General features: G+C 38.5%; 1 protein-coding gene across 1 annotated transcript; it reads right to left on the reverse strand.

The window, feature by feature from the left end:
- Window positions 1-1,358: 1,358 nt before the first annotated feature.
- LOC113106203 (V-set and transmembrane domain-containing protein 2B-like) lies at window positions 1,359-18,501 on the reverse strand. The gene is made up of 5 exons (XM_026267881.1): window positions 17,703-18,501; window positions 17,080-17,267; window positions 16,332-16,361; window positions 14,891-15,293; window positions 1,359-2,446 (listed from the first exon to the last, which is right to left on the reverse strand). The coding sequence occupies exons 1-5, from the start codon at window positions 17,773-17,775 to the stop codon at window positions 2,358-2,360; spliced, it is 783 nt and encodes a 260-aa protein (XP_026123666.1). The 5' UTR covers window positions 17,776-18,501; the 3' UTR covers window positions 1,359-2,357.
- Between the last annotated feature and the right edge of the window lie 53,588 nt (window positions 18,502-72,089).

Consider the following 72,089-nt stretch of genomic DNA (forward strand, 5'->3'; position numbering starts at 1 on the left):
TAATTCACACTGTGTGATTGTCACCCTCGTGAATGAGCACCGATTTGCCTCTGATTTTGCAAAACCTGGTGCACTGACACCTGGTAAAATCATGCAGAATGAATTCGGCATAAGACACCATACATGTTCAGAGGTCTTGTGGTGTCCATGCCTCAATATATCAAGGCTATTTTGGCAACACAATGGGCCCTACACGATATTAGCCAGGTGATTTTAATGTTGTGAATGTTTAGTGTGTAGCTCTACACTTTTATCATGTCAATAATTGTTTAAGTTTTTGTCTATTTAACTTTTTCCTGATTAATCATTAGACTAAATATCTGAGAAACCATTCTCCTGAGCTATACAAGAGCAAGTAAATATACATGCACCCCTTTGCTTTATCATTTTGATTGTTTGATTGATAGACACAGATAAACTGCAAATCAATCAATCAGTGACAAAGCAATTATAATCACTATGTCCTTTGTTATTGTCAGTTGTTGTGACTGACATGAAAGTGCACTTGCATGGAATCTAGCATCCACAGCGGGATGAGAAGTGGATTTTGGAAGGAATGAAGACAGGAAATAAGAGAGAGCTGTGTTAGTTTACTTGAATGAGGGATGATTTACAGCAGTGGGGAAAGCACTCAGGGCCTTGTCGGGTGTTGTATAACACATACAAATGGCCATGTCAAACACTCATTAATTTGATTGGAGCAGAGACCTTCACCATGAAGAATAAAAGCCACCTGGCTCATTTTGTTTTAAAAAAGAAAAATGCTAATATTGTGGCAACTCACTCGCTGGATGCTCGTTTTTACACGTCGGATCCATTTATGTTTGTATAAATGGTTATTTATTCCATTGAAAGGAAGATGACTTTTCATTGTGCATGTTAAACTCGAAGTGAGTGAAAGTCAGTTACTTGCAGGCGATAAACACAATGAATGTCTAAGTCAGTGAGAGGCTGGTTTGTTATGTGATGCCTCGCAGGCTTCCATTAAGACAATAGAATGCAGTGTTTTAGAAAGGAACAATGCCTCTGCCATTCATCAGGAGATGTGTTTAGGTAGAGCGGAAGAGAGTGGAGCAGGGTTCAGTGAAGACCGCAGCAGAGAGTTAAGAGTTATTTGACAGGGTGACGTGCATTTGACTAATGAAATGAACCATGAGTTGTACGCCAGCTGTGCTCAGTTGGAGATGCTAGCGAGAGTAATGTGTTTTTCAGCTGGAATTGGGCCTGTCCTATTGTGAACAATACATTACAGTTCATGACACCCGTGGGACGCTGGAGTGTTTAGCCGAGACACTGCCGTCATGCAGCTGCCTGGTGTTAGTGCACTTGAATAAAACACAAAATAATGTGCCTTTGAGATGTAAAAACCTAAAGAACTAGTGTTTTTTTTTTTTTTTTATAAAGAAACAACTTTTATTTCAACTGTGCTGGCAACATACCAATGTCTTTTTTTTTTCTTTTTTAATTTTATAAATGAATGTCTTATCTTGACCACCATACCTTTAATAAAAATAAACATTATTAGAGGTGACTAACAACAACTATGGTAACATGTGCCTTATTTGATCAAAATATATAAGGTTGCAGTTTTATACATTATGAGACAATAATGCTGGAGAACTCAGAATCAGATGTGAGGGAACTGAATACACAGTATTACACACTTGTAGTCTTGTAGAAAGAACTGACATGAGAGAACGCCTTCTTTCACATTAATGAAATGAAAAATGAGACAGCTGAACAGCTCATGCAAAAAAAAAAAAAAATAATAATAATAAAAAACAAAAATTAAAGTTTGATTACATTATAAATAAACCATCAACAACGCAAAGTCAAAAGAACAATTTGTTTATGATTCAGTATCAGCTACTCCAAAAAGAACAATGCAATGCTAAAATTAAAACCGTAGTGAGAAAAAAAAAAAAAAACAGTACAGAAATAATAATTATAATAAAAATAATAAATTAAGAGAGCCATGCATTTAGCAAGGCAAACACTAGTATTTGGAAACTGAATGCAGTGTTTATGGATGTCAGTTGTGTGTGTGACACAGTTGTGAAGATCTAATTCACATAGACTCCTTTTACATTTTTTTTTTTTTTTTCATCATGCTTCTTATAGAATCCATTTTACATCCAAATCTGGACAGGTCTTCTACACAAGTCCCAGAAAACAAAATGACCTTCTCTTTATTATTCTGATATTTTTATTTTCTTCAAAGTCAAATCCCTTCCCTCACCGTGATGTGCCATAATGGTAGATATATTTATATATATTTATATATACGTAGCTATATTTTCCCTTCGTTCGTTTGGTACATAAAGTTAAATCATTGCGTGTTGTTTGGCTGTGGTCTCTTAGTAGGCAAACAGGAAGGGGAGGAGCTTATACAGGATCAGCAGTGTGATGTAAAGGAGTGGCTCAGTGATTGCCATGGTTCCGGAACCTGCAAATGTCAGGGACAGCAGAGAGAGATAGAGAGAGAGAGAGAGAGAGAGAGAGAGAGAGAGATGCATGTTAGATCACAGTGCATGTTAAAATAAAACTAATATCATCAGTTTTTGTTATTTCAAACATTCATTTACCAAGAACATTAAAATTCATTAAAAAAAAAAATCTGAATATTTTCATTGCTTTTAGTCTGAGGACTTTTATTGCATCCAAATCTGATGCAGCATGTGGGCCATATTTCACATTATTAAAGCACTTCAAATGGCTCTTTCATAACGACTGCTCAGCAATTTTGCTCTTATCACCTCATTCCTCCATCTTACTTTACAAGAGCAAAACACAGTCAGCTCTGCTGGAGATGTTGAAAAAAAACGGCACACATGCAGAGAAGAGCCCTATAAGGGCTACGATGTAAGCTACATGCCCTTGTGTGGAAACTACATGACATTTCCTCTCTGTGACTGACAGCAAAACAGCAGCCCACAGGCCTTTTGAGTGCTAGCCAACAGCAGCACAGCAGAAAACAGAAACAGAATGTGACAAGAACGCACTTACACAAACACATAACAAACACAAGAAACTGCCAGAAGGATATATTTAGATCACACATCCCTCCAATATAGACATGTATGCAAGACATAAACACACTGGTAATGATTCATTGCTTAACGGGGCTGCAGCGCCGCTGACTTTCAGAGTGTGAAACGGCCGTCTGTTTTCTGCAGCTCTGATTTTCCCATGGCCATTTCTCACAACGCTCCTTTACTCTTACTTTCCCTTCATGCCCGAGCAGATTAGCATGGCGTGCCAGGCCGCCTCGTGACAGGAACAGCTAGCTAACACAACGTAACTCCATCTCTAGGAGCATGTCTTACAGTGGGCTCCTGGAGCGTGTCCACATGTCTTAAGAAGCCACATTTATTTTGCATCCTCTCTTCTATCATCGTTATTGCAGAGGGAAGAGGATGCATGGTTGATTGAGTTGGTGCAGGGCGGTCGGAAAACGACGTGGTTCAATTTCATGCTCTTTCTGTAAAGTCAAACATTACAGCAGGGCTTAGTCTTGATTTGACATAAAGAAACATTCATCTTCTCCTCTTTATTATTTGAGTATTTCTACCTGAACCACTGGGACATAACTTTAGCTCTTTTCCTGCCAGAATGTTATTTTTAAGTTTCCAGCATTTTCATTCGCAAATATTTCATGACCTCCAGAAAATGTAGTTGTATGCATATGAAAAAAAAGTTAATATATCAAAAGTAAGAACAGAGCCCTAATTGTCATAAAAATAAGTTAATTTTGAAAACAACTGTCAGAACAATGATCAAATCATGAATTATCAGAGTCCATGTCCATCAGCTGGTGGATGGGCTGTTTTGAAAAAAAAAATAAAAAATGCTTCATGAAGCTTCAAAACCTTTCAATTTGTTTAGAACCAGTGACTTGGAGCATGAATCAAACTGCAAAAGTCACATTATTGGTTTGTTACATTGTAACTGTTTGAAAACATTTAGAAATTTCATTTTGAAGTTTTTTAAACCTACTGTATGAATCTTGGATTTGCAATAATTAATCTCTAATTTTAGTCAACTTTGTAGATGATGTCATTACAGATTTTAGTTTTTTGTTGCATTTATACTATTTTGTCCAGCAGACTTCACCAGTGTGATGCTTTAAAGAACTTCGAAATCATTTTGCAAAGCAATTAGTTCATTTGATTCAATGTTTTGAAAAACTTAGTTTCTCCCATCACTCCCATCAACACCTCCAGACCTTACACAGCAGGGGTGGTAAAAGTACTCAAAAGTTATACTCAATAAAAGTAGATGTATCTAAATAAAAAATGACTCCAGTAAAAGTAGAAAGTCCTCCATTCAAACATCACTTGAGTAAAAGTACAAAAGTATCCGATTTAAAACATACTTAAGTACCGGAAGTAAAAAGTAAATATTCAAATTAACTGTAAATATCAATAATTAAGCAGATCAGTTGTTTTGGGAGTGATGTGCAGTGTTTTAATTGAACAAATGATGAGATTAGATACTTAAGAATTTGTTAGATTTACAATCAAAAGAGACAATGAAGAACCTTATCGCAGTATAGGGATTGAACTTTCAATAGACATGTTCCATAACATCATAGCTGCATCAAACAGAAGATGTGCAAGATACAAGGTAAGACTGTTTCAGAATATCAATGAGGAAGAACCACCTCTTTAAAGAGTTAATTCTCCCAAAAATGAAACTCTGTCATTCACATTTTAGGGGCTAAATATCACGTTGTTGGTATTGTCGCTTTGACCTGCGGACATGAAAAACAACCACAGACACAGAGCCGTAATTCACTGACAATCTACACAAAATCGATTTTTTTCTCGATTTTGAAAGCGATTTTGTGTTAGTTGTCGGTGGACTACGGCTCTGTGTAGTAACTGCCGCTCCACCTGAACCAGTGTTGCCAAGTCCGTGGTTGTTTTTCATGTCCGCCGCTCGAAGAAACCCCAATACCAATAACTTGATATTTAGCGCCTAAAATGTGATTGTACCAGGGCAACCCTTCCAATATACGTATATTTTAACCCCGGGAAGCAATTTTTATCTGGGAATCTCCTGGAAACGAGTTTTTGGCTAGTTTTGGACTAGTTTTGAGAAGCAACTGGTCAGGATTTGTTGTGAAAACCTGGCAACCCTGATCTGAACGCATGTGCTGGAAATATATACTACTAATTACAGGAGCGTTACTGATGAGATGAGCATGAAAATCGCATTCGATTTTTTGCACAGCCCTACTGAAATTTCATTCACCCGTGGCAGGCAAAGAAGACATCTCACGATCTCAGCCAATAAGAATCTCCCTTGACTTCAGTAAATTCAAACATATCCTTGAGATATGGCCATGGGTGATCCCTGTCGGGAATACACATTTACATTTGCAAGAGCTGCACTATCACCTATTTTAGCGGTCATCTTGCACCTCGAACTAACTGCTAAATATTTAAGTAAAGTAGCAAAGTATTTTTACTTCGTTACTTACCACCACTGTTACACAGTCATATCATGAGAGCTTACTTGAGTGTAAACAACTTATGTCCACTCAATTTACAAAGATCTAACAGTAAAAAAAAAAAAAAAAAAAAAAAAAAAAAACATGCACTGCTTGAATAACTCGTTAATGGCGGAGAAGCTTTGCATAATGAATTACATCTATGGTGGGGAAAGAGTTAAAAACCAAAGCTATAGTGGGCATAAAACCATAGGATCTTCCATAAATCATCCTTCAAAATGTCACTCCACACGCAAAGAAAATCTCTTACCAAGGGACATGATAGATACACACGAGATTAGACTAAACAAGGCTAAGTGAATACACGAACAGACGTGCAAATCAGCTAAAATGGCAAAGTCATGACCCTGACTGCTGTGGAAATAATTACAGTCAACATCGACGCAGAGGGCTTCTGTGTCCAGCTCATTACTCACATGCCATCAGTAATCTCCTCCTCTTCCTCATTTAACCCTCTAGAAAAGGACGTTAATCCGTCTGTTCGCTTAATAACATATTTAATGAACCCACCCCAGTGATCAGGGTCAGTGCCACATTTAATAATATTTTATAACCTTTCAGGGATTATGGTTCTCATACAGCGGGTAGAAGGACATATTATAACGGGAAAGGTAAATCGCATCCCCGCAAAACCCAAGTTGTTTGTTTAATAATCCATGCTGGTCCAATAAGGGCAAGTTATCTGAATCGTTTAGTTCTGCCAAATTTAATTTTAAGGATATTTAAATAATGTGCAAATGTAGGCACGTCCTCAGTAGACTGACTGCATGCAGAACATTTAGTCTCTAACATTCATTTTTGGATGATTTGTTCCCATTGCCCATTTTCTCAGTCTTTTAACTATATGCTACATGAAGCATCCTGCCTCAGGTCTTGCCGCAACCTTGAGATTGCATTTCCATGTGGACTAGACGCTGTAAGAAGCAGAATTTTCTTAACTGGCCCTGTTCTTAAATAAGTTGGCTCACAGTGATATTGACTTGAATCCAGCCCTTAGGCCAAGCACAAATGACCTGACATTCTCCATTAGCTTCTCCTGATGCAATGCAGGGTATACATGGCTATCTTAATGATGGCAAACCATCCTGATCCATGTGCAGCCCACTTCTGAATCATTTTATATTGGTAATGATAACAGTGTTATAGCTGCAGTGTTCTTGCTGCATTACAGAATTTTTGAAAATAAGTCACACGTTATATTTTGCTTTTATCAATTGTTTTCACTCTCTTCTGATCTCAGCAGGTCTTTTTACGTGGAGCTATTATGGCCCTTGAGGGCCCACTGTGAGATCAGAAGCAATGGACTCTAAAGATGAAGGATTAGAGGGTTACTGTGTGATCCTATCTGTTGAGCTGAGGCCGTGTTCCTCTCCCTCTGAGGGATAATAGAGTTTCAGCAGCACACTCGACACACACCTCGAAATCCGATTGACTATGGATTGTAGAAACCGTGCTTTATAAGCTACAGGCATATGTTTGTGAATGCAGAGGCTGATTTAGTAAATCAATGACAACTGCAAATAATTTTTTGTTTCAAGAGCTTAAGATGTTAATGATTTAGGAGTTATAATATCAAACCGGTAGTGCGATGATATCTTCACATACAGTAAGCATATATATATATATATATATAAAGATAGCTGAAAAGGAAAGGAGGGTGAAACTCATTCCCTCCAGACAAGAGCAAACAAGAATATTTAAGCCTGAATGTCTGAAAAAGAGATTATTGACCGCACTAAACCAACTCACTCAGTATACATACTAATAATTAACCTGTTTTTGCCAGTACACATTTATTAAAAATAAAAATTATTTTTGCTTAAATGTTACACCATTTGATTTATGTCTTGGCAGCAACTATTTAAATTATTTCCATTTAACCAGATGCAGTATGATAAGGCAACAAACAATAAAAGATATGCACTTAAACAGAGTTTTTATTTTTAAGTACATTTTCAGACAGATTCTTGGGGCCCTATTTTAACGATATAAACGCAAAGTGTAAAGCGCTCGGCGCAGGTGCACTCAGGGCATGTCCAAATCCACTTTTGCTATTTTAACGGAGGAAAAACGGTCCGTGCGCCACCAAATCTGTGAATCCACCAAAACTTCCTGAGGTGAAGGCGGCGTGGGATGAAGTTTCATTGATCATTATAAGTAGTAATAGGCTGAATTGCAAACAGGTAGCCTAATTCTAATACACGCAATGACTATCCATCATTAATTTTTATTTATTTATGTAGCATACACAATAATATTATTTTACACTCTAATCCTTTTGTTTTTAATATTTGGGATGTTTGTGTGATGCACATCCCTGTGTTTAATAAGCAAAGTCAACGCGCACTGTGGACCCGCCCAGAGGCCAACGCGTTCTTTAAATAACAAAAGCATATTGCGCCATTGACTTTAGACTTAAGACTAGGTTTGAGTTGATCTATGGCACAGTTTATTTTCAGCTCATTAAAATAGCAATGTGCCAGTAATGCGCCTGAACACACCTCTTTTTTAGACCAGCACGCCCATGGGCGCAAATGCATTTGCTAATTAAATGACGTGGCGCTGGACGGGAAAATGCGAATGACGCCAGACTAAAACTAGCAAATACACTTGCGCTGCGCCTTGCGTCGCATTGCACCGGGTGTATGATAGGGCCCTTGGTCTCTATTTCTGTGATGTAGTTCAAGCATTTTCCGTGACAAGAGGTCGGCACTAAAATAGAGGTTGGAAATGGGATCTAAAATAGTCTTTTTTGATCAGATCATTGAAAACACACGTAGAGGTAGTCAAAAATGCATTTGTAGTGGAAATGCTCATCCATCCTGATGTGTCCCAGATCATAGTGAAGCACTGCTTATTGTCTAAAAGTGCAGTCACATTTACTGCTGTACTGCAATTTTATTTTTTTATTTTTTTTTGTGGACAAAATCCAATCATTCAGTAGGAATCCACACAATTGCACATTTTGTGTGAGAGCAAAATATTTCACTATGCAAATGATACAACAAACAGCATGGTTTGAAAAAGGCTTCTGTGTGAGCTGTGCTTTACAGCTCGCTACACTACTGGCAACAGACAGTGGACCTTTTTTTTGCCATCGAATTTCATTAGTTTCACCCCAGCTTAACACACGAGTGTTCTGGGACGTTTTGTGACAAAGCCAACCTAAACAAGTGAGCCAAAACAAGTCATATAACATGGGTTCGTTCATTCAATACTATTCACCGCACTCAATGCTCCCATGAAAGCAATATAGAGTGTGATGGAATAAGAGGGGGGTGTCTTGATGAAATCCAAACTGGTCATAGGAGACCAGATGAAAACAGTAATGCATTTTGGCTGATCACTTGTGTTTGGCTCACATAAAACAAATCTTAGTACTAGGTGGAAACAGGGAAAGAAGGCACAACCAGAAATAACAAATTGTGGTTACACTTTATTTTAAGTTGTCCTTGTTACAGTGTAATTATACATTGAAGTAATGAGTAATATTAATTCATTACATGTAGTTGCTAAATAGTTAGGGTTAGGATAAGGGATTGGTTAAGGGTTACTTTTATATCTATTATAATAATAAGTACATGTAACATATAACAAGGACACCTTAAAAAAAGTGTTACCCAAATTGCTTCCATTGAAATCTAGTCACTTTACACTTAGTACATAGTGTAACTGTAAAACAAGGTAAGATGTTAGTATTTACAGTGTTAAATAGTGGCAGATAGGTATGACCACCCGTCCCGCATAGTGCGTGCGCGCACAGCGTTTGAAGCCCAATTCATGCATCCCACAAATTGAGACTGTGTCACACGAAATCTGAGAACAAAAGGTGCAAGCCTCCGGTGCGAGTTGGGAGGTGCGAGCCTCCGCTGACTGCACACGCACCTCCCGAAACAGACGAGATATTTATACTTGACGCAACTGTTTTAGACTGAAAACCAGACCATACAACTGATTTAGACGCGGGTGCCGGTGTGATGAGATGTAGCCTACTAATATCCGTCTGCTCTGGCATGATTGTTTTAGGCCTGTAATTGATTGATTATTGAGGTAATAGGGATGGCACGGTTCGCTGAAAAAAAAAAAAAAAAACAAACCGTTTCTGTTGATGCATGCGCATACTGGCCTCCCAGACATTACAAAAACATGAGAGAAAAAAAAAAACCCTGGACAAATTATTCACTCTTGTTCAACGCGAATGATGTGTATGAGCAGTACTTTATTCTTAAAGTGAATGAATTGTAATGAAAAATAAATAAAATTAAATAGCTAAAGTAAATCGTAAGTGGAAGTGCATTTGTTGATTCTGTCATAAGCATACAGTACATCAGCAATTGCACATGTTTAGGGGAATAGGGCATTATTAGTATATCATGTAAGGTGGTATGTGCTATAAATGGGTAAACCACTATCAGTGAGTCTGCCCATGGGGTGGGGGCACCACCGCGCAAGGCAGTGTCCCACATTGTCCCTCAGAAACATACCCCTTGTCCCTCCTTGGACTTATTAGCAGGCAGTCACCCTAGTGGCAGATACTGCAGCAAATAGCATCTTGTTTACTGTATGTGCAAATACACTCTCAATAAACCTGTAAACATGCTGTTATGAGTTGTTATTGGCAGAGTTAGTGAAAACTCTCTTTGCCAACAAGGTTGGCTATAATATTTGGAATACTGCCATTTTTGGTTTTAATTGTTCCCTTAATTTGACATCCTTAATGTAAATGAAATGAACAAATGAACAAACTGTCTCTGTCAATTTTAAGTTCAAACTGTGGACACACTGCATTGACTGAAATAGCTGACAATGAGTCATGAAGCTGTCTTATTTTTCACTAGATTGTCCATTTATTCTGTCATCTCCCATTTTTAAACCTATTTCTACACCGATTTTAGCCAGCTATCACGTATCTATTATTCATGCTCTAATGCTTTATGTTCAGGCTTACCTTCATCTCTCTCTCTTTTTCTCTCTCTCGCTATCTGTGTGAGTCATGAAGCCAAACAAAAGCTAGATTGAGACAATGTTCCCTTTGATTTCCCTAGTGGAGTCAGCAGGTACACAACTAAGCACAGTGTCCCAACATGACAGAAGCAGAGATGAAACAATTAACACTCGCCAAAGAGTGCTGAAGTGCTTCCCACACAGTGACAATGCACAAACACATCCAGTTAAAAGATATCTGTGGCAGGGGGTCTGCAGCTGGATGAGGCTCATAAGTTAAGTGTGAAAGCTGTCCAGCAACAATAAACACTAGGTTTCTCCCTTCAAGCACACAGTCAGCCCACCACCATCACCCCTGTGCTCACTCTCAAGGGGGAACGCAATTTGATAACAGGTGTTTGCAAGTTTGCAAAATCTGTGGGAGGCAAAAATGTGCTTGAAAGGTAAATAAAACTGAACCAGGAATGTCACACGTGTGTTCTGTATAATTATAATGCATGCAAAATAACCAGATTGAGATCTGAGAAAACACTAGGACGCACAAACAGAGACTAGATTAAAACAGCTGTGTGGCTGGAGTGCTATAAACACATCAAGGGCGCCAAGGTCACCAGAGGTGGCATGATGCATTGTGGGTAGAGACTCCATAAGCCAGTTTGAGTTTCTATTGTCATTGTATTTCTTTCTCTGTTTTTCAAACTATTAGTCTTGCTCCAAAACAAAAACAAGAAGAAAAAGCATCCCCCCCACCTTTAGGGTAAATCTAAAAATGAAGTTGTGTAATTAGATTATTCTAACCTGCTGAATCTTTGTAAAAGTATTTTAACGTCAATTTAACCTAAGGGCAACCACAAAGCTTAATAATACAATCAGGAAGCAGTGGTATTAATATAAAATGAGTTTCTGAATTAATTAAACAAACAGTGTGCTGAGACAGTGTCTTATTCCAGTAAGCATTGCGACAAATCGCTTTTAATTATAGAGCACGTCTGCAAAAACACACATTTTAATGCTTGACACTCTCATGAGAAGGCGATCAGACACAAACTGTTCCTCAGAGACTTTGTATTTTGTTCTTGTGCTTGGTGGGCCATTTTCAACAGTGAAGTGAGTTAATCTGCTCTTTCCAGTAAGGACAGACATGCCACCCGGCCCTGCTGGGTGGGAACAATAACAAAAAGAAGTGAAAGAGGCAATTTGATGCACCTGACAGCGGGTAGAAGGCCAAGCTTATCAGCTCCCGCCCGTGGCATTGCTTTAATATTAATTGTTTCTGCCACTCAATGAGATGACATTGTGGAAAAGTGACAGATGCATGTTTCCAAAAGAAGAGGTATGCCTGTATGACAGAGAAAGAGAGTGAGCGTGAGCAGCGAGGGGTGAATTTTCTTTCTTTCTCTCCTCAAAAGCTGATAGTGTGGTCAGAACTGAAAGGTGCAATCCTTCAAATGTGGCAGATGACTCTTTAACCTTCTCACTTCAATGACAAAAACAGAGCTCTTAACAAAAAGAGGAAAAAGACAAATTTGAGATCTTCCTGTCAATGGAAAATGTGCTCAAGCATGTACTGACACACGACAGAGTGTCTAGCTATGGTTCGCTGGTTCATTTAAATCAATCTGCCTGACCCTGTATAAATCCCTCGCATTCAGAAGTGTAATACTGTATATATAATATAAAATCTTAAACACATATTAGTTGTTAATATCAAATAAGGGAGAAACTAGCACTAGAAGATTTTAAACCATTACTCTAGTCTCTGTATTTCCTAATGAAGGTAAATGATCAGATTATACAACATTCTCCTCTTTTTTTAATAAATATGCTTAATTAATGATAAAGTATGACATGCCAAAAGTTAATCTATTCTAAAGAGAGAACAATAAAGCATGGGGTGGCAGAATAACCATAGAAAGAGAAATAAAGCCTGGAATGCAATGCCGTGGTGGATCAGAGCACTGGCCCTCTTAATGTCCGACATGCTCGCCAAATGGCTGCCTTCGTGTCTGGCTGCACTAAAGATAGGGCTGGCTGAGCATGTTGGCACACATACAGTCGCTCCCACATGCACACACAAACATGGATGTATACATACACACACACACAAATGTCATGGTCCAAAAACAGCTTGTGCCGCAGTTTCATGTAGGATCAAATACTTCATGCTGCTTAAGCTTCTTTATCAAGAATTGTTGCATTAAAAAAGTAAAATTTACTTACTAAAATAAACATTTGACATTTTTATGCTGTTTGCACATTAAATTTGTTGTAGCATGTTTAAATATATATATATATATATATATATATATATATATATATATATAAAGAAAACTCATGGCTTTTAACAATTAAATTCAAATGTGATTAAAATTATGACAGATTATGTTTTTTTTTTTAGTTTTTCTTTTAACTTTAAAGGCATCATAGAGGATTGTGAAAAATGTCAGTGTTCAGTGTTCAAAAGTTCATTTTCTGCTTCCAATATGTTGTAATTTTTAATATATTTATTCATGTTCCTTGTCAGTTGTCGTTAAAATATTCTGCTAATAAAATCTTGTTAGAGCATATGTCAAAAAAGTACCCAATTGTAATACCCAAGTGGTGTAAATACACCACTAATGATGACAATAATCCATTATTAAAATTGTTACTTATAACACCATTAAAAATTTTGTACAGTACTTTCAAGGCATGGTTCTTTATGGAACCTTATAAAAATGGTTCTATTTAGCACTAGAGTTACTAATGCTTTAGAAACTAAAAAACAAACACTAAAACGTAAATAGATGTTAGACATTATAGGATTACTTTCCAGATCAGTCTTGTCAAACATAAATATTTTGTTATGAGAATCTAAAATCTTAATATTCTCAAACTGTGCAAACTGTCAACTTAATATACTCATGAAAAGTGAACTTTTACATTTCTGTAACAGAATGAACAGGATGCTATCTGTTCTTGCTCACCTAGAACACAACTGTTGACAGGGGTCTCTCATGAGACTTCACTGCACAATTATAGTCCACTATAACTTTAAACATCACTGTACCAGTCTATAGTCCACAGTGTTTGGACATCATTGCAGGGAAGTGCATCCCTGCCACAAACAAACTCCTCTGGCTCAGCTAGAGACTTCATGTAATCACCCTCCGTTGTCTGCAGGAATCAGTCAGGAATCAGCGACAGAAGCGAGAGTAAGAACACACCCAACCCTTTAAATCCCCAATGAAGCCCCCAATAAATAGAGGCCCTGACCTCAAGGCAAGAGTTAAAGAGACAAGGTGATATCTTGATAACCTCTCTGTCACACTGCACCGTGGTCATAAAGAGACAAAAAAGGGTCGAGACTGATGCGCTGAGGCTGGACAGATCGCAATGGCACTTCCTGCTTAAGAAAGACAGGGTGTCGTCAGCTGCTTTTATCTCTTGCATTTTTGCTCACAGAGAATAGAGTACACGATAGATAAATCATCACACACAGTAAACACACCCAATTTTCAACTGCCTACCGAGCAGACAGAGATTTGATATGGCACAGTGACAAATTAAAGCTTGCAGCAAATGTGATTATTCTGAGATGTGCTTCACAGAATAGTGTGTATGGGTCACAACAACAGCCTTCATTGTGGTGACCACATGTCCTCACTGAAAAAACCTGAAATCCCCAATCCTCAGGAGTGCAGCCAACTGTCCCCATGAGGAAAACAGCTTAATAGACATACTAAATAATGTCTTAATAAAAAAATCTATAAATGCAGTGTCCTGGGAGGGTTAAGGCTTAGGGATAAAGAAATAAAACATGTCGACAGTCGATGGAAAGTTTCACTGTGATAGAAAAGCAATACAGGTTTAGCCTGCTCCAAATATCCTCAGAGGAATAATAACATCTGAATATAATAACATCTGAATTTGCCTACATTAGTGAAGCCAGCTTATGGTCCATATGTAACAAACAATCAAACAAAAATAAAATATATATATATATATAAACAGCCTAATAAACATACCAGTAAATGGATTAGTGAAATTAAACTTGAGTGAGGTTAAGTGGCAGAGCAAAAAAAGAAAAAAAGAAAAAGAAAAAATTATTAGCCTACTTCCATCACACACACATAATTTTGGATGCACAGCTCTCTCAGAAGGTATGTCAAAAAAGCTAAATCTGTTCACTTGTATCATGGGGATAATATTAGAATTAAACGCCTAGACTGTACATATCAGTAATTTAATAAACAGCAATTTTGTGCATTGTGAGACACTTTCTATAGTGCACACCACTTTCTATAGTGCACACCACATTCTAGGGTGCTAGGTCCTGGCTTGAAACATCAATTCCATAAAATATAAATAAGAAGAACAAAATCAGACACTGATCGCCTGATTATTTTTGCTCTCTATACCGCTCGGTGTCGCTGTTGCACTTTCACTCACCGGATCCGTGCTGTTGTCTCAGGATAGATGAATTGCCCGGCCGAGGCGAAGCTGACGACTTGTCTGCAGAAACCGTCGTAGTCGTAGAAGGGGGAGCGGGTCCTATTCCAACCGGCGGAGGCATGCGGGGTTTTCCTTGACTCTGGCCCGGCTCAGAAGTGGCCCGTCCACCCGTCGCTGTGTTGCTGTTCCTCAGTGGCCATCGGTTCTGGATGTGAGACACTGCCTCCTCGGCCAGCATTCCCTCGCGCGGTGTCACGCGAAGAGTGGCCTGCACCTTGTATTCCTGAGTCTCATCAGAGTACAAGTCCAAAACCCGACACTCGTACACTCCCTCGTCCTCCTTCCGCACACCCGATAGGCTGAGCTTGTGGGAAATAGCGTTGCCCTGGACCCTCACCGTCTGTTCACCAAGAGATAAAAAAGAACACGTCACAACAGGTTTTGTTGACATCATAGTTTTGGCAGCCCAGTCTCGTTAGCCATTTTGTTTCGTATTATTTCCCTCTAAACAAAGCATGTCCGAATTATCGTGGGTGGGACTGGTCAGCTTTCAAATTGTTGGGAAGTCTTAGAAAAGTAAATCTACAGGCTGCATTCCAGATTTTAGATTATAATGAGCAAGTTGCTACTTTTAGTAATCAAATTAGTCCTATATTTTCATCTGTAGCCGAATAGGCTAGATCTTATCGAACTTGCGTTCGCTTGGGGAGGTAACCATAGCAACAACACGCCCTAGAACTTTGCGTTAGGAACAGATTCGAACGCTTCATTTGCGAAACATAAGTAGCTGACTGTCATTATTTATCACTTTATTAATTACAGATTCACATCTTACACGCAGACTATCTATCAAAAGTTATAGTCGTGCGCAGTGGGATTTGATTTATGATTTAAAAATGTTATTAATAGTTGACACTTTTGAAAACCGTTCTAACTGAAATATAATGTATCAGTTATTGGAAGTTTTAAAAATCTGTTAGCCTATTACTAGCTGAAACTCCTAAGAACAAATACATTTAGACCGCGGACAACTTCAAATAGGCTACGTCAGTCTACTTATTACTTATTAAGCTATTATTTTGTTATTATGATATTATATTATGTTTGTTTATTTATTTATTTAATACCTTTATATTTTACCTTTATAAACACGAAAGCACCTTCCCTTCTCGTGTTTCCTAAACAAATACAGTGAACGACGTCTATTATTCTTAATTCTTACAAAAATGGCAGCTGAAATATGCAACATATCTATGTGCACCCAATGAACAGTATAGAGGACGAAATTTCCTCTATACGTTCTTTCATTAATAATTAATAATTTGTATTCATTCATATTTGCGTTTTTTTTTCTTCAAGCTACATTATGATTGTACTAAACATTACAAGAAGTTATGATCAAGAATATGGTTCGTGTTATACGTATTGTGACACTCACGCTTATTTTCGTGGCGTCCCGGTGGGCAACCTGTAAAAGATCACATCAAAACAACATGAGTAGCCAGCATGAGTAGTTTAATTGGATCTACTCTTGTCACAATATCACTGTGCAACTTTCATTGACACTTGAAAGGCCATACAAAAAAAAATAAGCGAGAGAGCCATTCGGTTGGAGTAGCACCATGGACAGCGACAGTTTCCTCTGATGCTGTTGTGCGGTATCTTTCATGTGGCTATGGCAGGATTCTTATCACTGGTTCAACAGACATCTAGTCTTTCATATATCACGTTCAGTATAGGAGACCTTCAGGTCCACTGACAAAAGCTGAGATGCAAAGGCAGACTTCATTTTGGTTTGGTTTGTCAGTCAATCAGAAATTGATAGTTATCATATTGTCTCTATAAGGAATCATCTCAGAGCTTGGTAAACACCTTGTGAAATGTGTTTACTTATTATTTATTTATTTTGTATAATTAAGTATGACATCACACTCATATTCTTCTGAATGCCAACTCACAAACACACAACCCAACTTGATTCAACGACATAAATTATTGATTAATCGCTTCAGTGCGTTTAATTGAGATCACTCATCACATGGGATCCAACTGGACGCATCTGGACACGTGAAGCCTGCACATCCCACTGCGGCCGTCAAACAGCACTCCTGGTGCGACTCCAATGAGAACTTGAACGGAAATAGTCTGTGTTAAAGCTGCTTTGAGAACAACAAAAGCCCTTTTACCTTGGCTCTGTTGGCCGGAGCGCTAATTTGCAGTTCGTGAACGAGCTCTTTAGGTGCCGCTTCCTTGAGGTACCACCACTGAATCTCCAGAGAGAACGGCGAGACTCCGACGGCTCGAAAAGCGCACGGCATCTCTATGTCCTCGCCCTCACCGACACTCACATCTTTGGGCACTTCAGTAAATGTGGCTTATGAAGAAAACACATCAACAGCAGATAGTGCGATTAAAAGAAACCCCTCAAATAGATACACTAAGGCCTATATTTAAGATGACACGCATCTACATTTTGTGTTTGGAAAGCTTTGTAATAAACTGTATTTGGCTTTAGTAGCCTTTAATATTACTGTTAAAATGGAAGTATGTTCAAGTCTCCACACGTAGCCTAATCATAATAATGTATTACTTGTATCCATATTCATTTAATAACAAATATTAAAATATTAAAATGCTAATATTATGCATCCATATATCATGAAAAACCAAACAATGAAACTTAAACAAGAACAATGCAGTAATTTCATAAGGGTAAAAAAAGAGAAAAACTGACAGAATCGCTACAGAACGCTCGTACTCAATTAATGCGCAACATGGGAGAGACGAAAATCTGTTCAAGTTTACTCACCATTTACACAGAATAGCAGGGGCGCATTCAGAATGAAATAATAAAGGACGCTGTGGAGTCCCCGTTTTTCCATTTCATAAATAAGGTGGTCAGATTGGAGAACGGGTGGAAGCGGTCATTTGACCTGGAGAAACAGGTTTTATTTCATTGGCATCTCCATAACTTCTTCTCGTCCGGGTTTATTCTTTTTAAGATAGTTTCTTCCACAAAATGTAGAATAAAATGACTGGAATCTCCAAATAAGATACTCCAAAACGATGCTGCGTCAGTCAAACAAAATGTAAAATCCAATGTCGCGGACCAGAAAACCCTCTTTCTCTCGGGAAAACGTAGTGTGAAAAGTGTTATTCTCTTGAGTAAGTATCCTTTGCCCCTAAAGAATCCTCTGTACCACCATTTGCTTCTTATCAGGATAAAACTTGCTTTCAACAGTAGGAAATCTGCTCACTTTGGTCTCCATAAAAAGAGAAAAAATCCACGATTCGTTTCCACCACCCATCACAAAACAATCCTGTGTCTAAACCCGCAAACCAAAAAACTAAGAAAAAACCCAGCGTCGGAGGACAAGAGATTCCCTCGACGTTTCTAAGGAGCAGTTAAGCACCTAAATGAAGAAGCGGCATCAGTGGATTGTTCCAGCTCACGCCACCGGAACCCTCTGCTCTGTGTGCGTGAGCGCGTGAGCAGCGAGGAGGCGCGTTGGTATTACCAGACCACTGACAGACTGACGGGGTTTGGGAGCAAACTAACCGTCTATGTCTCTCAAATCAGAATACGGCTCGACCAATAAGAGGAAAACCATACCGGCGGGCGCACAAAGTAAATCACTGAAAATAAAAAGCGCTTTGGCGAATGATGCGGTTTACTCTGCGAGAGCAACAAGCGACCGTTTGGGTAGCAGGCGTCGCCTCATGACCAGAAGTATTTTATTTTAAAATGAAAAATCTGATACCTCAGATTAGGCGGTCACTCTTAATCTCTTTCTGTCCCATCATTTGCCTCTGGTAATAATGCCATCGAGGTAATCTGTCTTTCTTTTCCTCCCAACTGGAAAATCCAGATTAGGCTGGTAACTATGGGACATGGTGGTTTCTTGCTGGTTTAAGATAATCATTAGTTAGAGCATTGTGGTAGAGCATCTTGGATCAGGAACAGACAAGCTATTATTTGGTCAGACATGGTCAACCATCCAACGACCTGCTAGCACCAGCTAATGGCCATATTAAAGCAGAAGCCACTACTACAGTATGTTCCAAAACACAGTTACAATAAAAAGATGGGTTTTCCATTGGGCTGGCAGGCAGTCAAAATAAATTTCTGCACAGCTCCTTTAGCCTGTACTTCACAGGATTCAGGAAGAAGGGGTTCAGTCTTCAGCCTTTTCAGCTCTTCTTCTATAAATATGAACCAAATTATAGTGGTTATTATTAGTGTTCAGTGCTTAGCGAGATTCTGCATAAGCAGGGATATTGCAGGTGTCTTCTGGTCTCGGTTTGGATCTAGAGAGCAAAGCAGCCAGCTGCCGATATAACGTATAAATAAATACAGTTTAATCATGGAAAATCAGACAAACACAAACTAGCTGGGAGGCTATAAAAGATAAATACATTAAAAATTGCCAAAAATCAGGTAATATACTGATATACTTAATAATAATAACAATATTAGTAATAATAATTATAACTATTATTATTTGTGGGATGATTTGTACTATATATAAAGGCTATTAAGACATTAGCAAGATCTTTGTAGATCCATATTCTAATGATGGAAGACATGTGTGCTACAAGTTAAATACAAACATATTCATTCAGATGGAATTGAAGGATGTGTCACCATATCTGACCACTAATCCAGCATTGTCCCTGGAGTCCCAGGCTTGTGCAGCAGAGTGCTTCTCTGGCTGAATCCTAAAACAGCCCTCCCTCCCAGCTGCCTCCCTGCCAATAATGTAGCACTTGTTCACCCCTACACTCCCATTAGCACTTCACCAACACAGAAAAGGAAGAGAGAAACGGAGAGAGAGATACACACACACACACAGACACACAGAGAGAGAGATAGTTAAAGGGAGAAATGGGGGGAGGGCACTATTGAAATTAGGCTTTTGCCCATTATTGATGTGTTGGTGCTCAAGAGATGGTGAGAAAAAAAGAATGTTAGCGCGCTCAGTGTGGTTAAAATACAAAATAAAAAAGTATACGAGACTGAGAGGGAGAAATCGAAACAATAATGTAAGAGGATGAGTATCAGACAGAGAGAGATTGAACAGCAACCTGTCCTTCTGTTGTAGGAAGATACAAATCAGTCAAGTTCTTCGACAACACTTCCCAATATATTTGATAAGAGATTCAGATATCCATTGTTAACCCAGGCAGCACGACTGATGTTGTTTGTTTTCCCTTTGCCGCACATCCATAATTTCGCTCTCCTCACTTTTGTGTTAAGATGGTCAGCTGCCTTTCGATTCACAATCCAAACCTTTAAACAGCGTAAGGCTTTCGCTGAATACACCCCTTCTTGGTCTGTATGTCCACAAACAAACACTCATAATGAGTGCATATATTTGAACATTTATCTTATGGACGCAAAGATAATTATGGATGCATTGATAAAATGATATGTGCATTGATAAAATGTGCCAGTAAAGAATTATAGATGATACATGACAGTAAGGTTTATACTTTCATGATTTCTGTTTCAAGTAAATGCCATTCTTTTGAACTTTATATTAATCAATATATTATGAAAAAAAGTCTAACAGTTTTAAGAAAAATACAAAGCAGCGCTGTTTTCAAAACTGATCATGTTTCTTGGTCATCAACATATCATTCCTTATAACCTAGATCACAATGACTCAGTAAATGGCACAAATTAGCACTAACTGTAGATGAATCTCTTCAGAGTCTGTCACTAATGATGAGAGCCTTTTATGGTCCTTTGGGTCTGAACCATCTGCACCCATCGCTACTTAAAACCGTACAGAAGCCCTTCTTGATAGTGTGGCAGCAGGGTACATCTAATGCCTACTTTAATAATAGATAATAACCATTATACACCACTGTCGAATTAAAATATAAGTAAATGACTGAACTTTATAATGGCATGCATTATCTGCAGGCATTAATTTCTAGGTAATTCCATAATCCCAAAGATAAGCTGTCACATTCAGAAAGCAGTTAAAAAGAAGTCATGACCCTGTGGTTTGAATTTGTAAAATAGTTAGTTCACAGATATGTTGCATGAAAGTAAACTTGAATTTGACTGAGAGATGATATTCAGAGTTGGACAACTGTATCACCTTTAGTAAGAGAAACAGGAAAGTACATTAAGAGTCAGAAGCCTATTTCCTTGTCTTTTATTCATGGAGTCGTGACGTTCTAATAGTGCATGGACCAAGGTCTCCTCAGGTACCCTTGTCAGCTGGCTGATGCCATCTAAAATCTCACTTCTCTTGTGCCGTTGCACAGCATTTAGCAGAAAGCACAATGAGATATTTATGATCTCTGGGAGGCTGTGTCTGCTGCTGGCCAGTCTCGAGAGTAAGAATGCTAGTTATGCCAGGGTGACAGCTATTCTGTCTAATTCATGAGCAAGCAATGTGATATTAATGCATGTGGCATGGTAGATGTAACCTGCAATGTAATTTAAAGCAACACAGCTGATGGCACTTTACCACTGAAGGCTACAATATTCAGGTTTTTCCTTTTCCTCAGTCTGTATGCTTTCACCGAGTGAAATTTAGTTCAGAAATGTTAAAGTCTTCAAATTTCAAATAGTTTAGAGTTATAATTTGTATGACAATAAAGATAAATTGACATTGGTAACATACAATTGCAGATGGACGCTTTAAGAAAACCAAATTTCTACAGTTAAGATACATTCTGTGTCTAGTTTAATTCAAAAAATTATACTCTTGCTTCCAACACTTGTGCCTTGATAAATGTGCCACTACACTTAATTAAGAAAGACTAACTTAATGTGTTCAACTCCGATGGTTTCAGAACGCCCAGTCCTTGGCCCTAACTCTTATAATCAGAAAATGTAGAATAGGCTCTGAAAGCCTTATTGACCTTTCCACAAATCTGCTCACAATAAAAACATTTATGTTAATAGATCAAAATGTAATTCCATTTGCAATGGAGGAACACCTAAGGCTCCAGCTTTCAGTGCAGAAGTTTAACTCTGTTATTCTTCCCTGACATAAATGTAAACATCTTTGCCTTTTTTACTGGACAAACATTTGGGGTTGGAAAGATTTGTTTTTACTGTATTTGAAAGAGTTCTTGGGGAAGTCGTAGCATAATGGTTAGAGAGTTTGGTACCTAACCCTGAGGTTGTGGGTTTGAGTCTTGGGCCGGCAATACCACGACTGAGGTGCCCTTGAGCAAGGCACCGAACCACCAACTGCTCCCCGGGCACCGCGGCATAAATGGCTGCCCACTTATCTGGCTGTGTGTGTGTGCGCACTTTGGATGGGTTAAATACAGAGCAAAAATTCTGAGTATGGGTCACCATACTTGGCTGTTAGTCACGTCTCTTTCACTTTTCACTTCTGTATGCTTACCAGTGCTGCATTTGTTTGATAAAAAAAAATTCTATATATGTGTATATATAAACATATAATATTTATAATATATTAATAACTGTTTTCTGTTTTAATATAGCTCAAAATGTAATATATTCCTGTGATGGTATAGCTGAATTTTCAGCAGCCATTACTCCAGTCTTCAGTGTCACATGATTTGGCGATTCTAATATGCTGATTGGGTGCTGAAGAAACATTTCTGTATTATTAAAACAGCTGTTTAAATTTTTTTTGTGAAAACAGCAATATATTATTATTATTATTATTATTATTATTATTATTATTATTATTATTATTTTACAAAAGTTTCACAGAACAGCATTTACTCCCAAAATGCAATTTGTTTACACCGGAGTACAGCAAAATTCAAAGCCTGAGTCTTGCTTTTGCAAATTTTACTGTAGTAGATTTACAGGCAGAAACAGGAAGGGGGAAAAAGACTCAGTTTATCTGCTTGTGTATATGTCTTCATATTATGTGCTGGTTCCCTGGATGAGATAAAAAAAAAAAAAGAAAGAAAAAGAGAGAGCTAATAATTTTGATGTGTCACACGTTGCAGCCAGATGGTTTCATGTTCTGTCTTGAGAATGGCTCTTCACTTCTTTTGTTATGCTAAATTGAACAAGGTTGAGCACGACACCATTCCTTTCCTACTTCTGCACAGGCAAATTTATTTTGCTTGGATCATTCTCCAAACAACTGTTTGATATCATAGGAAGCAGAACACGGAAATGTCCTAACCAATGCTCCAGCATGTTTAGGTTTTTTGTAATTCTCATATTGCCAGATTCACAATTGTATGTCAGTTTTTGATTTAGTTCAGAATTGTACAGAACATTTTGTATAACTGCAGTGATCTCATGTGTTCCTGCAATTAGGACTCATCCACACTCATGTTTCATCCTTTAGGAATATCTGAATGTGCAATAAACATTCAGGAAACAGAGGTCACTGTGGTAATGTAACCCTCTCACTCTCCTGCACAAAATTCGCTGAGACAGAAAGACAGAAAGCAAGAGAGAATAACAGCGAGAAAGCAACAGGGAAAAGGCATCTTAAAGGGATAGTTTACCCAAAAATTAAAATGATGTCATAATTTGCTCACCCTCACGTAATTTTAAACCTACATGACCACCTTTTTTCTGTGAAACAGAACGTTAAGTGGTGGACCCCTATTGACTTTTATTGTAAGTCATATAGATTTGTAATGACAAGGTAAGAACATTTTGCAGCAATACCATAAGACAACTATTGCAGGATTTTTTTTTTATAAAAAGAACCATTTTTTTATTAGTGTAAAGAAGATTTTTTAAATCAAAATAACCCTTTTCCACTATGTTGGAAGAATGTTTTGTGCAATGCCTAGGTTTCATGGAACCATAGATGCCAATTAACAAACTTTATTTTTAAAAGTGTATCCCCTATTTTATTCAAATGAGACAGTCTCTCTGAATCCATATAATTAGATGAACAGAAGCTGAGCTTAAGACAGAATGTATGGATCTCTACCCGAGCAGACTATACAGAACCTCAGAGTTAGAGAGCCTTAGCACCCTGCTGCAAGCTTCCTAATCATCCAAAATAACAGGCGCCAGGGAGGAAAATTCACTCTGACATTAAGATGAAGAGAGGTGAGAAAGAGATTTCATTAATTAATAAATACATAGATAAGACTGCTCACTCAGTCAGGAGACCGGGTGTGCAGAGCTTTGAAGCAGCGTGTGCATGCCAAGGTGGATTCTAGGACACATTGTGAACACTATGCCCACCCTCTCTCTGTCTTAATGTCAAAATACACTAGATTAATTTTCACCTATGCCATTATAAATCCACGCAAGCAGTGGAGTTTGAATATAGCTTGTTGCTATGTGCAGAATCATGGGAGCATCTTTAAGTGCTTTATGGACACTTAAAAGGGGGCTGCATGTTGTGAGATGACATGATGACTCTCTCAGACGCAGAATGTGAAAGCTGCTTATTAATGAAGGGATGCCTCAGAAGTGCTTCAGTAGGACATATGTGCCAAGCACAAGGTGTCCTGTTGGCAGAGACTCTTTTAAATGATTAGGGAAACCATCCTTTGCCATTTGTTTAGTCGTTCCGTGCTGTCTTTCTTTTTCCTCTCTCTCTTTCTCTCTTTAGGGAAAGGACACATCATGGTATTTATTTGCACTTGAGAGGCTCGGATTACTACCATTTGTTCTCAGCATGGTGAAACTAAAACAGCGGGTCCCCCTTCAAAGCCTTGTATCAGCGTCATTCAATCTCTCTCTCTCTCTCTCTCTCTCTCTCTCTCTCTCTCTCTCTCTCTCTCTCTCTCACCCTCTCTCTCTCTTCCCTTTCTCTCATCGTCCCTTTCCCTGTCATTCTTTCTTTTTGATCATTACAATATAGCTCACATTGCTCTCTGTGTATCTTACGAAACATTCTCTCCTATTTGCCAGAATGCATCAAAGAGCAACAATTCAAGAATGAATGAATGAATGAATGCTGGTAACATATTATTACTATGGATGTCCCAGACATGTTTTCTGTGCCTTGAACTGATCCGAGTCATTAAAAATTAAGTATCTGCCAATACTGAGTTCCGCAATATTTCTATAGTGTTTGATGCACAATTCAAATAGGAATTAAACTAACTACATTGAAGTTATTAAAATTAATCCAATGTGTACAGAGTTGTGCGGAGTGTAAAAGTAATAATATAATATAATATAATAGTATATAATATAAATACTGTCTCTCTATACACACTATATGAAATACTTTGGTAGATGTCAACATGTTACAATGGTAGACTTGTATGAAGACTGTATGGTCACAATTATGAACACAACCCATAGCAGCGCGTTATGACAACAACGTTTCAGTTTGTCTGATGGTAGAAGCAAACAATACCAGGTGTGCTACCGAGCAAGTTTACTATATCTGAAAGCTATACATATAGAGCTGGCTATGTATCTACAGAGTCACTGTCCTCCAAAATCCTCACCTGCTTATACCCTCACCTGCTTATAATCTTAAAGACATCGATTAGCTTGTTCAGGTGCATTTGTTTAGGGTTGAAATTTTGCGCGCCAGTACCATTTGAAGGGTTCCATTCACACTGACAGTGTGTATTAGGAATTTAGGCAAGCCGGTCAACAGCGACGTCAATTGTGTGTTAACAACCGGAGGATTGAGGACGCTGTAATTGGAGCTGTGTTTTTGATGTGTCTTGTGGGTTTCACAATAATGAACATGGAATGTCTACGTAAACGTAAAGTGATAAAAAAAATGGAAAGGAAGACTAAGAATCTCCAACGAAAACTGGCAGTGCTACATTTGCTACAACTGCCTGCACTTCAGTGTCCGTTCATCTATCGCTGTTCTCCATACTTGCGAAATAAGTTGACACAATGTTTACAGTATGTATACACTGTGTTTTAAATCTTGGTAGTTGAGGGCGTTTTTGTTTGTGTTTGGCCAATCAATGTCTACTTACATCACAGTTAGTACCAGTTGTGCTGGTTAGACCCTGATCCAGAGTAGGAGCTAATTCGGTTCTCAAAAAAGGCAGTCCGGTACTAAAATCGCACCCAGTTCCAGTGGTAGTTCCATAATTAGCTTTGGTATTATGAAAAGGTTTATATGGTGCTAAAGGCCCTTACGTTAAGATTCCCATCCTTAGTAGCCCCATTTAACCAAATTCGTGCAATCTGACCTCTATTTTGTTTATTATCTTGTTCATATTATCATGTGACAAACAAAAGGAACATCTGGGGTAAGCGCAGAGGAATACATCACTAATTAGTGGTTACCTGTTGCTGAAATTGGAAGAGTCCCACTGCAGTCTCTACCCAGAGGCATACTGTCACCACTATCCTCTCCCTGTCCTCCCTGCTGTGTCCATCTGGAGAAAGGCTGGGGAGAACAGAGCAATCTGAGGAGCTTCTGTTTACAGAGGCATATGAAGATGACTTTCTTTTTCATTTCAGTCATCAGCAGACCAACCAGTGATTTGATGATAGTTTTAGATATGGTGGGGGTTGGGTTGGAGAAGTGGGCCAGCCCTTGAGAGCAGAGCCGTGAGAGGCTCCTGGTTGTTTATGTGTTATTCAGGCTGCAGTGCCCAGAGAAGTGTACAGTACTTGCAATAGCTACAAGTTCTAAATATAATCCTTTTATAGGATGGTGCTTGTGTTGCCATAGGCTTGCCGAGTTACTCAGTCGCAGCAGTCAGAGGTCATACGGCGCTGGAATGAATTTACTGGAATGGGATGCTGTCATCATAAATGATCAGTTTGTTGTTAAGGATTAGTGCTATTCAGTTGCTGAAAACAACATGGGGAACAGTGGGGGAAGCAAGGGTTTAGTATCTGATTAACTGAATTACCTCTCTTACATCCGCTTCTGCTCACTCAGACCTTACTCGCTCAGTTTGCTTCTTTGTATGTACATCAGAGTCTGCTTTCAATTTATTTTCATCAACTGTCAACCCCTACCCTGCACCTAACCCTGCCTTCGTTCTCTTTAAAGCACATAGACAGCCCAGACAGTAAGGAAGATTAAAGTGAACAGACATTAAAAAGACAAGAATGGGGTCATTTCACTTTTTGTTTCAATAACTGTCTCTACTCTTTCTGACAAGCAACCTACTGAGTCAGAAAATGCAGAATAAGGAACTGTGGTCAAAATGCTGCATTTTCTCTGGAAAAAATACTGTAGCTCTCCAGGAGAATGGTTAGAGACCTTTGCTTGAAATGGTGTGAACTCTCTACTGTGTTTTCCCAAAGTGAGAAAATTGAAACATAGAAATTCACATCTAAGTTTTGGGTTTAGAGAACAGCTGATGACTATATACTGTATGCTTCCTTTGCTTTAGAACAGGGTTTCTCAATCTGGTTCTCAAGGTCCACTGTCCTGCAGAATTTAGCTCCAACCTTAATCAAATTCACTTGAAAAAAATCAAGGTCTACAGGAATTCAAACGTTACAGCAAAGTGAGGCAAATTGATAAGTTTTGGAGTTAAATTCTGTAGGACAGTGGACCTTGAGGGCCAGAGCTGAGAAAACCTGTTCTAGAGCTTTTCTCTATTGAGCCGTTGCAGCTCTGCCCGCATGGCAACAGGGACCCAGGGGATTTGGGTCTCCAAAGCTAAAGTGTCCAAAAATCACCCTGGTAATGGGGTGGCCTTCAGCAAGGTTTTTTATCTAACTGCCTGGATTGGCACAACAGTACAGCTCCCCGGGACATCAATTTATCACAGTAATTGAAAGCAGTGGTCAATTGCATGTACCTGACAGTGTTTGAATGGCAAAGCTCACTACAGTTTTAATCCTAGAATGATAATTGTTAAACTTTTATTTCAAAAGTCTGATGAACACAGTGTTTGAATCTGTGGTAAGAGGGTGATGGAACCTGGCAAATATTATAAATATCAAATTATGGATATGCAAAAAAAGTACATCCCATTAACTTTCTCTTGCATTCCTTGCAAACTTCAAAAGCTTCTTCTCTGCTGCTTTGTAAATACAGACACTGACACACATCACTGACACACATGCCCATTTATTCAGACTGAATACATAAACCCCGCCTTGGGCTGTTTTCTTTTTGCCCGTATTTGCTCGAGGTGATCCTAGTGCACACCTCTATTCTCAAAAGTGCCAAATAAAAGGAAGGGGCTCTACATCTTTCTGACCAGAAGACATGCCCACACCCTTTTTATATGGCCCCACTTTAGAAATTGTGCCTTAGATCTTCAAAGCCCAAGGCATCATACACAGCTCAATACCTGATCCAGCACCTCTCTCCACTGCAAGCCAGATATTATCATGACAAAACCATTCTGCAGCCTCTCGGAACCCTGATCTTAATTTGCATTTATATTGATGAAGGCGACAGACAGCTCTGCTAAAGCTCACCTCGCCATGAAACATCATTCCTAAAGGTGACGGGGAAACTTGGATGGTAGGTGACAGAAAAACCTATGTAAAAGGAAATGGCATTTGAAAAGAGCTTCCAGAGCATTGCACGTGGGAATATCACAACCCAGGCTCGTTGGAAAAATGTGCTAGTGGCGACATTTCTGCAAAATGATTTTATGTTGCTTCTTGCATGTTTGGCATCCCTTTTCCAAAGTGAAATGTGTGCAGTTTTATCCAAAACAGATGAAAATCTGGCAGTATTTTATTACTTTGTTTGTTGTATGTGATGCAACAGTTTGGAAATTAAGTGTCCGGTGTGTGGTTCTAAAAGGTTAATACTCTAACGTGTTTAAAAATTCTAGTGCCACCTACACTAAACCATACCCTAAACCTAAATGATAGTTTTGACAAAAGCAAATGTGATAAAGCATGAATCATGTTTAACAGGACTCAAATCTGAGTGTTTAGCATTGCACTATGTGTGTACTATGTCAGAAAGCCATACATATAGAGCTGGCTGTGTGACGTAAACATCAAATGTATTACCATGTGAAAATAAGCATTTTATTAATCAGTGAGCTGTCCTGCAATCATAATCTTTGTAAAAGAAAATAATTAAAAAATAATAATAAAATAGCTGGAGTTTGTATATGGTATGTTTTTTGAAGGTAGAGACACATTGGTTGGAATATTGCCAACCTGGAAAAAGCACATCAAGTGACTCTGAAAAAAAAAATAAAAAAAAATAAATAAATTGCTTTGGTCAGCTGTTTCAAACTGCAGAAACAAACTCAAAACAAACTTTGTTTCCACCTGATTTTGTTCGAACTGATGTCATATCAGTTCATTCTATTTCTATTTTCTATTTCGTTTGAAGTGTATCAGGGCCTTTAGTCGCTGTTTTCTAGCGTTTAACTCTCAAACATACTGCACGCTCATCATCAGAGAAGTGTTGCCATGGTACTCAATTTCCTACTAATTTGCACTGAAATTGAGTGACGCAAAGATATTGCACAGAATTATCATCTTAAGCCTGGTCTTACCTACTATTGATTGCTTTTATATATGGAACGAAAGAAAAAAGGAAAGGAACAGGGATATTCATTTCCAATTGAGATTCAAAGACATTTTTTTCCGACAAAGTGTGACTGAAATCTTTTTATTTCTCCTTTCTTTTCCTCTCTGAGTCTTTTTGTTATTCAGAACTAGTTCTTATCCTGTTCTTAAAAAAAAAAAAAAAAAAAAAAAAAATCATTCAAGTTTCACATAAGGATCTTCTATTTCGACTAAAATAACAGACACCCCACCACACACACACTAAAGAGTTTAAGCTTGTCTGTTTATACAAAAGAAAACAAACAAACTATTTAGTCAAATTATTTCCCTTGCTCCCACTAAAGCCTACTCATCCATAGCCTCCAATTGCAAACTTGTACAAGTGCCCAGATGACTCAAATCCAGTGAAGTCCAAGGTCTGCTCAGCCTGGTTTTCCACCTTCTGTTTCAACAAATTTCAGCCTCTTACAATCATCCAATGGGATAAAACAACTTTAGCTGCTGTAAAAAGGCATGCTCCTCCATCTGAGCTAAAGCACTTCACATCTGTTGTGAATCTTTCTATTTTACTTCAGAGTCATGAAAAAAAAAAAAGAGAAAGAAAATCATTTTCAATCACATATCAATTTTCCAAAATTCTATTAGGCCATCATACAGGTGGGGAGCTTTGGGTGGAGTGTTGGTTTGAGCCTTAATATACTCTTGTTTACCGTTTTCCCACCATTCATGTGATCTCACTTTCTTCGTGAAGCTCATCTCCCTCTGCACTACTCTTCCCCTCTTAATTTAACATCACTCATTAAACATCCTCTCAAGTATCAATTAGCCTCTTTCTTCTCCCCTGACACTGTAAAAAACATTTTTTAGTGCTCTTTCGTGATCTTCAGTGTGGTGGCTCAACATGAATTCAGTTTTAGGCCAATTTTAGTAACATAAATATCTAAAACACCAGATACACTAATGCCGCTAGAGACAACTCACAGTATTAAGAGCCAAGGGTATATAAACTTGTGAAGAGGATAATTTGTGTAATTTCAGTTATATTTTGGCTTGCGGGAATATAAACAAAAGTCTTATGCAGAGGAGTATGTATTGGCCAAGGCCAGCAATAAAGTGTTGTACAATGTGAAGAAATAAAAATAATAAGCGTTACTCGGAGTGGAACTGTGTCATATGCAAAGCTGGAGGAATAAACATACAATAAGGGATTTACCCTTATGGAAAAGCACATGTATGATCCAAGGAAAGGTATGTGGAATAAAGAATGTGTCTGACCACATTATGACATATAGTATTCTGTGATCACCTTGCCTTTTACTGAATTACTGTCCTACTGCATATACATATAATGTTAGATTCAGAGAGAGAGAGAGAAAAAAAAAAAAAAACTTTTAGTTCTGGGCTGTTTTTTTTATTTATTTTCTTTTTTATTCTTTTAAAGTTAAACACGTATTCAGAGCTTATATAGTGTGGAGGCAGACCAATCTGTATCTCACAATGAGTGGAATTGCATGTTGTTGCGATACAAAGGGATGTCAACACCCTGTCAGTCTGACAAAACTCCCTGCCCACAACTGTGAGAGCTAAAAGCTTCCTCTCTCCTCGCTACATAATGTTTTACCTTTCAACCATCCTTTTCCCTATCCACCTGTTTACTTCCAACTCTTCTTTTCTTTGCTCTAAGAGCTCATACTCCTTATTACCCGTCATTGGAAAAAAAGACCTGTCATTACCTCCTCAGAGCTGGCAGGCAGGAACACAGCAAAACCATTTTTTTCCCCATCTGTGTGGGAGAGAAAACAAGGCAGTCATTACTGACCTGGCATTCAAGTACTACCATCTTGCTTGTGGAGCTTCTGATATACCTGTAAAAACAGGCAAAGGAAACACTAGTGGAGACTGTATCACAGAATCCTACCCGGCAGTGAACAGCAGTCCACTCTCAATAGCACTTCGAGGTGATGCCTCTGCCTCAAACCAGCAATAACTGAAGATTCTGGGAAGAATTTACTTGCTTTTCATTTTTAAATTAAAATAGCAGAACAACATGGCAGAGAAGAAGAATGCCATGCAGAGAAGAAGATTTCAGACTCAGATAAACATACTCTCACCATGACCTCTGCAGAAGTTGTGGTGTTGAAATCATCTTGGAGTGCTTCTCTCTAAGCTGAGTACAGCTTCAGTTTAGCCTTGCGATCCCTGGCACACTTGAGGAAAATAACCTACTTTCTCTGTCTCCCTCCTGAACTAGAATAAATAAAGGTCAAAGAGTACAAGGATATCCAGATGCTCCTCCTGAGCTTTAGTCCAAGGTCTCAACTCCATGTGAACCCTCTTCATGTAAGCCCTTTCCACGGGTGTACAGCCTAAATCCTCTGACCCATTACCATCATCCTCTCTTTTTATTATAAACACTGCAACAGGATTCTGCTTTCACCTAAAGTACGCTTTTATGGGATGTGTTTCAAGACCCATTGCCATTTTTGCGTGTGAAAATATGGACGGGGACAGGGTTCATCTAAAGGCAAAATATTGTTGAGAGAAAGCTCCTGATAAAGAGTAGAATTAGGTTGCAACTTCATAAAATGCAGACACACCATTAACCTAGTCTGACTAAACTTTTATTTTCAGACAGGTCTGGAAAAATGGAACACAAAGGCTGATCTGCTGTAACAAATACAGACAGTATTTCATAGCAAAGTAAGAAAAGCAGGAAGAGTGTCTCAGTCTCAGTAATCTGGAGGAGAAGCCCCCAGGTAAATATAACGCTGCTGATTTAGAGGTCATTTTCTTAGTGTGATATACTGCCCTTGGATCTGCCTGTCTTCTGTAGATTATCGCCCTGTGCTGTTTGCCCAGTGGTAATCTTAGAAAGATATGTCTAAGTATTACTGGACAAATCCATTACTGTGCACTGCACTATGTACATATGTGGGTGTTTCTTCAACTATACATCTTTTTTCCTTGTGGAAAAGGAAAAATTATGTGCAACAATTGTATTGTTTTCTTTCAACTAGCCTGAAGCAACACAATATGAAAAGCCAAATAGCCCAGTATCTCAAAATTATCCATTGCATTAAAATAAACAATATTTTGAAGTCATGATTTCCAGCACAAAACATTTTTGGAATAAAATGGCTCTTTATCTAAAATAAGCTAGATTTAGTTTTAAGGTAACCTTCACAATACAACAACAAAAACTACAAAACAGTATCTCTTCTACTGTACAAACAATATTATCAATAGACTAGATGAATTAATATAAGACAAGACACCGACTGAGAAAAATGCAATTGATAGAAGAAGTGGAGTATTCATACAGTGCAATATTATTTTTCATATCTGAATATCTGGATATCTGGAGTTTTAAATAATCAGGTGAAGAACCACTTAAGCCAAATATATATCATAATTGACAATCCTTACTGTAGCAGTTCTTTTATTGTTGGCATGGTATGGTTCTGCTTTGGGAAAAAACTCTCCATACATTCATGCAGCCATGTCTAGCCAGAATGGGGAGAACAGTGACACTCCCCCAGGGGGGTACAGAACAGATCTAGCAGAATAAGAATTACTTGCAGAAAGTACATTGAAATAATTAACATGAGATAATATAACACAAAGACTCAGTCAGGAACCTCTTGTTACACAATTTAACAAGACAGTTGTTCGCAAGGGCTAGAGGTCAGGAGCGTGTCTGATAAAAGGTGGAGCTGGTTGCATGATTTCAGATAAGTCCACTTTATATCATACTTGACTATCTGGCTAGTTTTGACAAGTAACCATATATGCAGCCATCACTGGAAAAAGTATCAATTAAACTCACAAAATATAACCATATTAAACTGCAAACATAATTCAACCATCCTTCAACTGATCAACACATCACTAATAGCCTGTTGGAGAAATGTATTAGGAAGTCCTTGATCAGGGACACTTGAAGGGAATGAATCCAACTGGGGGAAGCATACACCCTATGGAGCAACAAACAGATGAATAATTAAGGAACAAGCATGAATCACCGAAATATTATAAACTGCACCCCAGAGACCAACCAAATGACCAGCTTTAGGTATTCACTTTTCTTAAAAAGAATAAACATTGTTCTAGCATCCCCTTAAGTCTTTATAGCAGCAAATTCAAATAATCAGGTTTCACAATGTGCAAAATCCCAGAGGACAATACACCATTTTCAATGCTTAAACAAACAGTGAAAAAGCCCATCATCTGGAATCAGCAAAGATTTATTTTTTTAATAAATAATTAAACAGTTGACTACATAGCCTGCATAACAAAAACAGCATAACTCATCACACATAATATAAACAAATACAAATGAGTTAATATAATAGTTAATAAGTATTTTTCATTTTTAGTTAATATTTATTAAATATATAAACTATTCTTTTGATATATATATATACACACACACACACACACACACACACACACACATATATATATATATATGTCATTGATTACTCATATAGTAATAGTCACTGACTATTCTTAAATAAGTTACATTAGTTTTTATTATGAACACATAAAATAGATAATCAGAAGCTAAAATGACATACCTAAAAAATCCGTAGCCTACATAAACCAAACGTCACCAGCCAAAGGCAATTACCATAATTCTGCTAATAATTTACACTCAAATTGTCCACCTTTTTTCATGGGAATTTAGGCCACAAAACCAACAAGCAGTGGCTTTTCTGTATTGAGCAACAAAATGCTTTAATCTGGGGAAGGCTGTAGAAATAACATTATGAGTTGTGTCTGACAAACCATTTGATAAGCATTTAAACCATACAGGAGAATACAAATTCAAAATTGTAGTAAAGGACCGACTTTTCTGAACGTGGATGGGGAGTCGTTTGAATCAGTGATTTTCCTCAGTGTGATTTTCCTCCGAAGTAGGAGCTGACCTTCATCTGGCTTTACGGCAGATATAGTAAGTGCTGATATAAAAAAACGATTTGGTAGCAAAAGTATCGGGAGTCTCATGAATAGCTGAGGTGAGAGAACGTACCTTATAAAAGCTAACAGTATAGGCAGCTTGAGACAGTGCTTCTCAATCTTTTTGTCTAATACTCAAAGGCCTACAATCATAAAGGCCTTAATTATATACGTACCCTTGGTACTTCCTCTATTGTAATAAAAATAAACTCAATATGTAATTTTAATATTGTACATATTTGTTTTTGATTAAATTGTGATTAAGTTAATTAATATAACTAAAGCTCCAGAATCATTGCTCTATTAATTCTACAGGGACTATTAGTCACTGCCTTTTTATAATACGCAGACCGAGTAAACACTTTTAGGCTTAATTAAGAAAGAGCAGAGGGCCAGTAGTAGTGGAAAGGCATTTAGTGTGAAACATTATAGAATTGGTCGTTATTGGAGAATTGCCACAGGCGCCTATCTTGGAGCAGTTTACCAAGAAATAAGTGCTGGGTGACTGATAAAAAAGCTTCAGTATTCAAGAAAATCTTTAGCGCGTGGGATTGACAAATGTCTCCAACATTTACTTAGCTTCCATGTGTTGATCTTTCATTTGATATACTCACTCTATGCATCACCTTACCCTTTGGTTTTCAAAATCTTGGCATTTTGAAATGAGTGTCCAAGTGGTTGACTATCTCAAACAATTAGCCAACATGGCACGTTGAAAGCAAGAACAGACCTCAGGGAGCCTTTCTAATTAGAATTATAGCCACGGTGTAAGACAGTTGGTGTGTTTCATGTTAGATAAGATTCAACCAACGATTTCAGCAGGGGACTCATCCTGAGTCTAAATTAATCGTGTATTGCAAGGCTTCTCGTGGCAGCTCCACAAGCCCAAAGAACCAATGTCTGGATGAACTTCCCTTCTGTCAGATACCAAAAATGACTTTGTATCTTTTTTTTTTTTTTTTTTTTTTCAGTGTCTCCGTATAGAACCTGGAGTTTACTGTGGATAGTGTTTCTTAAAGCACATCTCACAGCATATGGTCAGGGTCTTACTCTGCATGAATATCAGTGGAAAAGAAGTAAGGTAGTGCAGGTGAAAAGCAAAGACTGCATTTTTTTATTTATTTTTATTTATTCTATGCCCTTTTTTTACTCCTTCCTGCAATTTTACTGAGGCTTAAACTGAGCACTTTTTTGAGCACCCTCCCCTATTGAGATGTTTGACATTGATCATCTGTACAGCCAGTTAACTGGGCATTTAAGGGGCACTGGAAGGTCTATTGCAGCTAATAAGGTCAGGCAGTAAAGTTAGAGCAGAATTAATTGCTTGCATAATTCTGTCTTTTTTTCTGTCCATCCTCTTTTTAAATGCAACACGCTTCAGAGGAAGTTCAGCCATAGGGACAGACTTCCTTCTTGACCACTGATGCACAAAAACCTAAAGCTCCTCAATATCTCAGAGATATAAGCCAAACGCTTGAAAACACATTTGCTGAATAATTGATCGCCCTGCAGCTGATGTAAAATGATACTTTGAATAGACTTCACAGATGATTTAGAGAGAGGTGGTTCATTTTATGTTTGTAAGATCTTATATAAAATACCCAACTTTGCAAATGTAGGGATGAGATTGTGAATATTTTAATAATTTAGATTTACATTCCTCAGTTCCATTAATGGTTCCATTAACAGTTCTTTTAGTGCAGCATGTGGGGAATAAATAGAAAATATATAAATATTAATTAAATCGAAATAAATGTAAAACAGTTCTACAAAAATGTATGAAGATTTTTTTTAATGACTTTTCAAAGTCTTTTTAAAGGTGACATAAATGTAATCCAACAATTTGGTTCTATAATAAGAACTGTTCAAGAATTGACCTTTTTGTTATATACTGAAAATAAACATCTCAGATAAACCTTTGATTCATTCACCAGACTAGACAGATCATATTGTGATTTTGTTTTAAGTAAAAATAACCGGCTCATAAGAGTCATGCTGTTGTTTCACGCTTTAAGCCCTGCAGAAAATATGTATTTATGATATTCCACTCAGTGTAAGAATTACTTTTTGGTATGTATAATTTAAACCAGTTTCCGGGTCTCAACCCTATTGCAAAGCTACTTCCCCAAACAATTATTTCATTATAATGGACCGGAATTATGGATTACAAAGGCCATTGTGCTGTTAAATACACTTGATCTCTCTGAAAGTTGTGGACTTAAATACAACATGAAAGACTTCCTTTGAAGTGACCTTGACTAGATAGCTCTTGTATTAATTGAAAATGTCTATATTACATTCCATTAGTTATGCTGTAAAACAGACGGACCTGTATATAGAGCAAATGTGATTGCTTAATTTCTCTTGTAGGCTTAATTAAAAATGGCACACACCTTATCTTCCACTCTGTGGGCTAGTGGCCAAATAGAGCTTGTCTTGTTTTAAACTGCTATAGACACAATGAGCTCTCTGTCTGGTTAATAAAAATAAGTGTGGCAGAGAGTGGTTTGGTAATGGCTTGACTTCACAGGTTATATGTTTATTTCAGACAGCATGAGTGCCATATGGAACATGGGTTGTGCTTCTGGTGCAGTCAAGCAGGAGGTAGACATTCCCGTTACAGCCATTTTTGACAGCAGGGGTATGATGTGTGTTGGTATGCATGAGATAGGGGCAGGTGAGTGTGGCCACAGTCCTGGTGTAATCAATGTAAGGATGAGGGTGACAGCCCACAGGTCAACCTCCATTATTTTAGGTTATTGCAGTGTAAGTTTTGGCCGAGTGGCTCATTTGTCAGTACGTCTGGCTCACACCCCCACTCCCAAATGTCCTATTACACATCATATGGGGGATGCATTTGTGCACGTTCTCATTCTTCTAGTAAAGTCTGTTTCATATTCCTCTGTTTGTTATGTATACATTAATGTGGTTTATATTTGGTTTAATAAACATGCTATCAAACTGCACATGTGGAGCTGCTTAATTTTATTAAATGTGTTATTTAGTCTGGACAATTGTAATATTTGTAACCACATTTTTTGTTGGTTGGGGGCAGGGGGGGTTGGGGGGACTTTAGCAAAATTTAAGGGAATTTGCTCCATTCTCAGTAACAAAAGTTATCCATGACAGAATATCCATTTTTTATTGCTGTAAGTCTGTGGCTGTGCATGCTCTCTTATGTATGTCACAACAACTCTGAAAGGAAATTATGAACCGTGCCATCTATATTTTTCAACCAATTTCTACAGTCTTCTTTTTCAGATGTCAAACACAACTGCTCATCCTAATTTTCTATGGCATATTTCTCCAAAGCACAACAATAAAGTTGATAAAAAAGGAAACGGGCTTGTTAGTTGCAGATGAGAGAGGGTAGTGATGACGTCTCTGCCACAGCCTCTTTTCTGCTGGAGTCATAGTCACTTCAGTCTAGACTTGATTGCCAAAGTGGATAATACTGCGCTCTCCAACAGACATTCAGGCGCAGAACAGTGGGGCCACGGGTCATTCTCTGGCTTTATGAAGAGTGCCTCATAGTGTTTTATACAGTTATAACCCTCTTCTGAGGGCATAAATCAAAGAGAAAAAGAGAAGGAGAGAAAACCTGAAAGGTAAAACTGAAGCTTTTAAAGGCATATGAGCATATTTTAAATTTGTTATAATTTGTATGACTGCAAAAGTTGTATGAAAGTAAAAGTAGTTGTCTGTATGACAAGTGTTTTGAACTTGAAATTGCGAATGCATTAATGGTGTTGATGTGATGTAGTTGTTTATTATGCAGTTGGGGGAATTGTGAAGGCCTACAAAGCAGCAGTTTATTCCACCTTTTACCGTATTTTCCGGACTATAAGTCGCACTTTTTTCATAGTTTAGCTGGTCCTGCGACTTATAGTCAGGTGCGACTTATTTATCAAAATTAATTTGACATGAACCAATAGAAAACATAACCGTCTCCAGCCGTGAGAGGGTGCTCTAAGCTGCTCACTGCTCCTGTAGTCTACACTGAAGACATAGAGCGCCCTCTCGCGGCTGTAGACTGTAATGTTTTCCCTTGGTTCTTGGTTCTAAATAAATGCGACTTATAGTCCAGTGCGACTTATATATGTTTTTTTCCTCATCATGACGTATTTTTGGACTGATGCAACTTAAACTCAGGTGCGACTTATAGTCCGAAAAATACGGTACCTTTCTTATCGATATTGTCCATTGAGTCTGTTCCAGTCTTCGCAGATGAGTGCTATTGATTGTTTGGGAAATGACAAAGCTTAGATACAGATGAGATAAAAGCTTCCTCATCCTGTCTCGTTTTCCATTCATAATGGGTCTTTATTTTTTCTCATCCAAATATATCCCTGATGTCTAACTAACTATCTGAAAAAAAGAAAAATTTTTTTTTTAAATGTTTTCTTGCTGTTGTTTTACAATGAACATAATACTTTTATTAGATATTATACATATACTAGATATTAACGCTAAAACTTTTGAGTGGCAAACATCACATTGTGGACAGAAAAAGGAAAAGCAGATAGCTTCTGAAATGATTGGATTTTCAGTTTAGGATTAGAGATGGTTTAAAAAAAAAAAAAAAAAAAAATGTCAACAGGTTCTTCTCTCCCAACGGCAAATACTTGTGGAGGAGCCATGTGGATCATTATGTGGTTCCCCTTAGCATCTTTATGATGTAGACTAGACAGTTGATGTCAGCAAGGAACTGTTGGTATCAACACTTTGATTTTATCATTAGTTTATTATGCATTTATTTATTTATTTTTTCTGTATCTGTAAAAATAGTGATAATTGGGATATAAAACAACATTCATTAGCATTAGTTCCCCTTCGGGAACTCAAGCTGTGTCAAAGTGCTTTGGGAATGCCCTCTATGTGACCACACTCGGAATCACACGTGTAATTAGTCCAATGGAAGGGCAAGGTGTCATGGGCGGTTGACGTCATCGACCAGGAAGTTTAAAAGCACGTGCGGTGGAGCTGGCATCAGCTTTCAGTCATTCAGCAAGCCCTCTGTGTGTGTCAGTCTAAAACTCTGTGTTTGTGAGTCTTATTTAGTGTTGTCTGTCCCAAGAAACAAACTAATAAGCTCCATTATGGCTAAGGCTCAGAAAAAGCCTAAGCATTCAGAGGGCGAGAGCAAGCCGTGTTATAGACTGTGTGTTCCTTCCTATCCACGCTACATCATGGGACGGGATACACACAGTCTCTGCGTGGTTTGCTTGGGAGCAGAGCTCACAGTTTCTCACAGATCCGTGGGGTTTCGCATTTGGATCTGTTGAAGGGGATGGAGACAGCAAGTCCCTATCTCCTTCCTCACCCGCCAGATCTAGTGACCAATATCTGGGCTTGGAAGCCCGCTATGTGGCTTCAGTTTCCAGGCTACTTATGGACTCAATGCTCTGCCTGTCTTCCTTCAAGGAGGTTGACGTGGGGGGTATCGATGAGGTTTCGCCTCCTAAATTGCCCCAGTATGAGGAGCTAATTGAGGTGCTTACTCGTGCTGAGACTAAGTTAAAAATCAATTGGTAGTGAAGCAAATTAAACGAACGCTTTCTGCTGTCGAGGCCATCACCTCCATGCCGGAGCCTGACATTTTTACCCAAACTCCACACCGAGGTTTTTGAGGTCATTGGACAGGCCTTTCTTGGCACGTCCCTTCATCCCTGCCTCAGACTATTATGTGAATGTGGTGGGGTTGAGAAAGCGTATAAGGTGAAATATAAGGTGATGCCTTTGGTTGAATAGACACTGGTAAACTATCTGTCCCTAGGCGTGACATTGTCCTTAACCCTTCCACACATCAATTTTAAATATTCTGGCTGAGTCTGCAGTGTGAGTTTTTTTTAGCTGTCCCCTGCTAATGTGCCGCTTCAGGGAACCGAGCTAACTGCTTTGATGACACCAGAGATCAGTCTTGAGAAGCTGATTCCCTTAGTAGATTATCTGGTAGTGTGGAAACTACTGCCAAATGTGTCTCAATAGGTCCTGCATACTGTAGAGAGAGGCTACAGAATCCAGTTTGGTTCTCCTCCACCTCGAATCAACGGGGTTAATCCCACTCTGGTGGGTCCCGAGCAGGCTCTGGTACTAGAATAAGAAGTAGTCACTCTCTTGAGGAAGGAGGCCATCGAGGTGTTCCCTCCGCATGAAAAAGAGTCCAGGTTCTACAGCTGGTACTTCATTGTTCCGAAGAAAGATGGAGGGTTGCATCCCAATTTGTCTGAGCGGTCAGCTGAACCTGAACCTGACATGTGACTGAAGTTCAGAATGCTCACACTCAAACAAGTCATGTCTTAGATCAGGTCCGAGGACTGGTTGTTCATGATCTATCTAAAAGGTACTTACTTCCACATCTCCATCCTTCTTCATTACAGGAAGTTCCTAAGGTTCACTTTTGGGGACAAAACTTATTGATATCAGGTTCGGCCTTGCACTCTCACTCTTTCACCAAGTGTATGGATGCTGCTTTGGCTCCATTGTGACTCCAGGGCATCTACATACTCTACAACTACATTGATGATTGGTTCACATTAGCTCAGTCAGAGCAGGCAGCGGTACTGCATCGAGATGTCGTTCTCGCTCACATGAAAGTGTTGGAGTTAAGACTAAATGGCAAGAAAAGAGTAATTTCTCCATTACAGATGACCACTCATCTGGACGTGGTGTGGGATTTGACTAAGATGCAGGCACGTTTGTCCCCTGCTCAGATCTAGCCGATGCTTACTGCAGTCAAGAGAGTTAAAGAAGGCTAGTCACTCACTGTCAAGCAGTTTCAGAGACTGCTGGGTCTGATGGCAGCTGTGTCCAATGTGATACCTTTTGGCCTTCTGTACATGAGATCCCTACAGTGGTGGCTCAAGACCAAGTGGTTATCCCAGAGGCACCTACGTGCCTTAGATATGTACAGGAAACCTTGGTTCTTGTCTCAGGGCCCGATGTTGGGAGCTCCTTGTTGCCGCATAATTCTAGCGACAGAATGCATCTCTCACCGGTTGGGGAGCAGTGATGAGTGGCCAACCTGCCCAAGGTCTGTGGAGTGGTCGCCATCTGATGTGGCATATCAATTGTGCACCGACAACACATAGGTGGTCTCTTTTAACGACCAAGGAGGTCTGCATTCACACAGTTGTACAATAAAACATACCAGATCATTGTGTGGTCCCAGGGCAAACTCCTAATTCTGAGATCAGTGCACATTCCTGTGCATCTCTATATGGGAGCAGACATCCTGTCAAGGCAGGGGCAGAGTCTGCTGCTAGTATCCCCGTTCTGGCCAGCCAAGTATGGTTCTCTGACATGATTTCCCTCCTTGATGGCACTTCATGGGAGATTCCCATTAGAAGGGACCTCCGCTCACAGGCAGAGGGCACGATAATCCACCCCCGCTCAGAGTTTTGGAAGTTATAGGTGTGGCCCCTGAGGGGGCAGGGCTCGTAGCTTCCGGTCTCTCAACCGAGGTTGTTGAGACCATCCTCCAGTCCAGAGCTCCATCTATGAGGAAACTGTATGCCTTCAAGGGGAAACTTTTCACTTCTTGGTGCAGAGACCACCAGCTCGACCTAGTTGGTACAGTGCGGCCCGCTTCTCCACAAGGTTGACCCACTCCATCCTGAAGGTCTACTTGGTGGCCATTGTCTAACTCTTGGTGGCCGGTCAGTGGGCAGACACCCTCGGTTACACTTTTCCTCCATGGTGGGCTGAGGATGAGGCACCCTGTATGATCTCATATCCCCATATGGGACCTGACTGTGGTGCTAGAAGCTCTCTGTAAACCTCTGCACTACCCAATTGAGTAGATTTCTGAAATATTCTAACTTTCTGCTTATGAGTCATCTGATCTCCCCTTGCCATTTGGGGATCAAGGCTCACTCGACCAGACGTATGGTGGCCTTCAAGACCTTTCTAGCAGGTGTGTCCAATCAGGACCTCTGCGACACAGTGGGTTTAAAGTCTGGCAGTGTGAAGGGGAACATGGCAGGTTACATATGTAACCATGGATCCCCAAAAGGTATTGAGGCACTGCGTCTCAGTGACATACTTCCAGCATCCCTGGCAGCATTTGCTTTACTCCAAGAAGCTGACGCAGCTCCACTGCACATGCTTTTTAGATTCCTGGTTGATGATGTCACCCGGGCATGACGTCTTGCTATTCCATTGGACTGATTACACATGTGATGAAGAGAGTGGTCATGCAGAGGGCATTCCCAAAATGCTTCGACACAGCGTCTCATTCTCTTTGGGGAACCATGGTTATGTATGCAACTTGAGACATTTTCAAACTTGTTTTTCTGTACTTCTGTTGAAGTGCCATTGGGACTGGGTTTCTTTTTTTTGTTTTGTTTTTTGTTTACTTGAGTACAATACAAGAGAAAGCATGGTGTTTACTAGATATTGATTGAAGTAAATTTGATAAAACCTTTTGCATTTAGTTCTATACATTTAATCAATGCAATGAGGTTACTGGCCATGCTGCTTTAAAAACCTTAGGTGTCTACAGTATGTAGGAATGTGCAAGCAATCATTTTGGGAATGAAGTATATCAGTACATCTCTTAGGAATGTAAAAAGTTTGTGTATGTGCAAGTACAGTATGTAAGTGAAATGTGTGTTTTTCCTCTTCCATTCACCTGGCCTCACTTTCCGGCATTTGTGGTGTCCTGGTCCACTGGTCATCTAGTCCATTTTTGCTTTAATCATTTTGTTTGATTAACTGTGGAGTTTTGGTTGAATAGTCTAAATGCAAATGAAAAAGATGCTGTAGCACAATGAAGGGGAAAGACATGATAAATAGCTTGATCATATAACAGGTAATGGCCCTTAGTGGTTTTTTTTTTTTTTTTTCTGAAATGAGAAGAATGCAATATAAACTCTTTAAAAAATTCTTAGCCCATTACTGCCGCTCTTAGACTGATGGCTCAAAATACTTGATTAACCTTGAAACAAGTTTTGTGTTGAAATGTTTATATGAAAGGAGCATTGCATCTTAAGTGACTGAAATTTGATTAACTCTGATATGTAAGTATTTTTCGAACACCTATCATAATGTTTCTCATTTTAATCCATAAATGCTCTCTTTAAATTTATTTGGTGTGGTCTTTTGGCCATTTGTGGAAATTTCACAGATATAAATTAATATCAGTTTGTATCTATATTAATTTCTATAATCCACATGATGCCATGACATTCAGATATATAGTCACTGTTTATTTAAAGATGCAGCCTCAGAACTGACAAGGACAGTCACTGCAGGCACCCTGCAATTTCTTATTGTTTATCTACTCCAAATATTTAAATAAATGATTCACTGTCATTTTGGGATGTTGAATAATTTAGTGCATACTCAACTGTTGACAGTAAGAGTAAACTTTCTGCAAATCCTGCCACAGTTTTCAGACTAGAAGTGTCTTGACTGGAGACGATTTAAGCTGTTACTGTCATTGGGTCATTTCTGCTGATATGAATTAATTCCTAAATTAGATATTTACCTTTAAGTCATCTTAATCATTGCACCCATAACCCATCCCTCCCAAATGGACATAAAAGTTTATTTTTATTTTCCTAAACACATCCAATTAAAAGAATGACTCATTCCAAAATTTAAATTTGCTGAAAATGTATGCACCCTCAAATATTCAAGATGTAGCTTTGGAGAAATTTAGCATTACATCACTTGCTTATAAAGGGATCCTCTGCTGTGAATGGATGCTGTCAGAATGAGAGATTGTGATATATTTAAGACATTTTTTACTTCAAGTTCTCTTTTTATAATAATGCTCTCTTCAGCGAAAGAGTCACCTTGCCTGAACCAGGAATGAAATATGATCTTGATCTTGTTTAGTGAGGACAATAGAAGCATTACTTTTTTTTTCACTTGAGGAAGCAATTATTGTGTTGCTTTAATCAGCTGTTTGGACTCTCATTCTGATGGCACCCATTCACTGCAGAAGATCCATAGGGGAGCAAATGTCATAATTGTATATTTTCTCTGAATTTGTTCAGATGAAGGATTAGATTTATTTCTATCTTGGATGACCTAAGAGTGCATACATTTTATTGTTGGCCTGGCTGCTTTTACAATTTCAGATATTATCATATATTTGAATGCTGATTAAACCATCATGTTTTTGGCCTTAACTTATAATGCCACTCGTCCCCTTGGAATTATAAGTTTCTATCTGCTTTCCGAGTAGTTTTGAGATATTGAGCTTCAAAAATTTTGAATTCCATTAAACTGTGTAGATAGAACCTTATTGTTTTTTTAAAAAATAAAAATCACATAATGTATACAACATAAAAATATATATCAAATAATGTAAATAAATTGTCACAGAATAACAATATGGGAATAATTAAATTTTAACAAAAATGTGAGATAGAACCTTATAATCCCAAGGGGATGCACTTACAAGTCAGTATAAATGGATTTTTACTATATGAACATTGCTTAGGCCATAACAGCAGTCAGGATGTGTTTCACATACTGTACTTGGACATGCCTACTGAGAGCCAGGCAATAGTATCGTCTCTTATTGCTGTACAGAATTAGGCAATTATAGTGCTGATAGCTACAATCTGCGATGATAAGTAAAGGCACAATTATGTCCTGCTACAGCATACAATATCAGACAAGGTATCAGTTTTCTTTAATTGTAAGAATAAATCTTTTCACAACTATTGCCAAACCAGAAAACTGAATAATTGACATGGCAAACCACAATAATGACTGTTCTGGCACCCTGTCAATGTTTCTTTCAAGAGATAAAATGTGTGAGTTAAATTCTGATTTAGAATATTTAACACTCATCTCCTGACAGATGCTAAATATGGTATAATTGTGTGCTGCCAAGATATTTAGCACAAGCAATGGTATGTTTGATTCAAAGGTTTATTCTCTCTTTGCTTAAGTTTCACTTTGAGATCTTGGTGAAGAGCCTGTGAGTGTTTCAGTGGGTATGTGTTCATTTGATAGTCAAACTTGAGATAAGAGTCTTCTCTGTGAAGTGAATTGCTGATTTATAATTTAATCACTCCTACTCCAAATGAAATACACAAATAACTGACGATCTGTACCAAACTGAAAGAATGTGTCACTGAACAGATGAATCTCAAAGGTTATTTAAGTATTAGGTGATTATAATAACATATTACTCTTCCTCACAACATGCTATGTGTATTATGTAGCTTGTTTATTTTGGGGTGGTAATTGTGTGTGTGTGTGTGTGTGTTTGAAACTTTCAAACATTTAAAACTCTCTTGATGTTTTTGTTTGTTTGTTTGGAATCTTTCTGTAGCAATGTAAAGTCTTTATGCCTTTAGATCAATTAAATGCATTGTTGCTGAATATAACAAACTATTTGATTATTTAAAGAACTTAAATAACTTATATATATATATATATATATATATATATAAAGAGTTCAGATGCAAAGGCCCCTAAATGCCATCTGAAATGCCATTTTTCGGGCTCCTATATTTATGTTCAGTAATTTCACTTTAATAGCCTGGAAAAAGGACCTGCACATTGCCATTAAAGTAACACAAGTAACAAAGCTTGATAAAAATCCTAATTTTAGATTAAAATTTCAGATGGCACTTAGAGGCTTTTGCATCTGAACTCTTCAGTGCGTGTGTTTGTGTGTGTGCGTGTGTGTGACTTCTCTTAGTGTGTGTAGTTCTCTTAGATTTCAGATCAAGTACTACTCAGCAGTCAAGAAATGTGCACTGTCAGTTACACAACAGAGAAACATCACAGCAAAGGAAACATCTCAGTTCTAATTAAACTGCCTCCAGGAGGCTACTAAATTTCTCATGACCCCAAAAGTTTCTGACCTGTTTCTGTGCACCTAAAAGAGAGTAGTCATAAACAAAAAGAAAAAGTCAGACAACCATGGCGAACCTCTACACAGAGCACCGCACATCTCTGAATAATGAAAGTGAGGTTATAAAGCTTTGGGATACATTTGCATAAAAATTGGTATTTAAAAGCATAGCAACAGGGAATGGAAATCTAATTTGTCTCATTCATGCTCTGTGACATCCAAATTCAACAGTCTTCGTATTCATACATCGATTTACACAACCAACAGTATACATGGCTGATTACCAAAGGCCAGTGTCCCCAGACACACAATACAGTAGTTATTTACTCCTATCTAGACAATAAAATATGTTGACTTTTCAAATAATAAAACACAGAGGTCTTTGCATTGCAAATTCTTATAAAGGTTATGAACACCAAATTCAGCCAGGTACTTCAGTTGTTTTATGTAAATGTATGGCATAGAAAGTTGAACGAGCCTCTGACCTTTACTGGGTGGTTGCGAACACACACAATTAGACATTGTAAGTGAAGTGATTGGCTACAAAGTCTCTCTCTCCCTTCTTTCCTTCTTTTTCTCTCCCACTGGTTTGGGGAAATACAGTTTTTAGAGCCAATATTTAATCCGCTTTAATGAGGGGGTGTGATATTAATCATGAAGCAAAAGGCTAATAATGAAAAAAGCATCCTGATTAATGGAGAATTACTGTATCTTGCTAAGCCCTGCCACCTCAGCGCCCAGGCTCTTTCATTTAAGCTATCTGATGCTTAAACAGAAAAGGGAGTAGAGGATTTAACATATTTGCCTATCCTCAGATAAGGCTCCTTTGTGCCTCTGTCAACATTGTCAGTGTGACAAAGAGGACACGCTGAGCCGAAACTACACACCTCTAGCTAACACCAGAGTCAAGTATTATAGTCAAGCAACCGGCGTTGTGGAAAGAACTAGGGAGCCCTTACATTTTCCATTACGCAGTAGACTTTTCGCTAAGGTGTGGAAGACATTGTATTGTTCACAGAGTTTAAAATGGTAGGAAGAAGAGTGATCTCGGGTTAGGTTGACATAACCCAGAGACATTCACATCAGTCCGTAGGGCAGCTCTGTTCCTAGCGGTATTGAAGCGCTTTATCACAGCTTCAGCTCTGTTGAACAGGAAGTCACCACTATGAGCCTCAATAGTACAGCCTGAAATGTCAGACTTCATTCTTTCCCCACCACCTCCCCCTCATACAAATGGTCAAATTATTCAGATTTATTAGATTTGACCACATTTACCATCATCCATCACAGCTCATTGGCCATCAATTCCCCTACTGCACACGCCGGTCTCTCACTATCTTTGCCTGCCTCTCTTTCTTTTATTTTCTCTTTTCGTCATCATGACTCACTGCCGCACAGATATTGCCATGCAATTATTGGGTTTTGCGTGGTGTTGTTTTGTTTGGCCCTCTCTGGTTGGGCTGTGGGTGAGTAGAGAGATTAAGATGCAGTGCGACTGCTGTAGTAATCGTCGCAGCATGGCTGCGCTTGGCTGCCCCTGTACCAGGCAGAGCAGGGGGGGCCTAATTGAAAAGGACAGCAGTGTTTGCGGTGTATTGAGAACGTTTGCCCTCACGTGTTGTGTGGAAGATGATTTTCTGTTGCTTGTGTGTGTGAGAAATTGTTTAGCGGGGAACAAGAGCTGATTCTCTGATGGAAATCTCATGGGCATCACCTGTTGGATTACCTTATGTTACCTACCTCTGATGCAAAACTTCTGAAGAGTTGACACTGTAAAAAAAAAATATTTCAAAATTAACTGTCAATTTAATTTAGGAAATGAAAAGAGTTCACATAATTAAATTATGATATTACGAAAACATACAAAAATGACATTTAGAGCTAAGGTGTCCATGCCAAACACTTTTTTGGCCTCTTGACAAAGATTTTATTTATTTATTTATTTTTATTTTGTATTAAATAAATAGCATTGATACACTGTTACTATAATAAAGCAATAAGCCTTGGTTTTAGAACAGCAAAAGGGCATTATAGTGTATTATGCAGATATTGCTCATATACAATAAAAATGCTTCACAGGGATTATTGCTTTTATAACAGTAACAGTTACTGGCAGGATTATATTAATTACAGTGGTTGCCAAAATTATTAGAAAACTGGTGTTTTCATCATCTAAAGTCTCTTAAGTCAGATATTTCTATCTTTAGCTGTAGTGTGTCAGTAGGACATTTCAGTTTACATTTCCAAAAATTCATTTTGCCATTCATTTTGTCAAACTGTCTCAGTTTGTTCTGTTTCTTCATGTCATTCCAGACAGACTGATAATAAAGAGATCATATATATGTGTGGAGAACTGGCTGCTGTCAAACATAAATCTCACTAGATTATTACAATTAATGACAAAATGAATGTTTGAAAATGTAAACTAATATATTCTACTGACACACTACAGCAAAATATAGAAATAACTGACTTAAAACTATTTTTTAGCTGGTCAAAATTTTAGTGTTCTAATAATTTTGGCCACCACTGTAAACACACAGCAACAAAAATCAAATAATTTGATCACAAAATATGAATTCTTCTGCTAAGCAATGCATTTCTTCATAAGTGAACAACACACAAACACAGCTGTGATGTGATACTGATGTAATGAGGTCACAGGTTACTGTATGTATGGAATGGAATGTTAAATAATGGTTATATATATACCTTTAATAACCATTATTTTGACATGCAGTAATTTTCATTTTGGGGTGAACAATTCCATTCAGTTATTTACAAGACATTCATTAAACAAGTTTACTCAGTTGACAGATTTGTTAACTCATATAATCATAAAGCAAAGCCTTAGAAATCCATTGTGAGAATTTCTTGTGAGAATTTCATTCAAATGTTTGCTCATAAAAATGCAGTGCTTTACTTATAGGATTAAGAAGATAACTGTCTGCTTTTTCTATTGTTAGTGTTCTTATGTAAACTGAGTTGGCGTTATTTGTTTCCAGGGACTTGATGCATGTAACTACATACATCTGTAGGGCAAAACAGTGAGGATTAAAGATTCTGAAAGAGAATAAATGGACTGTGGAAGAATGAAACAGTATATTGATGGTGATCGTAATTGATAGCAGTGTTGCAGACAAATGAACAGCCTGCTGTTGCAAAGTGCTGCCTAGCAAGATGATATTTTCCTGATTCTCTGTGTATGATACATTCACTGTGTCTCTTTTCTTGCAGGACATTTATAGTTTAAACAGATCTGCTGAAGAAGAGCAAACAAAATATTGAGATTTTACATACTCATTTTATTCATTTCTCTATGTGGTGGTTTTAATAAATAAAAAGGCAAAGTCTCTTATTTTCATTTTAATATTCTCCCCAATATAAATTCACATTCCAGTTCCATTTAATGTAACACAGTTTTGCGTTAAAAGTCTATCATTGAGTAACCAAATAAATAACATTATTTTTTTATTCTCTGCTTGCTGTAATTAAAGCCAATATTAAGCTTTCATTTACTACTACTAACTGCTGTTTAATAGTCACTTTCTTTTGGCTCATTAAGCATCAAACCCTTGACAATATTGCAGGTGTATTGACAGAGGTGGGAGGTATTGAATTACCACTACTCACGTTACTGTAATTAAGTACTTGTACTTTTGTACTTTTACTTGTACTTAAGTACAAATTAAGCAAAATAATCTACTTTGTTACTTTTAAATCATAGTTCGTTACTTAGTACGCCCAAATTTTGAATTGATATTCAAACATTTGAAGGCACTTCAGAAGCCAATAAAAATATCAGATCTTAAAAGGACCAATAAAAGATATCTGAACCGGGAACAGCGCCGCTGCAGCGGGTGAAGAGCTGATCAGACAGAGATAGAGCTCAGCGTCATTTATGGATTCTAAGCTTGGAGAAACAATCTACATGGTAGTGTTATCATAAATATCTATATGTTGATACAGATACTGACATATCTGACATGGTTCCATTATTCATTTTCCACAGTATCTACCAAATATACAGCAATACAATCTGCGTCTCTCTTTCCTCTCCAACAGTGAGTTTGACACCCATCAACCTCCTGTTAATTACAGTTTGAATGTCTACTCGGGATTGCAGGTATTCCGCATTATTATAATAATTCCCGCACAAAAATTACCAACCACAGCAACAACAAGAACCAGTCTGCTACAAAAGGCCCAATCATGGGAAATGAAGCTCGACCTGAGAGGGAGGCTGCAATTCCCCCAATTTGTCCAGACAACCCTGAGGCCAGATATGGTACTGTGCTCTGAAGAGGGAAAAAAGATCATCCTCATAGAACTTGAACAGGCCTTTGAAAGAAAGAGCTTGACTGTTGGCGGAAAGGATGGCAGGCTTGGCTGTTCCCGATCGAGGTCGGCTGTAGAGGATTCCCTGCTCAGTCAGTGTGGAGAATGCTCAAAGCCATTGGAGTAACAGGGAGGGAGAGGAAGGCAGCAGCTCACAGGATAGGGGAGGCAGCGGAAAGAGCCACTTGCTGGTTATGGAGCAGGAGGGAGGAGTTGAGCTGGAAGCCAGGAGGGGAAGATGGGCAGTGACCTATGAACACGGTAGGGTGTTGCGGATAAGGGTCGAAACACCCAATGAATGATGGATACCGCCTGATGCCATCAACCCCTCCTGGCCAAGGCTACATTCACTTAAGGTGAATAAAGGGGAGAAGCATTTTCGGATGTATCTGTCCTGTACATATAAATATTTGTCTGTCTACTGCATCACTACATTTTACAGTCATTACAGGTCTACGCCATCTGACGTTCCATTTATCTAAATAAATAGGACTAACATATTGTATATGGTTCTTAAATCTTTGCTTGTAAAAATTCATTTTGAATTCCTCAAACTGAATTGAGGTAATTTGTTTTATAATTGTATTACTGACTGTGTACTTTTTTTATTATTATTATTAGTAAATTCAATTCAGTTTGAAATCAAATTCAAACCACCAAGCATGAGAGCATGTTCTAGTACACCTGCCAAAATGAAATCAAGACTTTATAAAAGAGCATAATAGGACCCCCTTAAAGGGTTAGTTCACCCAAAAATGAAAATTATGTCATTAATAACTCACCCTTATGCTGTTCCAAACATGTAAGACCTCCTTTTATCTTCGGAACACAGTTTAAGATATTTTAGATTTAGTCCGAGAGCTCTCAGTCCCTCCATTGAAGCTGTGTGTACGGTATACTGTCCATGTCCAGAAAGGTAAGAAAAACATCATCAAAGTAGTCCATGTGAGTCCAGTCAGTGTATTGTTTGAGTGCATGCATTACTCCTGGATATTGGTTTGTTTGAACTCAGAGGGAGTATCAGCCACATTAAAAAAAGTTAACATCTTAAGTCATTTGTGGATTAATGCGTATTAGAGATGAGAATCGTTTAAAATGATTCAGTTCGATTTGGTGAACTAAATGATTCGTTCGCGAACCGGATATCCAGACTGCTTTGATTTTAACTCTCTCTCACAACAGACACGGAAGAGAAGACAATGCTGAATAAAGTCATTGTTTTTGCTATTTGTGGACCAAAATGTATTTCCGATGCTTCAAAATATTCAAACGGACCCTCTGATGTCACATGGACTACTTTGATGGTGTTTTTCTTACATTTCTGGACACGGACAGTAGGGCTGCATGATTCTGGATAAATTGAGAATCAAGATTTTTTGATCTCATATAGAGATCACGATTCTCCTACGATTCTTTATTATTATTATTACTATTAACATTATCATTATCACAAGTATATAAATTAATTATTTTATTTTGCAAGGATTCTTTAAATTGATCAAGTGTGACAAAGACATTTATAACAAAATATTTCTATTACACACAATTATTGTTCTTCTGAACTTTCTATCAAAGAAACCTGAAAAAAATCTACTCATCTGTTTTCAACATAATAATAATAATAATAATAATAATAATAATAATAATAATAATAATAATAATAATGTTTTTTTTGAATGGCAAAACAGCATATTAGAATGATTTCTGAAGATCATGTGACACTGAAGACTGGAGTAATGATGCTGAAAATACAGCTGCACACCACAGAAATAAATTACACTTTAAAATACATTCAAGTGAAAGCAGTTATTTTAAATGGTAAAAATATTTCAAAACTTTACTGTTTTTGCTGTACTTTGGATCAGATAAATATAGTTTGGTGAGCAGAAGAGACTTTAAAAAAACATTACACATCTTATGGTTTTCTTATGGATAAAAACGTTTGACTGGTATATATAATATATTTAAAACCCCAGTTTTTTTAATATTAGAATGATGAAAAAGATGTTTAGATCACTGATTCAACGACTCACTCATAAACCTACTACACTTGTTTCATTTCTGGATGAATCAGCGTTTTTGAACGATTCTCTTGAATGAAAAATTAATTCATTGACAAATAAATTAAGACACTTGTCGCCACCTATTGGTGAAACAATGCAATCGACACAAACGTTATTTGAAGCGCAGTACTTTCAAAAGGGGATTTGTTATATTTTGATCGCTGCCATACAGAGGTGGGTAGAGTACCCAAAAACTTTACTCAAGTAAAAGTAAAAGTAATTCTAGAAATATTTACTCAAGTAAAAGTAAAAGTACTAGTCTTGAATAGTTACTTGAGTAAGAGTAAAAGAGTATCGGATAAAAAATCTACTCAAGTAGTTAGTTACTTTGGGTCATATATACGGAGCCTATTTTTATATAGATATATAGACAAAAAATGTATGTAATGTATGTGTGTGTGTATAAATGTATATATTTCATCAGCCTTTAATCCAATTTATGTAATTTATTATAAAACCCTGTCTGTTTATTTAAGTAACAAATATAGGTATCATGCCATAACATATTTTTAATACGACTGACTTTATTTTAAATGTGAATTTAACATTGAAAATTAATGTGATATAAATATTGCTACTAATCTTTCATTGTTCAGAAAGAGAGCAAATAACATTTACATTATTAAACATAATTTTCACTGACAGTCTAGATTTCATTCACTCTCAGAAACTACCATTAAAATCACTGAAACTGTTAACACTGTGAAATCAATATCTTAATTATAGATTCGTACACACATCTGCACTTTGTTGTTTCTGACGAGAGAATTCGGCAGAAAGAGGTATTCAGTCAGTGAGCGAGTGAAGGAAGCACCGGCATTTCAGCGATGACTCATCGGAACACCTCTGATTGGCCATTGCATTCAAAAGCTCAACAGAACCGTGTGTGATTGGTTAATGCGCAGCGCTGTAAAAACGCGTCTGTCTCTGGCTCAGCGCCAGCAAGCGATCACAGATCTGAATTTAGCAGCTGATGATATGACTTGCTGAACGTACTCGCACTGGTGTGATTGTATTAAAATTAATAAAATCTTAATCGGCTATTCTTTGTCTTTTGGAAGCTGCATTCAACCTGTTATAAGCCACACACGTACAACAAACTAATGTCACAGTGGTATCGTGTACTGTAATCGAATGTAGCCCAAGTTATTACCTGTTAAACAGTAGACAGCACACGCGTTCATCTAATAAGGATCTCCATCGCAAGCAAATAATAGCCTTTGCAGATTAGCTTTCAATTCAGTGCAGTTCCATAGCCCCGTTTTCAACGCTGCTAATATTCTTAAACGTTACAACTCTGAGTGAACCGCTTCAGAGCTCAGCGCGTGCAGCATGGAACTGAACGACTCAATCAAACTGATTCATGAACCAATTCACTCGTTTGCCAATTGGTTTGATCAAGCCTTTGAACAGAGTTGACTCAAAAGAATGAATCATTCGCGAATGGGCATCGCTCATTGTCCAGAGAAAAGTAGACGGCGCGTTTGGAATAAACTGAAGCATTTATTGCATTAAGATAAAGTAACGAGAGGGGCGTCGCCCACAGTAACGAAGTAAAAGTACAGATTTTTCCCAAAAAATGTACTCAAGTAAGAGTATAAAGTACCCATCTTTAAATATACTCCGAAAAGTATTCGTTACCCCGAAAAATTACTCAAGTAAATGTAACGAAGTAAATGTAACTCGTTACTACCCACCTCTGCTGCCATATAGACATCAATGTTTATATTTAAACTATAAACTTTATCCCAGTATTTCTGTGATAATATAAATGACTGTAAGACAGATATAATACTGTGTAGTTGAAAAGACTGTTTGTGAAGATGTTTCTTAACCAAACATGGTCTCTCTGTGTCAGCGTCAGTGCGCGCACGGATTTGAATGATCCGGTAAGACTTTGTCAAAGGTTTAACAGACTCGGGGAATCGTCGTCTTTTAGAAATGAGATCGAGAGGGTGTCTGAATCGAGATCGCGATCTTTTAACGATTAATCGTGCAGCTCTAACGGACAGTATACCGTACACACAGCTTCAATGGAGGTACTGAGAGCTCTCGGACTAAATCTAAAATATCTTAAACTGTGTTCCGAAGATAAAAGGAGGTCTTACATGTTTGGAACAGCATAAGGGTGAGTTATTAATGACATAATTTTCATTTTTGGGCGAACTAACCCTTTAACCATTCCTATCCAACCAAGGTATTGAAATGGAAAAAAAAAAATGGAAGTCAGTGGCTACTGTTGAGCAGTGTTCCTCAAAATAGGATTTTTTTATGTTCAACAGTGACAAATGATACATTAGTTGAGCTATCCATTTAATTGTATTTTATGACCAAAGATGCTGAAGCCAATGTCTTAAAGAGCCACACAGATGGGAAATCAAAAATTTCCTGTATTACAGTGTATGATGTAGCTGTCCATCAGTGTAAACAATGTGCAAAGTAATTAAACCAAAAAGTACACGATTTATAAAGTTATTGGCTTCTAAAGTAAGGAGTCGACTCTGAATCGCTGAAACGAGTCATTATAGATTTCAAATCTTTTGCCCATCTCTATGTATGTCACTAGGAGCACTTTGCATAATAATCTCCGCCTACAGTCTTGGGAGAAACGGAACTCTGACCTGCCCCACCCCCACACACAGACGCTCTGGTTGGTGTGATAGCATCATGTCGAGGAGACAGTGTGTTTCTAATTGTAAAGGCAAGTTTGTTTTATTTTCACTGCCAAAGAATGAAAATCAGAAGAACCAATGGCTAAAATTCATTTTTACCACAATACCAGAGCAGTACAACAAATCCCTTCTGTTGTGTTCACAACATTTCACTGATGACTGCTTTTCTAATCTCGGTGAGTACAGCGGGATTTTCAAAGCATTTGGCCATAAAAGAGGGTTCATTACCAACTTTATTTAGAACAACGAGCATCTCCTAATCACAACGCGAAGTATGATTATGAAGTTATGTGTCTGTTTTCTCCCGAGCATCTTATCAGTATGTGTGCTGTCTGCAGCCTGTCTGCGCTGATCGTCATGTACAAACACATCATTAAAATGAAGTGTAACTCCTTGAGACATGAGAGAGGTATCTATAGAAAGCTTGACATGTCTACTTTGAAACTAAACAAGTGCTGCCGAAAACAGATATTCTGTGATAAAGAAATCCATATGAAAACAACGCGATGTCTGTTTTTCATGTCTCCCTTCATTATATCTAATGTGACCACGGCCCCGCGCTGAACGCGCTATTCAGATTCAAACTGAAGCGCGCGGCTTGAATACACCCACACAGAAGAAAAAGCAGCGAGACTGTTCAAGTTTTTTATTTTACTGTTTGCTTCGCGATGAGAGGAATAAGACATAATTCACCCCAAACAGATGCTAACGCATAGTTTACCGTGGAGGTGTGTGCGGAACAACCAATCAAACGTGACTATGTTAGTTGACCAATCTGAAAACAGAATGCTACTGAAAGGTGGGGTTTAAGGAAACTGAATCTTTTGAACAGCTTCGCGCGAACCGTTTGGGGATCTCTGAGAATTGAGGTAATTTTAAAATGATATTTTGACAAAATGACAATGTTTTTTAACCTTGGATGGATTTAAACCTAATGTTTGTTAAAGTGAGTGGTTTATACATAATTTGATCTAACATTTTGTAATAGATTTTATTTTTCTACTCTTGATTACTTTCTCCTTGTTTAAAAGGCACTGCCTCCAATTCCCAATGGAGAAAACACAGCTGTTATGTTTCCACTATCACTCCCTCTGTCTCCTGTTCTGTTTCTCTCTCTTTGTCCCTTTCCCTCTGTCCATTCAGATAGACGTGCTCAGCTCTAATTCGTTCAATCTATCAATCCTTTCCTTTCTGTCACCAGAATAGGGTGATTTACCGAGGGAGGGCAGTCTGCAGGGCTAACGAGGCGTGCCTTTTGTTCTAAATCAGTTCCTTGTGTATGCTTATCGGACAGAAATAATGAGTGAGTGAGGAAGAGAAGAGAAAGGGAGAGAGTCAGGAAGGGCAAGAACTAGACGAAAAAGACAGAGAAAGGGAAAATGAGAAGGCAAAAATGAGACGAAATGGGTTCAATTGGTCACCTTTAATTCATCATCTAATTTGCATGCGTTTCCCATTTGAGGCCATGGCTAGCCACAGCAGACAGGTGAAGGCTCCAGCTTAGAGTGTGTTGAGTCCCAGAAGGGGGATATGGAGTGAAATAACAGCCTTGATCCAAGCGGCAGCACGTGCAGAGACCACAGAGCGCACTCGTCTGTCCCTGCTGATGGAAATGCTTTATTAAGCCTACCAAGCCTTTCATTCACAGCCATGTGCTGAGAAAGGCTGGATGAGTCACTTCACCACAAATCCAACTAAAAAAAAAAAAAAAAAGGTAATGGTCGCATGGGTAGAAATAATACATGTATTAATATTAGATATAATATTTAAAATACATATGATATATATTTTCTACACATACACTATTTTCTCAAAGATTTGGGGTCTAAGATTGTTTTACATTTTAATATATATATTTTTTTATGTTTTTGAGGTCTCTTCTGCTCACCAAGGCTACAATTATTTATCAAAAACAACAACAACAACAACAACAAAAAACAATAGCATTGTTTACATTAAACAATACTGTATTACAGTATATTTCATGTATTTTAAAATGTAATTTATTGCTGTGATGGAAATTTCAGCCATTACTCCTCTCTTATTCATACATCATTATAAAATGCTATATATATTTACTGTCATGTTTGAGCAATTTAATACATCCTGGGGGCTGTTCCATAAAAGCCGCTTAGAAAAGCGGGGATTAAAGTCCAAAACCTGACTTGAATGAGCCGAGCTAAACATTCCCGCTTAAATTGGTTCCATAACAGTAAGTTGAGGATCATTTGATCTTACTCATTTGAGTCAGGTTTAAATAGTCTAGATAATTGCGCATGCACGCCATTGTTTAAAAGTCCTGAAAAGTCGAGCATGGGTAAATCGATTTACTGTGGGCTACCATGGCAACAAAAGGAAAAGATAGAGCAGCGATGTTCATGGCAACGGAACAGCGTTTGCTATTGGAAACATATGAAGAATTTAATGATGTCATCACCAAAAAAGGCAATACAGCGGCAATAATAAAGCAAGAGAGAAAGGTTGGCAGGAAATTGCTGATCGTCTCAATGCGTAAGTAGCGGTGTAAGCTATTTAAAATACTTTATCAACATTGAATGTGTGTCACAAAACATTGCAAACTTTGTGTGTGAATAACAGTAACGTAAATTGCTTTCACGCAGCAGCAACTTAAGTGAAGGAAAAAGAACCTGGCAGCAGCTGAAAATTAAATATAAAAATATAGTTCAAAATGGTAAGTAAATCTAATGGTATGTATATATGTAATCAATGCCAGCTTGAAGTTACAACTATTCAGTTTTTTTTTATGTATATTTTTGTTTAATTGCAGCGACCAAAAAGAAGACTGGGGTTGCTGGCACTGGAGGAGGGCCACCACCAGCCAGCTTCACTCCTGCAGAGGAGCTGGCTTTGGAAATTAATAAAGAGAGGCCCGTCCTTGAGGGAATAGAGGGGGGGGCATCATCTAAAATGATATCACGTAGTATAATGAGTAAGTATATAAAAGGTGTGTGTGTGTTTTATTATCATTATTCCTTCCTGACTAACTGATTTCCTCCTTCCTTAGGCATTGTAAGCCTAAGTACATCATAGCAGTAATGTCACGTAGAGGTACTTGTGCTACTGTAATGGTGCATTTTGGTAAAAAAAAAAAAAAAACAATTCTATCAAGATTCTGTATGCTTTATGGATCCACCAGACATCATGTTGCCTGTGAGTATGAGACCTTTTAAATCAGTCATGTAAGCTAATGAGTTTAACTGAGTTTAATAAGTGGTCACAGGGAGAAGGCCCATCAGTTGAGGAGGATGAGGAGGCCTGAGGTAGTCACAGGTTCCATGTGATATTGTATTGAATATTAAAAAGTGTACTTGTGTTATAAAATGATCATAATGTGTTTTCAGGATGCTGACACTGTTCTAGAGCCCTCTCAGTCTGGGACCACATGTGACAAAGTGAGTATTAAGAAATTAAAACAATGTGACGAGTATTCAATGAAATAACTTAAATCTATGTTGCTACAGAACCCAGAAAACATAAAAGGAGTGAATAAACACTACCTCCTTAAACAAATGGAAGCGATTGATATCGACATCCAGTATGAAAAACTGAAGACGAGCCCAGACAACAAGCTCTTTTGGCCCAAGTCCGGCCCGCATCTGGCCCGTATGAAATCCATGTGGGCCGGATCTGTGCCGAAAGAGCTTGCTGTCTGGGAGGAAGTTGGAGCTGGAAATTCAACAGCTACAGAAAAATGCAATCAGAACTACCATGTTTAAAAATAAAAAACCATTACATTTTTGGTCACTTTCCACAACATTTATTTGAGTGTTTTCACCCCTAACAGGCCGATTCACTTTGACTTCTGTGTGTTTGTTCAACTAAGGAGAAAGTTGAGGGGCCAGTGGAAAATTTTAAAGGCTACACATGGTTTAGACCATATTAAGAAAAATAATTATTTGCATATGTGTCGTATAAGTCTGCCTGTTTCGTTTTCTTCCAATACTGCTTCATTGCCCCAGTCTTCCTCTTCAACAATCATTGGTTGCCTCTCTCTCCTCAGACAAGCAATGTTAAGGAGCACTACACAAGCAACTACAATGACACACATTTATCAGCCCAAATGCCATCTCTATACGACCTCTTGTGCGTGCAAGGGCAATGTTGTACCGGTGCTGTGCCTATGTCTGGGGCTCCTGATAGGGAGTCAAGAGGTAAGGGAGGCATGGGTATCTCTTGTCTTAGATTCTGGAGTCATGCACAGAGCCTGGCCATTTGGCCTCTACATTTGTGATGATGCAATCTGCATCACTAATCATTTAAAATAAATTTAATCTGTAGGTCACTACATTTTAATTGCAATGATCTAAACACTGGTGCCCAGCTTAGTACAGAACACTCAGTGCTAGAACATAGCCTTCAATATCATCTCAGTGGGACCGTACCTATACATTGATACTGTGTACTGATTTTTAAAGAAAGCTACGCAGTTCGTACAGAGCGGCAAACTGATGCTTTGCTGATATTCTCTGCATCTCCAACTGTGTACAAAAATGTTCCACTGGCAAAAAAGCGAAGTGCAATGCACACCGTCTGAGGGACTGTGAGCGCTCTTTTGCGGCGTGTATTACTTGCAATGTATGGGCTTAGTAATCTACAAATGTGCAATCCCATCTCTTGAGAACCTATATTGCTCATACAGGTAGCTGTCATTAAAAGCCAATGGGTCTGACCTGTCTCTGAAAGTTCTATCTCTTCGAAATGCCCTCCACAAGACTATAGCTCCCTCATCCACCACCTCATTTATGAAAGGACACACCATGGTTAAGTTTGGAGACGAGTTCAGCTCCCTATTTATATACTTTTAATTAATTTATTACCAAACTCATTAACCAAACTCACCAATTAAACACACAAGTTTTGAACATTTCTTAGTGTATTTATACCTTATAATTTCTTCCATTTATTAGTAAAGTACATTTCCTTATTTATTTATAAAAATAAAAAAAAACGTATTAATAGTGGTTAAGTAAAATAAAATGACATCGAAAGTGAGTATAAATGGTATTCTCGTTAAGCCTGAACTCAGACTTAGCCTGACAGTTAGCCTGCCCCGTACCAGGTTAATTTGCCAGCATAAGTTGCCGGGGTAACTGAGTTTGAACTTTTTTAAGTTTGATTTATGAAACCGAATCTACCAAAAATAAGCCTGAATAACCGACATAAGCCTGGTTTATACTCTAATCTTGGTTTATGGAACAGCCCCCTGGCTGAAAAAGTTTTCATTTAAAAATAAAAATAAAATAAATAAAATCTTATTTAACCCAATTGTTTGTGTGTAACTTTTGGGTAGTGCAAAATAAAAAATAAATAGAATAAAAACACATATTAATGGGTTTTTCCATAATACAGCTTGTTTGTTTTTCTCTCATCATACTCTTTAATAATTTGCCTCAGGTGTCACCAAACATCTGTTGGTTGTACTGATAGTTCTCATGCATTCTGGCTGACATTACCCATGTCGGATGTGGAGAATGGATTTATTATCAGTGATTGAGTTTGTTTTTCTTTTATCTGATATTTACACACTCCAAGACATGTTTTTTCTTTTCTCTCTCCTGCTAGGTTTTTGACTCCTGTCCTCTTAAGCTGCATAGGTAATTTATAACAATTAAAAATGACCTCTGCATGCAGAACGGATGGTATTATTAATGCCATTTTCTGTTCCCAGAGCATGTACAGTATGGCAGGACTCATGACAGGAAAACAGATGAAGGCAGCCACCATTGATGAACTTTGGTAATTAATATCCCTGTCAATGAGCGAACAAAATGACGGAGTAGGGAGAGAGACAGAGGGGAGAAAGTAGGAGGAGTACAGGCATAGCGACTCCGACACAATGAGAAAGATGTCTTTATTGACACAGCTACATTTATAGTTCAGAGCGATGCTTGTAAATCAATTTGAATGCTCAGACTAACAACGTTTGATTAATTTAATTTGATTTCATTGTGCTGATCATAACTCAGGATGCAACCAGATGGCAGAAAAAGAGGTAGGGTGGGAAACAGGGCTAAAAAGGGAGGGGAGAATGACAATTACTTTTATTGGCTGTCTGCATTGTTCATTGATCTTTTCCTTTCCCAGTAAACCTAAAATGATCAGATGCAGCTGTTAAAATAAAAATATTACTGTCAAAAGGCCCTGATTTATTAAGGTCCTAAATAAAGAGTACACATTTGCATGCACATTACGTGTATGCTATGTGGGCTTTACTAGGAAAATTCTACATGGACTATGAATAATAATAATGCAAATAAATACACATGCAAATATGCTGGACACACCCATATTCAAAGTGGATTTTGCTTGTGTACTGTAAAGAAATCTGTAAAAATATGACACAATGTACTGTGTGAGTATGAAGGAATTGTCCAGGTGTTTTGCTTATATACTCAGTTATACATGTTGTGTTGAAAGTTTAATGGACATGTCTGTAAACTTAACAGCACCTTTTCCAATCTCTCTCTCTCTCTCTCTCTCTATATATATATATATATTTAAAACTGGGGGATGGGGGGTATACCATTGTGAAATAAAGGTTTTTCTCAAATAATCGTTGGACACAATTATTGACCCTCCTAGAAATTATTATGAGTAAAATATCTCTGAAGTATATTCCCATTCATATTCATAATTTTTAGCACTCCGGCATGATTATAAACATGAAATTATCCAGTCATGTCTACCTGTTTCACAGAAATATAAAGAGGAGGGAAAACAAAGCCCTTCATCAAATCATTCATCACACTGAGAAAAACCAAATAATATATTTCTGATGTGCAGCAAAAGATAATTGAGCTTCACAAATTGGTGAAGTGGCTTTAAGAAAAGAGCTAGAGCAGTGAAAATTCCAATTTCCACCATCAGGGCAATAATTGAGAATTTCCAACCAACAGAAAATGTTACAAAACTGTCTGGAAGAGCACATGTGTCTATATCCTCCTAATGTGTGGTGAGAAGGAGAGTTTGAGTGGCTAAAGACTCTCCAAGTGACACAGCAGGAGAATTGTAGAAAAAAGTTGAGTCTCTGGTTCAGAAAACCAGAAAACCATATTCAGTTATCAGCCATGACTGGAACTTCAAATGGGACTGGCTTATATGATAAGATGAAACAAAAAAATAATAACTTTTTAGCAACAAAGGGTGGTTTTGGTGAACACAGAGAAAAAAAAACTGCATGTGTACAATGAAATATACAGCTGTATGTTGTGGGCCTGTATTTCTGCTGGAGATCCTGGACATCTTGTTTAGACACATGGCATCATGGATTCTATCAAATACCAACAGATAAAAAACCGGTAAGTGACTGAATCTGTTAAAAATCTTATTATGGGCCATGTTTGAATCTTCCAACCATACAATAAAAACCTGAAAAACAACACAGAAATGGGTCACTGAGCTCAAAACCAAGCTTCTGCTATGGCCATTCCAGTCCTCTGACCTGAACCCTACAGAAAATGAGAGGAGTGAACTGAAGAGGAGGAGCACCAACATGGAGCTGGGAATCTAAATGGTTTGGAGTGATTCTGGATGAAGGAATGGTCTCTGATCTCTTGTGAGGTGTTCTTTAACCTCATCAGGCATTATATGAGAAAATGTAGATTTGTTAAACTGGCAAAAAGAGGTTTCAAAAAGTATTGAATAAAAGGGGGCCATTAATTGTGGCCAATGTGTATTAGAGAAAAACATTTATTTCATACTGATATTTCCCCCCCATTTTAAATTGTTATTATCCAATGAAAAGATAAATTTTTGCGAATTTTTTAAATTAAAGATCAGAAGGATTAACAATGCAGCTGAATTTTCACATCCTTCTTTGATCATATTTACCAAGAGGGCTGATATTGTTGGCCACGACTATATATATATATATATATATATATATATATATATATATATATATATGTGTGTGTGTGTGTGTGTGTGTGTGTGTGTGTGTGTGTAAAAAGTATTTTATCTAGATTATTTCATTTATATTATGTTAAATTCCATATATTCTATATTATTTTCAAAATAGCATACTTGAAACTCTAGGTTTTTACTGAGAGCCCACAATTTGTGATGAGCGATTGATCAGAATAAATACTGTAGGTACACACTTTAACCACAAAGAAAATGTGGAAATATTATTTATTCTTGTGACTCAAATTATTATTAAAGTCCTTCAATGCACAACCAGGACCATCTCTACTCTCTCCTGGTGTTATTCTGTGGGGACATAAAAAGAGAAAGTGAGGACTGTCCCCAAGCTAATTTCGCCGCTTTCGTGGTGTTGACACTGGGGAGAAATGGATTTCCATTCACCACCGGTTCCCAGGAGCTTATCACCAGTGCCACTCCCAACCCAGGACCCAACCCACGTTTCCCTGATGTTCAGAGGTCATGCCCGAGCCCACTGCTGTTGGGAGGCCAGAGCCGGCCACAACGAGCCATAGCTAGAGAGAGAGACAGAGCTGAGGATCGTCATGGAGCCAGAGGCCGTGACGTCAATCTAGGTGTGTGAGCCAGCCATAGACGTTGTGAGCATGGAGAGGAGCTGTGCACTGTGCACTGTGGCTGAGGGTGAGCTGAATATGGCATGGCAAAAGGGCCAAAACGAGAAGTAGGATCTCATTGCCTGGGAATCTGATCAAGAGATCGAACTGCGCCCTCTCCTCTCTGCTGGTCCCGTCCAGCCCTCCTTCGTCCATGGTTCCCTCGTCCAGCCCTGAGGGGGCTTCGGATTCTCCAGTGCCTGCTCCTAGAAAGTGTCCTCCAGTGCCCGGTCCTTGAAAATATACACCCTCCCACCCGCTCCAGCCTGCTCCACTGTTCTCATCTCCACTCCTCTGGCTTTGTCTTGTCCCTCCGTCCCTCCAGCTCTGTCAGGCTCCTTCATCCCCTCGGCTCCACCTCAGTCCTCTGTCGGTCCGGCTACTGCGCAGTCTCTCAGATCCACATCTCCACGTCGTTTGCTGGTGCCATCATCTCCGGTTTGGACCTCCAGATTCTCCCCGTCACCCTAGTTCTCCATCTCCGCCTCGGGCTCCTACACCACCTGCTCCACTGCCATGGATCGGCCCCCTGGAGTTGGTGGCCTGGGTTCTGCTGCACTCCTCCTGCTCCAAGCTTCTGCTGTCTCCTCCCTGGCTCCTCCCTCCACCATCTCCTCCCTGGCTCCTCCCTCCATGGTCTTTGTCTGCTGGAGGTCTGTCCCCCACCGGAACCTCCTCCTTGGTTCCCACTCATACCCCCCTGTGGTTCCACTGTGCGAGGTCGCACCTTCCGGGAGAGGGGCATTGTGTTTTCCCTCCTTGTGTTCCATGTCCCATGTTGATTGTATCATTCCATGCACCTGTGTTTCCCCAATTATCTTGTGTCTATAAGCCCTAGTCCTTTCAGTTGTGTTTTGGTTGAAGAATGTACGTCTTCCTTTGTGTTTCCTGTGTTCCCGTCTGACCTGTGTATTCCTGTGGATTACTGAATTAAAAGAAGATTGTTCCATGCATTCCTGGTTTCCTCGTTCCTCTCTCCTCAACTTTATTCAAAGTGTTTCACATACTTGTACTTTGATAGCTCAGAGCAAGACTAAAAAATAGACCATTTATTGATCAGTATACTTTTATTAATTAAGAGTGTGTTTTTAAGTTGGAGAAGAGATATTAAAAAAAAAAAAATGCCAATAATAATGCCAGTTGTTTGTGAATTGAGGTTGTATCCATATGTGAGTGCTTATTTATGCATGCACAGACCCTTTCTGCCTGACTGTGAGTTTAAGCTGTGGTACTCGCCTCTGGGGGCTTGAACGACAAACTCTTCTCCTGTCTGGATCACTAGTACAGCCCAGGGATTTACATAATGTTAGAACAGACTCCGCTCATGCAGACCAAGACCAATAAATCACACTTGAAGCAATTCTGTCATTTACTCACCCTTATTTCATTACGAACTCAAGTGTGGGTTTATTTATGTATTTATTTTGCATTTTGGAGCTTGAACAACTATTATTTAAAAAACAGGTAGGAAATTCATTAAAATGTATTCTTTTTGGTTCATCAGAATAAAATAAGTAATGGGTTTGGAACATCATAAATATGAGTAAATGATGACAGACCATCCTCAGTCTTTAGTCAGAGCTTATTTCCAGGCAGGGTGCTGAGTCCCCCTTAAAACTGCAATTCTAGAACTGTCCCCTGTCCCAGACTCTTCTGTAAACAAATGAGAAGGTGTTCCCACAGTTATTATGATGGCAAGGGCTTTGGCAAGGAGAGATGAGACATTGGAACAGGCTTTGAATGGCAACTTTGGCAGTTCAGCATAGTCAAGCAAATGTGGATCAGGGGATGCGGCTGAGCCAAAAACCAGGTGACAAGATGCTAGCACAGCGTAAATCGAAGCATAACAGCTGTGATATAGATCATAGAATTGGATGTGACCAGACGGCAGAGCAGATTAAGGTACTATTACTATGGTGGAAAGTGACACCGATTCGCTCCATATAAACTTCTGATGACAGAGCTGTTAATATTTAGAATCTACAATAAAATCCAACTGATGTGCATTTAAAACAGATGTGCAAAGGTGCAGAACAAAAGCCGACTTTGGTGTTAGATCATTCTGCCTTGGAGGAAACAAAAAAGAATGCTTAAACTTTGACTTTGCTTGCTGGATGAAATATATATAGCACCTTGGAGTCATAGGCCTACATGAAACGCTCTCCTCTCACTTCTTCTTCTCCTCCTACTTCATTTGAGTAGCGAGGACATTTACAGTCTCTTTAAGGGCCTGTATGCATATTCACAGATCTAATTCAGACATTCAGTTAACACTGTGACCAGTACACAGTCAATGGAACCACTGAAAAAAGAACAGAACTAATATATTAATGCACTAATACTTCGCATAAATCTCTCTCTGGTCCTTTGGGAACCAAATTACATTAGAAGTGGCAAGGAACATAGCCTGACTAGAAAAATATATATATAAAAAAAAAGTTTGGAAGAGGTTTTGCGAGGCAGGATATCTAAGGACAAAGAGAGAGTCAAATCAATATAGCTATTGACTACATCTCATTTGTAGATCTTTATGGCTTACGTAATTGCAGCAAATGGATAGAGTTGCCACACTAACGGGTTATTTAAAAAGCTAATGTTCCATTCATCACCCTTTGATTCGCTTGTCCAGTGCTCTCATTTACTCAAGCTGTCAGTATTCCCAGGTCTGTGTAAACTCCCAGTCCACTCAGCACTATATAAATTGGTCCAATTGAACAATAATTACTTAAAAAAGTTGCCCAAATGGCATGCACAGCAAATTATTTAGTCTCCATGGAATGTAGAAAGTCTAATTTACAGTCTGGCACCAGATGTAGTATGTGACAGTCAGCTCACAACATATATTTCACCCATTTTACAACAACACACTTTCATTTAACCTTAGCAGGGCTTTCTGAGGAGTGGTTGAAGGGAGGTTTTTAGGGTTGGTGGATAGGTGGGATCTAGTGAGTACAGTGACATGGCTGCTGACCATGAAACATGAATGCAATGTTTGATGGCATAGACATCTTATGTAGCACATTTGCTGAACTGTGTGATTAATCATCAGGGTTTGCCTCGGGAAAGAGGATACAAGTTCCTAAAGAGAAATTTGTATTTTTTTCTGTGTATGGCAGAACATGAGATGAAGGCTGTAAATGAGGTTTCTTAGGAGAAATTACTCACAAATCAGCAGAATTTGTTCTGTCTCACTCTATGCTTACTTCTTATTAGTCTTGACGATATACAAGTCATATTTAAATCAACTTCAACTTAGAGACTTTTTAAAACATACTTACAGTCTGTATTATTAGTCTCTGAGTCACTGACTTTCTTTAAGTCCTCAGATTCAGAGCCCCCCATTTTTCACTTTACCTCCTTTACCCTGTATTTCTCTGTATATCCATCTTTCTCATTATTTCTTGTACTCATGCAAACATATACCTAGCTCCTCATAGATACACTTGAGTGTGGATTGTTGCTTCACAGTCGCATCTCATAAAAAATCCAATCTTCTCCTGGAAAGAGAAAGTGTGTGTGTGTGTGTGTGTGAGAGAGAGAGAGAGAGAGAGAGAGAGAGAGAGAGAGAGAGAGATGGAGGGGATTGATGAGGCTCTTTGTGCTAATTAACATTAGCAAACCTGAGCTAGAATATTGTAAGGCATGTCAGCATATGGAAGTTGGCCCACAAACTTTAGCGCAAATAATAAAAATGTTAAATGGCTATTATGGACATGTTTTTTTTAAAAATAGCTGCCATTCATTGTTTTCATTACAGCAGTGAAGTGTATGTAATAAGCTGTTGTGTTTTTTAACAGTCTTTAAACAACTGGACCTCGGAGACTGTCTTGACAGGGTTACCTGTAAATTCAAAGAAGCTTGATTACAGTGTTGTAGGGATGGACAGACATGGTAGAATAGCAATAAAGTGCCTCTGAGAGCTCCCTTTATAACAAAAACAGAAGTAAAAAAAGGATGTCAAGCCAACGGATGAGTGCGATTTCAGGTTATAGTGCACTAATTAGGTCCAGGTTTGGCATTGAGCGGTACACTGTAAAAGAAACAGGGTCCTGTATGAAATGCTCCAGTGAAGATGAGGCACTGTAGCTTGTTGTGCACCACATTTCAGTTGTACTGTGCTTCAAAGACTTCTTCACTTGGCCCTGAAAATCTTTATAGACAAGTTTTAGTTGGTGACTGGAGGGCAGCAGCCACAAAAAGTTTCATACACCCAATCATTTAGCTGCATTGTGTAACAAATGGGTCTCACAGGCAGAGGTTGAGTGGATCGGCTGTGAGGAAAATGATTCTATACGTGGCAGTGTGATACAGAAAATTGTGAATGCAAGGTAATTTTCAGTTTCCTGTGGAATTTTTTTTTTTTTTTTTTTTTTTTTGTCACATTTAAAGGTCCAATTTTCACAATCAACTATGATTTTTGCCTCAAACTCCTAATTTGCATCTTATTAATAGTAAGTAAGGTGCTTGCTAGCTTGGTTTAGGTATATGGCTTTAAGAGATCAAAAATATGGTCATGCAGAATAAGGCATTAATATGTACATTATAAGTACTAATAAGCAGCCAATATGCTAGTAATATGCATGCTAGTTAATAGTGAGAATTTGTCTTTAAAATAAAGTGCTACTCAGTTTAAAAGTTTAAAAGTATGTTTTAAACTTTCATTAAAATTAAAATATTTTGCTTCCAGATTCAGCTGCAATATATTTCATTCATTACTGACTTTCTTTAGCTTTCTCCACATTTTATTAATCATATACTTACTATATAATTTTTATGTATTATCTTAATTATGAACACACTGGTTTGTAGTGCAAACAGTTTTACCATTTACTGCACATTGCATTATTTCCCTGTAGCTGCTAATGACCCGGAAGTCTCACCCATAGGCTAACGCCCGTTTCATAACTTCTGCATTGAATAAGAATAAGAATGAAAATCTTAGTCATATTTATGTTTTATGTTTATGTCTTTATTTATTTATTTTCATTAATAGCATATTCTGATCAAGCGCCGCTCACTTAGACAGAAACCGCAACTTGAAATTTTCTATTTACAGTTATTTATTTTGTTTTTTTATTTTATTCACAATATTTAGAAACGAGTGATTCTCAAATACCACAGTGTAGAAAATAATTTAAACAACTGTGTGGAATTCTCTGAAAACTCTCTGAATATCTTTCAAACATTTGATGTTGCTAACCTTGCAAACTTTTGCAAATCCGGTGGTTAATTCATCCTCATAGCCTGTAAACACAACTTTATTTCCAAATGGACTAACAGAAAAACATCATTACTCCTGGAAGCTGTATGAAACCAGTGAGTTAAATCTGGATTAAATTTTACTGGATTGAGAAAGTGTTTTCCAGTTTTATGAAAGCGCTCATAAAAAAACTAAGCGTTGCATCATCACATCATTCTTGGCTTAATTAAAAAGAAATAAAAGTATTCTCTAAAACACCATATGCAGTTATTATTGAGGCAATATTAGTTATTCTGTTAACATAACCAAACATTTACCAACCCCATTACCCATTATTACTGTCCAGTGAAAACACAGTATAGCTGGGTCGGTGTAGCTGTTATCTGACAGTTGATGTGAGCTAAATGTGTGGAGATGTAATAAGAATGAGGACCACATCTGAGGCAAAGCTTTTGGGCCCCAAGCATGAAAAAGAAATAAAAAAATAGTACACACCCAGACGAAACTGGATTGGAGATAAGGAATACGACCCATCATGTTTATTGACTCTACTGGAATCGAGTTCTGAAGAGTCTCACATCTCACTCAAAGACCACTATACTGTATCTGTGTGTGTGTGTGTGTGTGTGTGTGTTTCTAGACAAATGGAGAAAGATCAAACCAGCATCCCAACTTTAGAACAAATAAAGTATACAGAAGGACAGAGTGAACTGCTGCCACTTGGTAAAGAGAGTCTTCTCCCACTTTTTAAACTGCTGTATGATAAACTTGATACTGTGATCAATCACTTAATTCCCTTTTCAGATATTTGTTGAATGACCACTTAACTGTATAAATAGTCATTGTCAAAATTTCCTCAGCTGTGATAGTCACACACATACTACTGTGGTCTCTTTCTTAACATATAATTAATATTTCACAGTCATTCATTCATTTATTTATTTGGTAAGAAGCTGTGCAAAAAGTTGGGATAAAATACAGTCAGCTGATCTTCATCCCTTGCAGATGTAATGCTGTTATATAAAACTGTGGACATTACATAACGGAGACATTGACTGAGCAGCATATGCTGTAAATTGTAAATGTTTTGTTCTGCTGCTGTACACAGATTATCTCACTCATAAAGTGTAAGGCTCCAGCCTCTAGTTGCTGCCCATGCCGTTGTAGAACTCTCTGGGTCATCACTAATTAGGGATTGATTTCTATAATATACGAGAAGGAGATGAATGGAAGACTGCTTTTAACACACCTAAAGGACACTATGAGTATCAGGTAATGCCCTTTGGACTAGTCAATGCTCCAGCAGTTTTTCAGGCACTTATTAATGATGTGCTAAGGGATATGCTTGACAAGTTTGTGTTTGTATATCTTGATGATATTCTCATCTTCTCTCGTTCCTATCAATAACATGTTCAACATGTCCGTACTGTCCTGTCCCGACTTGGACAAAAAATTTACTCTTTGTCAAGTTGGAGAAGAGCAAATTTCATGTCCCCACTGTATCTTTCCTTGGTTTTATAGTCTCTAGTGGCAAGGTCCAGATGGATCCCGGCAAGATCCAGGCAGTTCTTAATTGGCCCCAGCCATGCTCCGCCAAGGAGGTCCAACGCTTTTTGAGATTTGCCAATTTTTACCGGAGGTTTATTAGGAACTTTAGTGCTATTGCCGAACCCCTGACTGCTCTTACCAAGAAGACATCAAACCCTTTTAAGTGGACTGAGAGGGCAGATCAGGCATTCAACCGACTCAAGCAGCTCTTCACGTCCGCACCCATTCTGACACTCCCAGATCCCGAGTTGCCATTTGTTGTCGAGGTGGATGCTTCGGACGTTGGGGTAGGAGCTGTTCTGTCACAGAGGGATAGAAATGACCACAAACTTCACCCTTGTGCTTACTTCTCACGACGACTCTCCCCAGCCGAGAAGAATTAAGACATTGGTAACCGGGAACTGTTGTCAGTAAAGCTGGCACTTGAGGAGTGGAGACAGTGGCTGGAGGGGGCCAAGCACCCATTCCTTATCTGAACAGACCACAGAAACCTCACCTACATCCGTGAGGCCAAGAGATTAACTTCATGTCAGGCTCGTTGGGCCCTCTTCTTTAATCGTTTTGATTTTACCCTCTCATATCGCCCAGGTTCTAAGAACTCAAAGCCTGATGCCCTCTCAAGACAATTCGATCCACCAGAAGTGGAGGGCGAACCCGAGCCTATCCTACCCAGCTCCAGAGTGGTTGCATCTATTCAGTGGGGAATTGAGACCACAGTTAATAGGGCCCAACAGCAACATCCTGACCCAGGTAATGGCCCACCCGGGCGCCTTTTTTTACCTGATACTGTGCGTTCTGATGTGTTACAGTGGGGCCATGCTTCTCTTTCTTCGGGCCATCCTGGGAGCACAAGGACATTGAAACTCATCCAGAGAAGGTTTTGGTGGCCCAGCATGCAACGAGATGTTCGGGCTTTTGTTGCTGCATGTGCTGTGTGTGCCCAGAACAAGGAACCCAGAAGCCACCCTCATGGCCTGTTGCACCCACTACCCATCCCTAGACGCCCCTGGTCCCACATATCTTTGGACTTTGTAACTGGTCTACCCAAGTCTCAAGGTAACTCTGTAATTCTGGTGGTGGTAGACCGATTTAGAATTGGACCATCCTTCAGGCCAGGACAGAGAGTGTGGCTATCCACTAGGGATTTACCTCTGCATGTTGAGACTCGGAAATTAGCGCCTTGCTTCATTGGGCCCTTCAAGATCCTCAAGAGGATCAACCCAGTGTCCTACCGACTCCTCCAACCCAAGTCCATGCGCATTCACCGTACCTTTCACATCTCCCATTTAAAACCTTTAATCTATTCTCCTTTGTCCCCATCTAGGAAACCCCCTCCACTTCCTCGCATCATTGGGGGTCAGCCGGCCTATACCGTGAGTCGACTGTTGGACTCTCGCCAGGTCCGTGGGAAAACCCAGTATCTTGTGGACTGGGAGGGGTATGGCCCAGAGGAGCGGTCCTGGGTGCCAGCCCGAGATATCCTTGATCCAGATCTCATCAGGGAGTTCTGCCGTCATGGTCAACACAGCTAAGGGAACGTCAGGAGCCGTTTGTGGAGGAGGGACTCATGTAAGGCTCCAGCCTCTAGTTGCTGCCCATGTAATGACTCTCCCAACCATTAGTTGGCGCTGTCACTCATGAGGTGTAATGACTCTCCCATCCACTAGGTGGCCAA

Source organism: Carassius auratus, chromosome 7, assembly GCF_003368295.1.
Source record: "Carassius auratus strain Wakin chromosome 7, ASM336829v1, whole genome shotgun sequence".
Taxonomy (NCBI): Eukaryota; Metazoa; Chordata; class Actinopteri; order Cypriniformes; family Cyprinidae; genus Carassius; species Carassius auratus.

What these genes read in the sequence shown, in the direction of transcription:
- LOC113106203 (XM_026267881.1), bottom strand. Translation starts at nt 17,775, where the DNA reads ATGGAAAAACGGGGACTCCACAGCGTCCTTTATTATTTCATTCTGAAT. An exon ending in CCTGCTATTCTGTGTAAATG is followed by an intron (nt 17,268 to 17,702) that starts GTGAGTAAACTT and finishes TTTCTTCATAAG; the next exon opens with CCACATTTACTGAAGTGCCC. An exon ending in CTCCGGCCAACAGAGCCAAG is followed by an intron (nt 16,362 to 17,079) that starts GTAAAAGGGCTT and finishes GATCTTTTACAG; the next exon opens with GTTGCCCACCGGGACGCCAC.